At 37.6% G+C, this 72,089-nt stretch overlaps 1 protein-coding gene across 10 annotated transcripts; it reads right to left on the minus strand.

The window, feature by feature from the left end:
* Positions 1-8,485: 8,485 nt before the first annotated feature.
* Positions 8,486-57,058, minus strand: SPAG6 (sperm associated antigen 6). 10 transcript variants are annotated; one of them, XM_081932181.1, is made up of 12 exons: positions 56,953-57,058; positions 55,249-55,358; positions 50,728-50,823; positions 40,559-40,725; positions 35,984-36,167; positions 31,830-32,035; positions 30,536-30,709; positions 27,335-27,487; positions 24,110-24,301; positions 16,991-17,107; positions 12,063-12,208; positions 8,486-9,493 (listed from the first exon to the last, which is right to left on the minus strand). In XM_081932181.1, the coding sequence occupies exons 2-12, from the start codon at positions 55,277-55,279 to the stop codon at positions 9,427-9,429; spliced, it is 1,533 nt and encodes a 510-aa protein (XP_081788307.1). In that variant the 5' UTR covers positions 55,280-55,358; positions 56,953-57,058; the 3' UTR covers positions 8,486-9,426. The 10 variants fall into 10 exon arrangements, with proteins under 10 accessions (XP_081788307.1, XP_081788308.1, XP_081788306.1 ...); XM_081932182.1 differs by having other exon boundaries at positions 56,708-57,052; XM_081932180.1 differs by having other exon boundaries at positions 56,481-57,052.
* Between the last annotated feature and the right edge of the window lie 15,031 nt (positions 57,059-72,089).

A 72,089-nucleotide genomic window follows, 5' to 3' on the forward strand; every position in this document is an offset into this window, starting at 1 on the left:
GACAATGCAGCAGAATAGTTTGGGTGTAGCCGGTCTAAGTGGGACCTTAGCTGGCGACCCATGAGAAGCTCGGAGGGGCTTCTCCTGGTAGTGGCACTTGGCATGATGTGTTGGATTAACAAATAGTGATCAACCCATGCTTGCCAATCCCCCGGGCCCATCCTAGCGAGGGCCTCTTTTGCAGATCACACCATTCTCTCCGCCTGACCATTGGAAGCCGGATGGAGTGGAGCGACCAGGGCATGCCTGATTCCCTGACTTGCTAAGTAGGTCTCGAATTGAATGGCCATGAATTGGGGCCCGTTGTCGGAGACCAAGACATCAGGCAGGCCATGTGTGGAGAAAAGTCTCCGTAGCACCTTGATGACCGCTTCTAACGTGGTGAAGGTCATCAGGACTACCTCTAATCACTTCGAGTAAGCGTCCACAACTACAAGGAAAGTTTGGCCATGAACTGGGCCAGCAAAGTCAATGTTCACCCTAGACCAGGGTGCTTGAGGATGCTCCCACTCCTTAGCGGGCACCTCTGGGGGAGCTGGTCTGGGCTCCTGGCATGGTGTGCAGGTAGCCACCCATTCTTCTATCTCCCTGTCCATGTTAGGCCACCAAACGTAACTCCTGGCCAAAGACTTCATCCTCACAATGCCAGGATGCCCCACATGTAAAGCCTCAAATACAGCCCTGCGCAGTGTGTTTGGAATAACCACTCGGTCCCCCCACAGTAGACAGCCATTAATTACTGACAACTCATCTCGTTTTGCAACATACAATTTACAATCAGCCCCAACAGGCCCCTTGGGCCACCCCCTCCACACCCAGTTCAAAATTTTCTTGATGGTGGAGTCCTTGGCCGAATGATGGGCAATGTCATTGGACGAGACAGGTCCAGTGTCCAAGCAGTCAATGAGCAGGACCGGTATCTTGGGAGTGGGGTCAGCCAAATGTTCTGGTAGGGGACAGCGGCTCAATGCATCCGTGTGTCCCAAAGTGGAACCAGGGCGATGGATTAGTTTGTAGGAGTAGGCAGCCAGGAAAACAGTTCACCTGGTCATGCGAGGAGATAACAATACTGGGGTAGGTTGGTCCCCGGCCAGTAGTCCCAAGAACGGTTTGTGGTCGGTTATGAGTTTGAAATCCTGGCCGTAAGAGTACTCGTGGAATCTTTTAACTCCCGCCACTGCAGCCAAAGCTTCGTGGTCCATCTGGCTGTAGTTCCTTTCCGCCGAAGACAAGGTTCACGAGTAAAAAGCAATAGGCGCTTCTACACCATTGGGCATGCGGTGGCTGAGGACAGCACCCGCGCCGAATGGCGATGTGTCGCAGGTTAACACCAGTGGCAGGGTCTGGATGTACTGGACTAGAAGGAAATCAGCTGTCAGTAGTCACTTGACCGCGGCAAATGCGGCAGCCTTGGCTCGGCCCCAGCACCACTTGCCGTTCTTGGTCACGAGACGGTGGAGTGGTTCAGCAACGGTGGCTTTCTGTTTGAGAAAGACGCTGTAGAAATTAAGGAGCCTGAGGAACGCCTGCAGCTTAGTTTGATTGCAGGGTGTGGGGGCTTCCTGGATTGCTTTTATTTTTTGTGATGTCAGATGAATCTGAGAGCCATCGATCATGTACCCCAGGAACTCAACCCTTGGTACATTAATTTTGCATATATATTTTTTTAAGCAGGAGGCCCTTTTCTCTAATTCTGGTCAAAACCATTCGAACTCGTTTTAAAAGTTGCACCTCGTTGCAGCCGATACCAAGATGTCATCGAAATAGGGGATGACTCCTGGGATCCCCTGCAAAAGCTGTTCCATGACACTTTGGAACAGTCCAGGGGCAATACTAACTCCAAATTGCAGGCAGTGACATTTGAATGCACCCATGTGTCACAATGGTTTGAGCCTCCGCTGTAGCGCCATCTACAGGCAACTGTTGGTATGCCTGTGCCATTTCCAATTTAGCAAAGATTTTTCCTGGGCCTAGTGAATGTAGTAAGTGCTGTACAATGGGTACAGGGTATGCGCTTTGTTGTAGTGCATTGTTAATTGTACATTTATAGTCTGCACAGATGCGGACTGACCCGTCAGGCTTGACTGGGGTCACAATAGGGGTCTCCCAGTGAGCATGGTCGACTGGTTCTAGGATTCCCTGGCTCACAAGCTTGTCAATTTCCCTATCAATTTTAGGGTGGAGAGCGAAAGGCACTCTCCTGCGCTTCAGCCTAATTGGTGCTATGTTGGGGTCCAAGCTAAAGGAGATTGGCGTCCCCACATACTTACCGAGACCAGTACTGAAGACATCCTCAAACTCCTTAAAGATGGCCTCTGCACCGTCTTCCTTCACGGAGTTGATTCCGGTCACCTCTAACCCCAGGGCTTGGAACCAGTCGAGCCCCAGGAGGCTCTGCAGGTTGTTTCTGGCCACGGTCACGGGAAGTTTAGCATGGAAGTCTTTGAACCTTAGGCGGAAGGTGCCCTGGCCGACGATGGGGACTTGGTTCCCCTGATAGTCTCGCAGGCTGATGTCAGGGGTGTGAAGGTGCTGTTTTTTCAAGCTTGGAATGGCTTGCTTCAGGGTCGACCAATACATGATAGTTAATGATGATCCAGGTCTATTTCAAGCTCTATGAGGACAGTGATCTTCAGGTTTTTTGGCCGCCTAGTGTGGACTTGTCCTATCATGGTATGATAGGTAACCTTTGTTTCTCTCTCTGGGCGCCCTTGTGATTTATGCCAGGCCCCTGGGGTGGGCCTCTGCTGGCGGTTAGGAGTACCTTTAGGCTGCCATGTGGTGGCAGGGAATTCGCTCCGGCACACTTTAGCAATGTGCCCCTTTCGTTCGCAACGCTGACAGCTTGCGTCTCGGAATCGACAAGTAGACTGGGCATGGTCCCCTCCACAGCTTGCACAGGGTGGCATCTGCGAGTTGAATTTTCGCGCCGGCTTTGTGCAGCTACTGCGCATGCGGTAGCTGTCATCTTCTTCACTGTCAGATCGCTCAGGCTCTGCAGCCTCGTGGTGAACGCACGTTTGTTTCTGCACGGCTTGTGGCACATTTTGTTGGCGCTGCAGGGTCTCTGTTGACTTGTCTGCTGACTCAGATGCTCTTGCTTTGTCGAGTGCGATCTGCAGGGACAGATTTGATCTGACAAGCAATCTCCTCTGCAGATTAATGTCTCGCACTCCACAGATAATGAGGTCCAATATTAAATCATCCAAGTCACGGAACTCGCAATATGCGGCTGCCTTACAAAGCGCCGCCATGTATTCATTGATCGGTTTGCCCTCTCTCTGGTTCCTAATATTGAATTCGTGGCGGCGAACGTGCCTCAATGGCTTGGGCGCATAGTGGGTTTTCAAAGTCTGTTGTAATGCCGCCCAAGGAACTGCTTGTAGTGGGGTTGGCTCCAACAGGTTCTTTGCGGTTTTGACAACCTCTCAGCTGCAGTACCCCAGAAACAGGTTTTTCTTTCGAGTTTCAGGGATGCCCATCAGGTTGTTCGCCTCGACGAAGCATTTGAATCGTAACATATACAATTCCCAGTGTTCAGCCACCGGGTCATACGGAGTTGGTGGGGCGTGCATGGCCATTTTCGTACAGAGCGCAATTTGAGCTTGCCGCTCAAATGGCCACTTGATGCCGCTCTGAGAGCTCCGGGCTGGATCTACTTGCTGGATCTGCTGTTCTCCTTCTTTGCCTATTTGCCTTCCAATCCCACCTTCATCGCCAGTGTTAGATTGGGTATTGAGAAGGCTGAGACAGGCTTGTGGCAATAACAGCTCTTTATTAACAGTAGAACAGTCTGTACAATCCAGCAACTGCTTGGTCTGACAGCAGCCCTTTTATAGGGAGCTGTCAGACCTCTTAACCAATAGGATTCAATCTCTGTTCCCGCCTGAACAAAGGACCTTGGTGGAAACCATAGCAGATAGAGTGAATATCTAACACCAGCCATTTCACTGTATCTTATTGGCTCAGTGGTGAAATTCATTTTTTTTTACTCTCTGTTCTGTGGGCGTGGAGTGGCTTGGTGGGTGTGGCTTGGTGGACATGGCAGATCTCCATTCCCACTCCACTCTGGGGCCAGCCAGAGGTGGCATTTGCCGGTTCTCCGAACTACTCAAAATTTCTGCTTCTGGTTCTCCAGAACCTGCTGGATTTCACCCCTGTATTGGCTCCTTCTGGGCAATGGTATGGTTTGGACTCATAGGCAGAGGGAGGATAAAGGAGTAGTAATGGTGACAGCGGCAGAGAGGGAAATTTGCAGGCATGGAGAGCAGGCAGGAATAAAATGGTTCTTGTTCAAAAATGCACTGCAGCTTCTGGCTGAATGGGATTCCCAAAAGACCAAACAGCCACGTTGCCTTTTCTTTTAAAATGATGTCCTATTTCAACTTGAGAAACTTGTATTTTTTAGAATTAGTGTGCCCAAATGATATAGAGCAGCCAAAGTGTTTTCCACAGCCTTTCCTGAAAATCCAGTCAACTAATATATAAATTGCTGCTGTCAAGAAAGCAGTGCTTTACTGAATAAACACTGATTTTTTTTTCAGCACTCAAGCTGTTTAACCATTGCAGAACTGAATTCTTTTCTCAACAGTTGTGTGCTTGCAGTTACTTTGGAAGAAAGTCTTCTCCACTGAACAATATAAGTTATAGTTAAATAAATTTTGTTGACTAAGCGATGATTTGCAAAATAGGAGTATATTTTTATATCATCTGTGTGCATTTGTGCAATCAGAAATAAATTTTGTAAAGAATGAATGCTGTTATTATTTTGAAGGAAAACATTTAAAAATTCTTAATTCTTAATAAGCCACCTATTCTGTTTACTTAATAATATTTTTTCCTACAAATAATCTGTGAATTGGATGTGCATAATGGGATGGGGGGAGGCAGTGAACAGACAACATTGATGAGTATAATGTAGAAAATGAATGGAAATCTCAGCACCTAAAAATGAAAAGCTTTGACGATCAGCTACTTTTTGGAGGGGTTTCTGCCTGCTAAAGAAGCTACCCCTTTCATTCCTCTTATCTTCCTTTGTTCTGATGTACTTGGCAATAATGTAAGGAGTTCATATTTGTTGTGTTCTTAGAGAAAAAGCTACTGAAGTTCACTTTGCCATCAGGGTTGGTGACTGATTGCTTTCCAAGTGTCACTCAATTTCATTTCCCAGCAACCCTGCCAGGGTATCCAATAGTGAAAGATTCGAGGCATCGTAATAGCTGGAGGATTGGAATTGGTACCCATTGTCAACATGCAACTTAAACTGCTTATGATCCAGAAACAACAGTGGGTATTTAAAAAACAAACCTAAAACAGGTTATGAGAATCCTCACATTTATTGTTAAATAGTTTTACAAGAAATTCATTTTTGATCCTTCCTTTTATTCAACCGAATATTATTTATATACACAGGTGTGTGGTGTTTGGTCTGTATGTGTGTTTCAAAGCCAAACTCACTGGCTAGGCAATATAACACAGTGCTTTGTATGTGTGCATGTGTAAATATAGGGATAGAGATAGAAATATGTGTTTTTAAATCAATCTTGGCAACTGCCTGGACAAATCCCTGCCATTTTCTTGGCAAGATTTCAGAAGTGTTTGCTTTCCTAGGTTTGAGATATGTAATTGATCCAAGATCACCCAGTTGCCTTTATGCCTAGGGATTAACTAGAATTCATCTCCCAGTTTCTAGGCATACCTACCTACCTACCTACCTACCTACCTACCTACCTACATACACACACACACACACACACACACACACATATACATACACACACACAAAGTGTTATGCAATCTGGCCAATAAATTTGATTTTGAAAAACCTGTGAGCTAATTGGATGCATGCAATGTTGCTTTTATTGTAAGTCAAAGCCCCCTCAATATTATTCACATGGTAGTTATTTCTCTCCAGACTTTGACTTCATCCACTTGAAGTCATCCAACTTATATATCTAATCTCCCATATTCTTCATTATTTCATAACTAGTCTGAAATCATTTCTGTACTTTAGTATGGTAGGCTGTTCTCTTACATATTTCTGAATCCTTTTTTAAAAACTATAATCAGATATGTGTGTGTTTGTGTGCACAGGGTCATTTGACAAAATAAGCAATAATCTCAAATGTGCTGGGCACTTGTAAGGTATCACCATAGAAAGCTCTATACCAAAAAACTTGAAGTATCTCCTTTAGCAGCCTATAGGTGAAATGGGATGTGTCATTGTGTAAAAATTTAATAGATTATGTGGTGGTTTTCATATAAGAGAACAGGCTGGTATCTTATTCATTTCTGAAAACAGCGTGCTTCTGTTTTGTGTGTGCATGTGGGCCAAGTAAGAGCAATCAAAATTGGCAATAAGCATCTCTGACTCAATTACATTTGCTATGCTCATTTATATTTTAAAAATGAATGCCGTAAAATGCCTTCTGTTTGTTGCATATCGTAGTTTTGAGAAGTCTTTTTGGCAATTATTCAAGTTCTTAACAAGTAGGGGTGTTCTGAAGTTGATTGCCTAATTTGAAGACAGTGACAGTGATGAAAAAAGAGAGGTGCATTTCTGTATAAAGAGATCTTTACTTCAGTGAACCAAATCATTGAAAATCGCCATGTGCACAACAATGCAAAATCAGTGCATGATTACTCAATAGGTTTTAAGAATGAATAGAGCCAGCATGTGCTTTAAATATATTAACTGTAATACAGTTGGCCCATACTGTATTAAGAATTGTAGCATATTTGTCTGTAAGGGACCAATGAGTTATAGCACAATTTAGGAAGAACACTAAATTACAAGTTTCAACAAACTGAGGATGTTACCTCCATTAGTGACTTCTTCACAAACAGTATTTGAGCCTCTTCCCATAAAGCTACTACTGTAGATAATCAACTTATGAGAGGAACAAACTTAATTTCTTCCTACAGGCTTCTGGTGAGCCATTCTGTTACACAGAATCTTAAGCTACTATAGAAAGGTCTATGATTTGATGCAGCTGAAATCTTTGATGCAGAAGAAAAATATCAATCTCTTCTTCAAGCAGACTGTTTTATGACTAACATTGTGTTACTAAATGCTGTTCTAGGAGATAAGAAAAGGTAAAAATGTTTAAACAAGATCTTCACTATATAATCATTTTACTATATTCTGCATTTCATTATTTAACCTCATTTTGTAAACCAATAGTTGAAGAGCAGAAATATGTTTATGCTATATACATTTTTAGACTAGTATATTGACCAAAGTAACTCAGCTAGCAAAAGATGCCAGATCACTAGTTAAGGGGAATAATCACAGAAAATTGGGCACATCCATTTCTCTCAAGGATATGTTTTACTCCTTTCATGAATCCCCTAATTTGTTTCTTTCCTAAGCATACACAAATGTTGCACAATACTAATAGCCTAATTGGCATTCACAGTAACCCAAATTATAGGGCTGAATGAAGCACATAGCATGTGTTTCATTTTGCCAGGACCAATATTATTTCTGTATTATTTAAAAGAAATATATGAAACCATTATCATATACAATACAGTGAATTTTGGCAATATGGCTAAGATTCATAGTTAAGCTTCCTTGCTTTATAAAAATAAAACAAAGAATGCAAGCTTACTAAAAAATTGCATAAGAAATTAACATTTAATCCAGTAAAATAAAAAAATAAATCCTACATAAATCCTGTAGTAATATGGTGATGATGCTGGATTGCACCAGGCTAACATTTTGGGTTCATGTTTTTTTTCAGGATCTGATGACTTTTAAGTTTTGATGGCTTTAAGGGTAAGGTGATGTAAAACAGGTACACTTACTTTGTCAAAAACAATAACAAAAATATACTGAGAGAAAGGAAGTGAAATTTATCTGGAGGATAAGGCTATACCTACCTCATGGCCTGCAGTTACCTGCAGAGTCCATAGCACAATTCTTAGAGATTTTGATGACATTTCTGTAAAGGAGAGGTGCACACAGTCTATGCACTGATTATGTTTTCTTTTTCAGTATGTTGAAGAACTACTGGTAAAATGTCAAATAGCCACACACCTCAAAAGCAATTAAGCCATAGAACAATGTAATCAAATCTTGGAGCAGTTTCATGATGCTCATTAGTAGTCACTACAACTCATTCATCAAGGTAGCTCTTTGCAAGCCAAAGTATAAGGTGGTGTCCTGTGGAGGGAGATAAGGAGTCAATTGATAGTAAGGCCAGAAAATTTATTTTTAGATTTTTCTGATGGGGTTTTTGTTTTTTGGTTCCTAGGATAATACGAAATATTTCCTTCCTCTTCCTCCTTTTCCCTTGTAATCTTTCCAACTATCAGGCATTTATTAACATACTAAGTTTTTATAAGATGGAATGTAATTGTCAGAAGGAAACAGAAGAGCTGAGATTATGATTGAGAGTGAAAAATTAAATTATATGTATATATATATATGTGTGTGTGTGTGTGTGTGTGTGTGTGTATATATATATATATAGGGCTGAATATTATTTATATGCAGCCCCTGAAGAGCTAAGTTCTGTTTCTTAAATACTGAACCTTTTAACCTTCTCAAATACCTGAGAAAAGACAAAAGGAAAACAATGTTGGCTTCACAAAACAAATGTTATTTGCATTTGACAATGAAAATTAAGTTCTATTTTTCTGTTATATGATGCTATTTTGTTTAATGGAGAGGTTGTTGAAGTGTGTTAAAAGGGGGGAACTATCCTGCCTTATAAATGCTGAGAAAAGGTGTGCATTCATACATTTTAAAGCAGTATTCGGTACCGTGCTTATCTTTTTTCCACTTCTACTTCACAACAGTTTTCCAACCTACAAATAGTTTGTTTCCCAAATACCAGTTCTCTTAAAAGCCACTCCTAGAAGTGATAAATGAAACAGTACAACAAAAGCTTGGTTCTTAAAAGGTCAAACATTCATTAGTTTACTGCAAGTACCAGGAGACAGACAATAGTGGTGAGATAATCAAGAAAGTGGAAGTACAAGAATAATAGGTAATTTCTGCTTAGACTGAACCACAAGCCTTAGCAAAAGAACAACAATCTGGTACAACTCTGGTGCTTACTGGATAATGTTGTAATTCTCCCTCAAAGAAGAATTTGATGGTACAAGCTGTTTAGCAAATTTCAGTTGCATCCAGAAAGAGACCTGGCCTCCCTGTACTTGGACTTAAAAAGGTAGTGAGAAACACAGTTCTCTTAAAATAGGCATAAGATAGTCTTTGTTCTTAGTGTGAATTCCAGAAGTCAACTGTAGATCAAAGGTGGAAAGGGTATGTCTTCCTGTTGTCATAATTGATTGGTAACATAACAGAAGGTTAAATATTTCCCACACCAGTCTTGGCCAAACTATATTTGCTTGCCACTCAAAACAAAGATAAGAAAAAGAGGGTTGCTTCCTCTCTTTCTTATAGAGATGAAAAAATTATAGAACTGGGTGATAATTTTCTACCCTTTCCAGAAGTGCTTCAGAATATCCAGGGGAGTAGTATCTGAAAGAGAAATAAAGGTTATTTTATTTAAAAATTATCATGTTAAATACTAAAACTGCAATTCAGCGAAAAATTAAGCATACTTAAAATCAGTAGAATTGTGTATAATTCAGATTGCATTTAGGAAATAAAAATTAGGCTAGAAGGCTAGAAAGGTTCCCTAAAAGGTGATTTTCCTCCAAATCCACAGGAGAAAAATGTGCATGCTCCAAGCATATTTGGTATCAGATTAGATTAGAAGTAAAGCAAATATCAAAATATTTGTTCAACCTCTGTCCGTTTTGTGTAGTAGGCTTGGTGGTTGCAATTTAACAATTTAACAGCAGTACTTTGGAAGAGGAATCACAGGAAAGGAGCTTTGTACTCTTAGCATCTATTTTAAACTGGACTGCACCGAAATCCTATATCTATCCAAATTCTGTTTTTCCTGTTGTGATTTAACAAGAAAAAATGATTCAATTTAGGAAACCCAAATGGGAATATCTTATAACCTATGTCTAAAGTCTATGATTCTTAACAACCTCACTCGTTTTTAAGATGTACTTTGTCATTTAATTAGAAATAAACATCCAGAAAGAAATCTTTGACCTTTGCTGTAAAACTCAGTTTCTGTATATTTGGTGGGGAGATTTTCCTTACTTTATTGTAAGATTGCAAAATAAAACACTATTTTATTTTGCAAAGACCATTTCTTTAGCACTGACTGAACTCTTTCAAAATGTTATTGGAATGATTAACTTCTGTCTGTCTATAAGGTCTTAGATAGGCAATCAAAGAATAAAGATCCCATCTTCCCTCGGATCTCAGTACAAAGGCCAAATTTAAAAGCAGCCTCCAGCTTTTAGAACAAAAAGAAAATGTCGGCAGACAGTAAAAAGTAAGGGAGTAACTAGTTCTTTTATCTTTCAAATCAGAGATGGTGCATAAATCAAATAAATAAAATGTGCAAACCAAGCAGTAAATCCTTTTGGTGGGGAAGGGAGTAGTTAAACCCAATACTAATATGTAGATGAATAAAGTCTCTATTACTAAATAAAACTAAAATCAATTGGAAATATTAAAATAATAAAATAATCAGATCTACATCTGCTGATGTGGGATATGTACAGTTTACTATGACAGTGAGTGCTACAATGTTCTTTGGCACTATGAAAATTAGAGGACTTGGATAATTCTATTATATTAGAAACCTGACAATATCTGTTGCTTAAATAATTAGGATTACTTCTGATTAAAATCCATGAATTCAAATTGTAGATTTTTTTGAAAAAAGAAAAGCACCTGATATATGTCAAGATAAATTCAATAAGATGAAGCATACTGATACTCAGTCTAATATAGTCTTTCCCATCTTAGTCCTTCCAAATACATTAAAATTACCACACATGGTTATGTTGATTGGAAATTTCTGGGGTTGTAATATTAATGACTCTAGTTGGTATCAGGTCTGAAAAAGCTGTCCTTACACTTCTTGCTCTCAAGTTTAGGTAACAACATTTCTAACTATGGTATGTGTTTTCAAGGGGTAGCAACTAAGGAGCTTTTATGAGACATGCATTTTAAAAAATTACAATTGAAATTAGAATGAATGATAGCATCACTTTATGGAAAATTCAGCTGACCAGTAGAGGGAGTACATATGTATGGCATAGAATTAGCAGTGCCTAACACACAAGTATATTTTTTAACTCAGTTACTATACAGTGCCCATTTACAACCAATTCATTTCACTATATCTGAAAGCAGAGCTCAGAGGGCAGGGAGAAAGGATAGGGCTTAGATTTTGACAAACTAAGGTAAGCTTTACAACAATGTGGAGTTACAAATACAAGGATTTATCCTCTTAATGGGTTTATCCAAAATCATTTTGATAGTTAGAGGCCACCTTGCGATCACTAGCTGGCCAGCTACCGTCTAGAACAGGGATGTCAAACTCACGTCGTCACAGCATCATCATGTGACATATCAGGACTTTCCCCCCCCTTTGCTAAACCAGGAGGGGGTGGGGCCAACATATGACATATCCAGCCTGCAGGCCACGAGTTTGACACCCCTGGTCTAGAAGTTCTAAACCATTTCCTATATTATTTGTACGTTTCAAATAGAGATATCAACAAATTTAGTATATTTATTGGGGCCAACCTCATGCTGTCTTCTAGTATGGAATTCTTGAACTTTTCTATTTTAGTGGACACCAAACTAAAAATAGCATTTCAGCATTTCTTGTTAAGGATTGCTTTAGATTATATAATCATATGCTTATAGATACCATGTGACATACATATGGTACACAAAGTGCATTACCTAGATTGAACTTAATAGGTGGATGGTAATAAAGAAATGTTATATTGAATAGATCAGTAATAAATTTGTTTAGTCCCCAAAGTTGCTGTTATGCAAATATCATTTTATATATATTAATAACAGGTCTCATCTCCTCCCCTCATGTTTCAGCATATTTATTGTACTTTGTATTAATAAAATGCCATTATTAGAAAGTTAGCTAAAGAAACTAAATTATAATTGTTTAAATATAGAATACGTGAAATTAATTATTTTCCAATCTCACCTGACTATTTCTTCTGGATAACAATTATTAATTGTGTTGATATACTCTTGAAGTAGTGAGCCAGCTTCTGCTTTTATCTCCTGAACTTTTTTAAGACCACCACTTGTTACAAAAAGACGCCTGGCTTTGGAATCATGTGGCAGAACCTATTTAAAGAAAACAAATTCAAGAATTCAATTTTCTTACTCAAAAGTTCTTATTTCCTTTGAAGCTTAATATTAATGTGAAGCTAAGATGCAAAAGAGTGAGCATAATTTAGCAAATATTCATTCAAGTCTCAATTAACAAATGAGGATATGAGCATTGTTGCCAAAAAAGAATATACAAAGGAGAAAAATAAGTTGTTGATCTGCAATTGTGAGTTTTTTTGACTAATCATCACTTCCTGAAAATGACATATATCAAGAGGCAGTGCTCTATCTTTCAATTTCTTGAGTTCACACAACTGTCACTCACAAACACCAATAATACTCATCAGATCTTGACTTGTTTAAGTCAGGTAATAAAAGTGCATAGATGACGATTCACAGAACTAGAGTTACAGGAAAGCAACTTGTCCATCTTTTCTGTGCTCCACACAAAACGAGCAACCTAAGAACATCAAAAGTGGGTCAGATAACCATGGAAAGCAACAGGTAAGATCATAATAGCTAAGGGACACATCCATTTAGGTATGAATATCTAATTCATAAACAAAGTTAAAAGCTGAGATTATATTGCCAACTGACCCACCTCTACAAAATAAATATCTCAAGAAGAGTCAAGGATGCAACCACAATTCATGATGAGTGGAAGTACTGTGTCAGTCCCATCTGGCAATAAGAGCATGTTGCATTTTGCTGTAGGTCCCATCCATGAAGAAATATCACTTAATAGCACCTATTTTCTGCTGATGCATCTATCCTTTGGAACTTCATTCCCCCAGAGGTCAGACTGGCTCCTATCTAGCTGGCCTTTCAGAAGAGTTTGAAAACATCTTTGCTATCTGGCCTGAAGATCCTCTAATGTGGGTATTGCTAGGGAAGTTGAGTGTGCTCCTACTGACATTTTTAATAGATTTTATTTATTTATTTATTTATTTTTGTTATGTGTTCATTATCTTGTATTATAGCGTAGTGGTTAAACAGCAATATTGCCAACAAAACTCTGCCCTTAGCCTGGAGTTCAATCTTGATAGTGCTTTAGTGTGTCCTTTTGAAATTGGTAAAATGGGGACCCAGAGTGTTGGAGTTAACATGCAAATAATGCTTCTTCATTGTAAACCATCCAAAGAGTGCTGTAAAGCACCTGGGGATGTATATAAGCCTCAATGCTATTGTTATTGCTATTCTATGTTTTAAATTTTGTTTGTTACTCAGTCATTATGTAAAATGGGCAGCTATATAAATTTACCAGAAATGCCAGACAGAACAGATAGAGTTACTGGGTGATACATATCTGAATGCACTGAACTGAAACAGATTGTCCTTCATATAATAATTCATAACAGTGTAGGGGCTGTTCTGCAGAGCAACACTACAGTGTTTTCTCTAAACAGAAGTCAGTTTAAGATATGCTGACTTACAAGAATATTGACTATTCACCTTGGCAATTAAAGAGAACAGAGATTCACTTCACATAAGAGGCAGGATAGGAAGCAACCTTGAGCAACTGTGTTTGGGCTCCTAGGATGGAGAGGTTAGCCACTTTCACATTGTCCAAGCAGATCACAAGATTGGAGGTGCTCCCCTCTGATAACATGTCACTTTGCTATTTCTGAACATGTCTGCTTACCTCTTGAAAGTTTATATAAGAGAAATAACAGTAACTCTGCCTAAATTTTCTGTAAGACCATTATGAAACAGACATGTTTGGGGTGGAGCTCCTACGAACTAAGTTACATTTGTACAGCATTTTATCAGTGTTGGAGAAGACTGATAGTATAGTAAAGAGGATTGCCATTTTTATGTTTCTTGGATTATGAGGGAAACTAGCATAACTCTTCCCACCAACTTCCACAAAACTCACCTGTTCCGATTAGCTGGCCTGGCATAATTATAACTGTTACAACTGTTACCTCCTGGAAATATACTTTTAACTGGTATTTTAAGGGTATTGTTTTAAATTTAATTGATTTTAGGGGTTTTAAAGCCATATTTATATTCTTGCTGTACAGTTCTTTTAATTCTTTAACCTCCTCCATATTTATATTTATTCACTTATTCATCTGTTTAGCTATTTAATGAATTTTACTGTGGATGATTTACTTGCTGTGTGGACTGTACACCGCCCCGAGTCCCTTTTGGGAGAGGGGGCGGTCTAGAAGTGCGAAGAAATAATAATAATAAAAATGTTACAAGGAAATATTACCAGCAAGCAGTTGTAGAACCTGAAAGTATCCACATACTATGCTAAGTGGTATTAGAGTAGGCAAAATAGTCAATCTCACTGCAGCTTGTGAAAAAAAAATTTCTACGCCACAACAAGCATCTGAAAGCAACTATTACACTCTTGTTCACAACAGTAGCAATTACTTAATTATTCAGTGTCTCTCTCACACAGAAAATCCATGTGGAGCTTCAATCACAACATTTCAGCTGTACCTAACTTTTTTTAACATGCTCTTTGAACATCCCTGAGTATAATAGTGCCGTCCTATCTAGAAACTGGTCTACAAAGGTACCCAAACATGGGTATTTGCAGAAAATTAAGGAGCCAATATTAAGCCTGAGATGTCCCTGACGAAGGAAAGTGCAATCTTGCTTTAAAGTAGTGACTACAGCTTTTCAGAGATAACATGGGACAGGTAACGGATAGTTCTACAATCTGAGAAACAGGAACAAAGAATATAAGTGAGAAAAACTGAACTTGCTCAAAATACTTGACCTTATTATGAAATGCTTCACCATCTATAAGTATTTATACTTCAAATGCAGGGACAAGTTACAATTATCAGAGAACTGGGGAAGCCAAAAGCATTGATACAATATAGAGGGAACCATTTTGGAGATAGTAGCTATGTCCAACTTCTAATCTTCAGTATAGACTTTGTGTCCAAATAGGAACCTTAGTTGAAAATAAATGGGATGTAAGAGGAAGAGGGTAGCTTGGTCTGGAGGTCTTTAAAATCTGCTCTGACAATAAATGTCTACAAATGGCAATCATGCCATTTGCTGTGCTTGCTTAGAACAGGTGTGGAAACAAGTTCAATGTGCTGTTATCTGGTGTAAAGATTGCCCAAAGACTATCTACTTGGTTTATCACTGCAGATGATGCAATAAGGAAAAGGCAGCCTTGGTAACATAAAAATGAAGATAAAACATAATAATGATAGATGGAAATGTAGGAAACATCCTTCCTAGGGAGATTTAAGGATACTACTTTCTATAATCCTCAAAAGGAACTGAGATGACGAACAGCACCTTCCTGCATATATGGCCTATTTGATAGATGTTCTGCACTGGTGCAGTACCCACTTGTTAAAGCACAACAGCCACAAATATCTATTTTGTATCCAGAAAGTATAAAGAAGAAGAAAATACATTACTGTACTCAAAAACCACTGTGGAAGAACTTACGGCACTTTAATTCAGTTTGCAACATGAATATAAAACTTAAAGTGAATACTATAATAATGAGATGACTAATAAGTCTTATCTGATAAATATTATGCTATGTTCACATTTCTAGCATTAAAGAAAGAGGGCTATTTCATTTTATACATTAAAATATATTTGACCCGATTCAAAAGATTTTATTTTTGAACTTGGCATCTAACAGCTTTGAAATACCAGGGATTAGTATTCCCTTCTCATAATTATTTGTGTTTGCTTAATTATACATTAGTTTATTCACTTGATCTAATCATACCATAATGTTCTTGATAAAATCTTTAAAAGACATGGATATTTTTTAAAATATGGTTTGCTCTCTATGATTATTTCTAACATTTCACATTCATTAAGCAGTGAACTTATAATGTTTAGCAGACAGGACCAATTCAGCTGAGAACCTTCCATCAAACTGTAACACAGACTGGTGAGTAGAATGAATTTTCTGCTGAATTAGAAGCACACAAACTCAAATAAACCAATTAAATCCACCCATTTTAAGATATTCTGTGGTCAGAGTCAACCACAGCTTGGAGATGCAATAGGATGACCTCTCCTTATAAAAACAGATATGCATTATTCACAGACCAAAGTCAGGTTACTTTTTATATATTTTATTCTAAGCCTTTGAGATACTATAGTGGAATAGGGCTAATAAGTAAATAAAAGGAAATACTTCTCTTTAAAAGCATTGGTAATTCTTTATGATAAAAAGCAAAAAGATAGCTTAGTTTCATGCTTTCTATTTTTTAAAAATTCTCTATTAAACACACTGAGACCATCAGAGTGGGATGGATTACAAGGCAAACAATCAGGGAGTAATTAGAGTGGTCCTGCGTGATGAGATTTGCAATCTATCAGAAAGAGTGAGCCTACTGGCATTCTATTCCTTCTTAGGTATAAAGGCATAGAGTCTAATTAACAAACTTGTTGATAAAACAAAGAGCTTTTTAGCAGGGATTCTGGCCTGCTATCCATTACAACCTGAATCCAAAACCTGGTCCTTGATAGTTATGTCCATTCAAGACAAATAGTTCTTTTGTGGCCCTTGAACTGTTGTTTTTGAGATTGTTAGGCCAATATAAATAGTATAGCTACTCTTGCTTAATCTACAAATCAGGATGCTTTAACTCTGCACTCTCTGATCTAGGGCAGACAGAGCCACTGAACTTAGGAAAAGCTAGTTAAACAGTTACTGAAACCTTCCCCCTCCCCCAAAACATCCCAACTAAAAAAGGGAAATGGAAAAAATGGAACCTTACAAATAGTCAAGGAAGTTTTCTTCTGACTGCTGCCACCATTCTTAAGAAAGAATATTGATCCTGGACTGATTCTTACCTTGCTGAACTGGCCAACTATATGTTTCAGGATATTGGGGGGAGCATCATGTAGCAAGGGCTCAAGAGCTGACAGATGAGTACACTTCTGTAAAATATTCTTCAAGGCTTTCTTAGCCTATCAAAATACAAAATGTCCTCAGTAAGACATCAATAGAAAATAGCTACTTACAGTATAAAATTAAATTTGCATTATTTCTACAAGGCAAAAAGCTGATAACTATTTTCCAAGCACAATACCTGAAACATACTTTTTGCAAATGTTTAAAAATTACGTTGGAAGGTAGCATTATAATAAACCTATAAATGTACATTAATGGGATTTTTTAAAAATGCCAATAATAATAACCCTATTTTTATTTTGGATTATGTGGGTTTCATTTTGTAGGTCCAGTGAATTTAGAAGTTCAAATACTCATTCTATCGGTAAGCTAGGAACCATTTTTTTGGTTCCTAGCATACTAATACCAAAGAAAGACAAAGGGAGACCTACTCATGTTCTAACTCTAACTCTAATCTTTTTATGTAGTTTAAAGATATTTACCACTTGATTAAACTTGAAGGTTATATTTACTGAATTATTAAATCACATGGACATAAAGGAAATAGACTGGCCAACATTTGAAATGATTTGACAAGTGTTATAATTTTTGAGTACAGCATTCACTTAAACAAAAAAAAAGTTCCCAGTTGAGTCCTAAGTACGTAACTGCCAGAGTACATGTGTGTACACAGCAAACCTATCTTAAAGATCTGATTGAACATTAGAGTTTTATAGATTCCTTTAGCAGTTGGTGCAAAACAACCTCTGGGCCATAATATAAACAGCAGTCTGTGTGGTATTATGCAAATGGGACAGGTTGATATCATTCTATTCTGCCACGAACATTTAGAATGCCATGTACCCCTCCCTCCCTCCCTCTCGCTCTCCCCCCCCTCTTTTTTTGGTGGAACATTGAAAGATGGAATGTCTTAGGACCATCACTACATTTTCCCCTATAAAAATAGTTGTTCCTTGGAGATCAGAAATACTTTGTCACATTTCATTTAATGGCTAAACTTACATATTTGTTTAACTACATTCATCAAATAAACCATATTAGACTAGTTTAAATAAGCCACAAATATGAATTGTAAAACATAATAGCTGGGTACATATACCAAACTAAACCAAACTCCCCAAACTATATGATGTTTATTGGTCCCAAAGAATTAAGGCAATATATGATAAACCATTTCCATCTTCTGCAAATATCTTGAATTACTGACATATTGCAGGACATTTACAGTTACTTCTCTATCAAATACTTTTCTCATATATAGTGAAGCTACAAAAAAAAACACCACCCAAATACAGATTCCAAGGAAGCAGCTTCATAAAGATACCAGCAATGAGCAACATATGATAATAGGATTTGAATGGAGTATGACAAACACATTTCTATTTTCAGCTATGATGTTTTGGCGGATATATATTCTCCCAGTGATGAGCCATTTGTTCTAAGGGTTGACACCAGTTTACCAAAGCAAAGAGGGTTTAACCCATCATTGAAAAGTTTCTCTTTCCATTGTCTACCTCATGTGCTGCATTGAAGAGAAGCAGGGCAATGGTTTGTAAAGCAAATTATGCCAGTGATACTAAGAGATCATTGGGAGAGGGTCTCAGCATTTCTATGAGATTTCCATATGTTTCTGCAAAGCAAGTATTTAATCCTGAACTGATCTGGTCCCAAAGGCTCTAGCCCTCTCTGCCTTGAAATATACATTCTGAAGAGGGTTCTGAAGAGCATCTGGAGAAAAGTAGAATCTGGAGAAAGTAGAATATCTGAACTATACAACTTTAGCAGGTCGTATAACATTATGCTACCTGTACCATGAGGACTGGGAAAACTTTCTCTATACTTCAGCTAACAAAGTTTGCTCACAGTCTACACCAAATGTCATCAGCTTGAGCCTGCTCTGTACAGATACATCTCAAGGCACACCTCTCAGCATGTCACAGATCATGAGAATAAAACATTGCAATAAATATTTTATGATTGGTTTCATTGATAACTTTAGCTGGATAACTGTGAGAAAAAGTATGTTCTGTAGCCTAGAAAATTAATAAATTCAACTCAGACAGAAACACATTCATACATAGAGGGAGAGGAAAGCAAACATATGGATTCTTAAAGTTTATGTAGCTTTGAATGTTTCTAAGGTAAGGAATGTAATTTACATTTTTTATTATTTTTCATGTGTCAGTCTCTGACTTGCACACTTCTATATACATTGATTTGCATATTATATACTAGCTACTCTCGACAAAAGGAAGCAAAAGTCTGGAGAGGCCTCAAAACTTTCCATGACTCACTCAGTATGATGTCATATCCCTTGCAACAGAAATGGTAAATACCAACACTGATCTTAACTGTGTTTTTCTTGGAAAGAAGGCCCAATTGACAGGTCACTGAGCACTGGGGGGAGCTATTTCCATGCAGCTTCTTCCCTGACTGTTTGATTATGACTGATCCACACAAAAATCAGAATGAGATGATAGGATCCCTCATTTCAAATAAGATGAGGTGAGTATATTTGTTGAAGTTTTTAACAAATTTAAAAAGAAATACCTGCAAGCAGAAAATTATTACAACTCAACTTACTGTTCACTCTAGTTTTCACTGAAAAGAATTTATTCTTTCACACAAAATCACTTGATTTCAACTAGAAAACTAGTAGTCATCTCTACTAACTCGAGGTTCATCTCATTCTAAATTACATATCAACTTGACCAAAGTTTAGAATAAACCTCATAAATTGTAGGAAGATAGTTCATGTCTAAAAACCACATGTGGTTTTAAACCCATATTTTGTGCTCTACAAATATATGTCCTCAGTCTAAATCTGGAAATAACTTGTAGTAACATAGAAATTGGCCCTGAACCACAGATTTTTCAGGAGGAGATACTGTTGCTTAGTATTCCGTAAATTATACAAAATTATAAAAGGTCGTAAATTATACAAGATCCTGAGAAAAAGCTGCCAGTCAGAAAAGCTAATGCTTGGTTAGATAACATATTTAAAAAATTCCAAGTCCAAAAGGTCTTGCTTCCCTGTAACTCTAAAATTGAATATTATCATACTCCAAAAAAATTAAAATTAAGGACTGTGTGAAATGTATTTATAAAGTGCAGTTTGGTATCTATTTTATTTGCAAAAATGGCAAATAGCTTGTACTAATTATTGCATTCTTTGATAATGTGACAAAATTAGTGGGCAAGAGGAATGCCATTGATATAGTTTACTTGGACTTCAGTAAGGCTTTTGATAAGGTAGACCATAACCTACTACTAGATAAAGTAGAAGAATGTGGGTTCGACAGCATCACCACCAGATGGATTCGTAACTGGCTGACCAACCGCACTCAACGTGTAGTTCTCAATGGAACTACATCTACATGGAGGGAAGTATGCAGTGGAGTACCCCAAGGCTCTGTTTTAGGCCCAGTACTCTTCAACATCTTCATCAATGATTTGGATGAGGGAATAAATGGGGAACTCATCAAATTTGCAGATGATACCAAGCTGGCAGGAATAGCCAACACTCCAGAAGATAGGCTTAAGATACAGAAGGATCTTGACAAACTTGAACATTGGGCACTATCTAATAAAATGAAATTCAATGGTGAAAAGAGTAAGGTTCTACATTTAGGCAACAAAAATGGAATGCACAGGTACAGTATAGGTGGTACCTTGCTCAACATTAGTAACTGTGAAAGGGATCTTGGAGTCCTAGTGGACAACCATTTAAATATGAGCCAGCAGTGTGCAGCAGCTGCCAAAAAAGCCAACACAGTCCTAGGCTGCATCAACAGAGGGATAGAATCAATATCACGTGAAGTGTTAATACCACTTTATAATGCCTTGGTAAGGCCACACTTGGAATACTGCATTCAGTTCTGGTCGCCACGATGTAAAAAAGATGTGGAGACTCTAGAAAGAGTGCAGAGAAGAGCAACAAAGATGATTAGGGGACTGGAGACTAAAACATATGAAGAATGGTTGCAGGAACTGGGTATGTTTAGCTTAAGAGAAAGAAGGACTAGGGGAGACACGATAGCATTGTTCCAATATCTCAGGGGTTGCCACAAAGAAGAGGGAGTCAAACTATTCTCCAAAGCACCTGAGGGTAGAACAAGAAGCAATGGGTGGAAACTAATCAAGGAGAGAAGCAACTTAGAACTGAGGAGAAATTTCCTGACAGTTAGAACAATTAATCAGTGGAACAGCTTGCCTCCAGAAGTTGTGAATGCCCCAACACTGGAAGTCTTTAAGAAGATGTTGGATAGCTATTTGTCTGAAACGGTATAGGGTTTCCTGCCTAGGCAGGGAGTTGGACTAGAAGACCTCCAAGGTCCCTTCCAATTCTACTATTGTATTGTATTGTATTGTATTTAAGCTATGCAACTTAACAGTAACATTCATTGTAGTTTTTAACTGACATCTCTTCTCCCATACCATGGTACTACAGGTAATTATCTTAATACCAATATTAAAATATAGAAGGGACATTTCCAACGAGTCAGGGATTACAACTCATTCTCCTAATCTTCAGGAAGGTCATGGGACAGCAATGCAATGAGATCACCAGAACAATCATGATTAAAATATTATACCCCCTAGTTGGTATTTTTAAAAAATCTCTGAAAACAGGAACAGGAGAGCTCTGGCAGTGAGCCATTTCTATTCCATTATTAACTCTTCCTACATAATCATAAAGAAATACTCCCAGATTGTGACATTCAGCCATTTAACTGTCAATTTTTAGTGACATTTCCAAAGGCTGGTACTACAAAAGATTTGCATGGGGAGCTTGAAAACAACTGTGGGGTATTCACTTATATTATTATTCAACCTATCTTTCCTCAAAGCTTAAAGAGAACCAACAGCATTTCAAGTTTATAAAACTGTGTGATTTTTTTAAAAGTGTAACATGTTATGACATACTTAACCAGACAAGCAAGATGCCTTAATAATTAAAAATATTAAACTTTCATAAAACTTACCATATATAAAATGTAACAAAATAGCAGTGTTAAAACTTACTAAAATCGAATATTACATTTAAAATCTGAAATAAACAATAGCAACAATGTAATTCATACATAGGTCCTGCACAGAAATCCCCACAAAGCTCTGAGGCCTTTCAGAGGCACTTCTTCTCTTCCCAGGATCTAAAAGCCAAATCAGGAGGCATGAAAAAGAACTTGGTAAGGACTATGATTTAGCATTAGAGCACAAAGTTTTGGATACATTAGGTCCTAGAGGCCTGAAAAACTGTTGGCTTGAAATCCTGGAGACCAGTTGTCAGTAGCATCAGCAAAACCACATTAAACAATCCAGTGAGTTCACTCAGTTTAAAGCAGAACCTATGGAATTAGATAGCAACTTATTGGGGTTTCTGAGCCTCCCATTGTTTAATGTGAATACAGGTATTGTGGCATAACTAGAACATAGGTTCTCCTCTAATACTCTCTCCAATTCTATATGAAGTACGCATGCATAATTTATCATTAATTCCATAATCACTAATATCCTCATTCATACACACATATTTATACCTAGCTAAATAAAGCCAACTCAGGGTCAGGGTTCCAAGTAACACCCCTAATGAAAGAAGACTCTGAGGCTTGAAGTTCCTCAAAGTTCCATTTTATTAGAGATGTCTTATTGACACATCTGAGAAAACCCGAATCTGAGAGTTCCAGATTTTCCCTATCCAAAAGAAACTCAAAGATCCATCCCCTACACCTGTGATGGCGAACCTATGGCACGCGTGCCACAAGTGGCACACGGAGCCATTTGTCAGGGCACTCGAGGCGCTGCCCTGTCAGCTGGCCAGCTGAGTTCACCTTTTTAAAAGCTATTTTTCGCCTTCCCCAGCTCCAGAGGCTTTATAGGAGCCTGGGGAGGGCGAAAAGAGCCTCCCCCGCCCCCCTGGAAGCTTCAGGGACCGTCCCTGAAACCTTCGGAGTGCTTAAAACCACCCTCCGAGCAAACCGGAAGTGACTTCCGGGTTGCTCGGAGGGTGGTTTTAAGCACTCCGAAAGCTTCAGGGAAGCCTCCGGACAGTCCCTGAAGCCTTATTCGCCCTCCCCAGGCTCCTATAAAGCCCCTGGAGCCTGGGGAGGGCAAAAAAATGTAAAAATGGGGGGTCATGTGTTGTGCGCGCATGCGCACTGGGGGGGGTTGCGCGTTGTATTATGGGTGCGGCACGCCCGCACTCGACCCCCCTGCACTCCCCCCACTTGTGGCACGCGAGCCAAAAAAGGTTCGCCATCACTGCCCTACACCCACAAGCCGAATGCCCTTGACTCTCAGAGAAAGGAATGCTGTAATGGCTAATTCTCCACAAATCCTTGTTATTCCCTCTCCCGTTTTCCCAGGCACTAAATGTGGCAGCTCTGAAGCTCTAAGGAAAAAGATGGCTTCTAGGGCTGACACTTAGTTCATCACTTAGGTTTTCATATATATGTGGCTCTAGTTTAAAGTTTCAAACAAGTATAGTGATAAAGCCAGATATTTTTTTAAAAGATATAAAGCTAGATTTTCAAGTTGCATTCTTCCTGCTAATCAAGAAGCATTATTCTCCAAATAATAAACCGGGTTTCTTGAAAGTGATTCCTCTAATACTCCCTAAAAAACATATTCAAACACTTCCATATTCCAAAAGTTGTTCCACATTTCACTACACAGTAACCTCTAGGAAAATCTAGTTAGCCCACTCCTTCCAGTATAAGTATCATCATACTCAAAAATACTTCTGTATCACAACCTGGCATTAATATATATTCAAAATATTTTACACTGATTTTATATTGTTTATTTTAAATAATAATTGGTTTTAATCCTTGTAAGGATTGTTTTTCTTTATTTTATCTAATTATTAGCTGTATTATATCTGAAGGAACTGAAAGGCAAGTTATAATGTACAGAAATCAACGCATCTAAAAATTATTCTACATTTCTAAATGAATCAATATATACATGCACCTTGGCAGCTACACCTTAATTGAATGGGTCAGAGCCTCACTGCTTGATTAAATTTAACAACAGTAAAAATGATGGAGCTCATTTACTTTGACCTGAAGATCTTCTGAACTTTCAGATGCCATATACAGGGAAAGCAATACTGGTAAGACGCTGGCTACAGCAACAGCACGGGCATGTTCTGGAGTATGTCTTCCAATCTGTCCCAATGACCAAGCAGCTGCAGCCTTAATATGATCTTCTGGCTCTTCTGACAAGCAGATAGCTAGCTGTGGGACTCCCTGTGATGTTAAACAAAAGCATAAAGCACTGTGAAACTAAACCAGATATGGAGGACTATTGTGTACAAATTGCAGGGTGCTGGGATGAGGCAATGCTAATACAAAATACCCCATCTTGTTTGTTCATAACCATTCCTTCTATATACACATTACTCAGCCCAAAATATTAGAATAGTCTGCAATGCATATACTCTGCAGATACAAGTTTAATAAATTATGGTTCATCACATAGTCACCCAGATCTTTAGATTGAATTTGGCATTTTTATCCACCAACTGAGTCCCAAAAACATAGGAGAAGCAGATGTTGTTTAAAGTGTTAAAGGTATCATCATCATCACAAGATGTAAACTATTCCTAGTGGAACTGCCTTTTGCAATTATATCATTTAAAATCATTGTGACATCACAGTTGTCACTTCTTTAACTTCTCTTGGTCTTCATACACATCAAATTCATCCCAAGAAACTAGCATATCATAATGTATTGCTGTAGTATGTGTGTGTATCCAAGCAGCATGGCCTTTTGCAATTGACATATGAAAATTGTGTCAATGCACAGATTTTGTAAGTGTTAAGGTTTTTTGATATAGCATCCCATATGCTAATACCATAGGAACCACCACAACCTATTTATTTGTTTGTTTGTTTGTTTTATATTGCTGCCTATTCACCCTGGTGACTCAAGGCAGCTTACAGAATATAAAACCACATTTACCACATTTATGCGATAATATTTCAATTTCAGCTTTCAGATCTTTATACATTTCCAATTCTTTGTCTTATCTTTTACTATCCCCTGGTATTGCCACATTACTGTAATTATCCACTCTTTCTTCTTTGCAACCACAGTTGTATCTGGAGTGTTGCGAACTGAGACTATCAGTCTGTCTTTGGAAATCCCATAATATTTTAACCTTTTGATTGTTTCAACTCTGTGTTCCATCAATTTTTCATTACTTACTAGTATGATAATTTTTACAGATGCTCCAATAAATCATTTTTTGACTGTGTTAGGTCATTGTTTAGGATCAATTAGTGCAATCTTATCATTACTGAACACTACAAATGTAAGCTTCGCTACAATACTAAATCTGCTAGCTTAATGAGACATGAATATTAAGAGCTGACACTTTTATTGTTTTCAAAAATGTTTCAGGGAGCAGATGCCACAAATGACACTCAAAGGAAAAATAATGCCAGCCTTTTTATCAGGGCTGAAAATCCAAAGTTTCAGGTTTCCTTCCCAGGTTTTCTGAAAGGCAACTAAGCTTCATCTTCTATTCATTTCAGTATGGTACTGTCTTGAGTCTCACTGAAAGGCATGTAAGGGTGTACACTTAATATATGAGATAGCTGCAAATTTCCTCTCATTTGCTTTTTCCTCCCCCATGTAGGAATATATATTTGATTCTTTATTTTCCCTTTTGTTCACTGCACACAATACATTTAAATATCACTTAATAAGTCATTATTCACGTGCACACTGACCCTTATGGAATAGATTGGAACTTTCATCAAGTCAGATTGCCTTATAGTCGTGCCAGTTTTATAATTATGATACTTTGTGCCTACACACATACTCATAAATTAACACATTTTATGTCCACTAATAATCATTTTATGAATTGAGAGAGAGAAACAGTATTATCTATATCTGTAATGCACACAAAGTATTTAAATTTTGTATTAGAACCTCTTGGAAGCTGAAAAAGCTCACATAAGCCTAGAAAAATCAAATGATATTTAAATTTTTTAGAGCCTATTTTATGGCTTATACATTCAAGAAGGTTTCAGAAGAGTATGTTCTTTTTTTCAGATGGACTAGGTTTGGGTTTCTTTTCTACTGAATATAATTTTATACCTAAAAAATATCATAATAGAAACAAAACACACTCTCTGATGCAACAGAAGATAACTAATTTATATATTCTCATTTTAAAGGTAATTAATGCTAGAAATCAAATATTTATTTTAATAAAATATTGGTAGTCTTCTTTTTGCTATTTAAAAAATGCAAGTCAATTAGCATCTCATGAAAATGCAGAAACTCTTGATAGCTAGCAAACTAATCCATAATTTTTAAAATGAACCAGGCCCAAAATTCTGCTATTTCCCTACATTTCAAGAACAAGAAATAAGGCATCTAACTGAGATGATTGTACCATTTTATAAAATAATTGGTATTTTTGTTTTGGTAATATAAAAAGCTACCTTGAATAAGACACATACAAGCAATTTACATAGTTTCCTTATTTCCAATAATCACTAAACATCTCTAGGTTTATACCATATGTGGAATGTTTTAAAGAAAAATAACAGACTATTGATAAATAAGCTAAACATGATGTATTGTTGCTTTAATATCCCTTTGATTTCAGAGTCAGTATGAGAAATACATGTATGATTCATAGTGCTGTTAATCAATGGGATATAGATACATATGTTTAAATATATCTGGGTTGTACTATTATGTCAATATTGTGGTGACTCAAATAATGGGATCAAAACTCTCTCTGTGTGTGTGTGTGTGTGTGTGTGTGTGTGTGTGTTTTATATACAGATAACTTTTTTCATACCAAAATATTTTAAACACTTTTAAACAGCTTACAAGCAAACAATACATGAAAAATCCAACATTTCAAAGTTCACTAAACTAAACAGCACACACTTTTGTCAGTATTTGTACAGCAAGTTATATATATTGCCATACTTATTAAGTTATAAAAGCAAGTGGGTACACAAAAATATATATTTAATGTTTACACTATTTATGGCCTACCTTCCCTTAAAAGGAAAATAACTTTCTTTGCTTTTTCTATTTATTCTCAAGGCAACCCTTTAAGACAGGATAGAGATAGACTGAGTAATTCGCCCAAGGATGGCTGTTACATCACAAAAATCCTTCTTATAAACATATTTATTCTTTGCCTTTGGCTAATATTTTGTCCTGATCTGTAAAAATAATCATATGTACTCAAGCCAACTTCTATAAACAGCATTCTGATTGTAACATTGGAAGGCCCAGAAACTAACCTTAGAGATAATCACTGCCATGGCCAGGTTTTCCGAGTGAGCAGCTACGTAGCCCAACATCATAATACCCGGGAGTCTAACATTTCCTTTGCAGCTACCAATGCAGTCAATGATGGCAGCTACTCCTCCAGCATTTACAATAAGTTGTGAAAGCTGAAAACAAATACAGTCAGGAGATTCTATCATTTCACATGACTACCAAACTATATCATTACATGTTTTTGTTTATAAATTATTACATGTTGAATAAATGTTTAATGAGACACACAAATTAGAAAAAAAGAATGTAATGCATACAGATATCTACTTCATATGCCTTCAAGAGTTTAATATTTAATTTATTTTAATTATGTCCTTTTAATTTTTTTATCATTTGGAGTGTTGCTAACCATCTTGTTTGTTCTGGTGAGATGGAATAAGAGGTATAATTAAAATAAATTAAAATAAATAAGCACTACTAAGAAGTGGTACATATCAATTCTGTGCAAATAAATGACTGGTTTCAACTAAGAATTAACTGTCTTCTGCCATTTTCAAGTCTAAGAAAATTATTATGGCCTGCACTTTCTAAGTTGTCTTATGCTGAAGTTACAATGGATAATACCAAAAACCAATTAAATCCAGCATTTTGATCCACAGAGACTAAGCAAACTAGTGCAGTTGAATGGAGAAATTTTCTAATTTTCTGAAACTATTTGGGCCAAGAATTGATAGGACTTAGTTGAACTATATCTGAAAAAAAACTGGAAACAATCAAAGGTTTTAGATAACTAACATGCTTCCAGCAATCATTCCCTAAAGCCAAGAAATAAAACTCATTACAACATAGCTGTCACACTGCAATTTTTATAAAATACTTAATATGATATTGTACATGTTCTATTGTGAGTATATATTATAGCATGGAGCAAAGTATATCTGCTCTGTTTTTGGAAATATATGTAGCATTCAAAATTGCATGTTAATGCTCTGTGAATATATTTATACAGGCATCATTTTCTAGTGCTAATACTAGCATGCATCTCTAAGCATGCCAATCTGTAAACTAAAGACCTCATCAGAGGCCTGCCTCTGGATTGCAAGATGTCATAGAAAAAGGCCTTCTTAAGGATAAAGTTGTAATTTAGAGTTTTCTCTCTAGGGAAGCCCTTTCTCTTGTCCCCTCGTCCTGGGGTAAGTTTATTAGTATATAATATGCAGAATCACCACAAAAAAAGAAGCAGAAGTGGGCTGTGATGCATAGCCCAACACTCTTAAGTGGAATTCCAGTCAAGGAGTGAGATTCAAAGCATTTGGTGAAAATAAAAAAGGCAGCTGTGTCCAAATATCAAGCAATTATCTTCAGAGTGTGGCAGTTTGTTTAAACAATATGGAACATTATCAGCAATGAGGAATGTTCTAGAATATATTTGGCTATGCCAGATGCTGGTCTCAAGACCCATTGCCTGTGGTCTGTCAAGGTGGTTTTGGCATCAAACTTTGTTTTTAAAAAATCCTCAAGCCTTGTACTAAAAGCCTTTTAGTACAATTTGATCAGTGTCACTTTGGCTGTTCTTATTTTTTTATAGCTATTCTAGTGAATATATATTACTGGAATGATTTATTGGGCATTTAAAAATAATGGCTATTTTCTAGGCTAAATATCAACCAGACAAACAAATATTTTGGCTACATTTTGAGGGCTATATTATGGTCTGGCTATTTCATAATTCCTACCAATTAGCTGTCTTTGTAGAAACGTCTCTCCTCTTTCCAATAACATCTGGCAAGTCAGTCACTGCAGAGCTGGGCAATTTATGCTGCACGTGACAGAAGTTTCGGCAGTTAACTGGCTTTAGGATGCCTGCCAAGTGCGTGCTGCGATCCTTTGACAAGCAAGTTATCAACAGGATTCCCTCAAGATCAAAATAGCACCTCCCAGCAGAGGGCCAATGAGAGTGAAAAAGTCTGGCATCGAAGCCCATGGCCAGAACCAGCGAGACTGACATTCGGCCGGCCCCTTCCCCCACCACTAGAGTTTCAAATGCCAGGGCTTTTAGACCCACAGCGAGGACTCCTGCGGAGACCGGGCTCTGCGGCACAAAGGAAGTTTAGAGTCCCCAAATCTTTCTACCTCCTTCGCCTTTCATTCCCATTCGACTCGCAATATCTCCTCCAGAGATCGGGGGCGGCAAGGGGTAGGGAACCTTTCACTCAAGCCCTGAAGCACCTGAGATAATGAGGATATTGAATTTCGGTGAGAGATTTTGTGGCTTAAATTAATAAAAAGCTCTTTATAAAGAGATCCTGGTGAGCTGTTAAGTGTCCCTGAACCATGCGAAGGGGGAGGGGAGAATACACTTCATCCTTTTAACCCAATATAAGCTCTTGGGCTGAGTTGGTTATTTCTGTGGTGCCTAACTCCTAGGAAGCTCTGCAGAGCTATTAAAGGTTTGTAGAGTATCTTCTCCTGATTTACGAGGAAACCAGTTATTTCAGAGTTGGCAAGAAATAGTTATGGGATGTGTAATTTATGAAAATACATTTTGTGAAAATGGATGAGCCTCCTCTAATGATTTTTTTTCTTTGTCAATCTTCTTTCTATTATTTCCTACTCTGCCAATCCTCGCAGGTCCATAGGTTATGCCCCATTTGGATCTGCTCAGCAGCTGTATGGACATTATTTAAATATTTCTAGTTCAGAACCCAGGAGGCATTTTCTAGACCACCCAACAATCATCATCTCACTGAGGCAATTCCTTTAAAAAACTGCACAACACCTAGTAGAACCACCCAACCACCCATCCTGTTAAATATACAGGATTTTTTTCATTTTGTTCACTGTACTCTGAATTGCAGACTAGGGATGTTTTATACTTCATTATTACTTTTTACAGATTATCCCATATGACTGAATTATTAAATATATCTGACATGTTAATATCCACCAATAAAAAAGCTGAACTTGCCAATTTTGATTTTTTTTACATATTTGTTTTCTATGCATGCCCCAAAACAGCAATAAACATTTCTTTTTTATTTATATCAAAAACAATAGAGAATTTGCATACTTATAGAACAATAATGAAGATCTTGTGCATATCTATATCTGTCATTTGTAGATGCATGCTTGTATATTCATGGGCATGCACGCATACATATTTAAACATATTCACTTACATACAAACATAATGACCTTGTGTTTATATTCACATGGTTTACCTCAGGAGTATGTCTTGCTATCTCTCTAATTAGAGTTGCAGCGTTTTTCTTGACATATTCATCAGAATCCTTCAGGCACGTGAGAACAACAGGAAAAATTTCTGCTTCAACCACCATTTCTGCCAGATCCACAGAGTGCTTTGCTATCTGACTAAGAGCTGACAGCACCTGACGCTGGTAAACAGGAATGAGTATTTTATAAATGGTTATTGGGTGTACAGACAAAGCAATCAAAAGGAGGCAGAAAACTCTCTTTCAAACTGTGAAGGCATGACCCCCTCAAAATATATAATTTCAAAACAAAAAAAATGATAAACATAAAGACATAATTTCCAATAGTGAATATATATATATTCACCTGGAAGAAACCTTTTCTTAATTAAGTGAACCTATTTTTAACTAGTTTTATCGGGGGGGGGGGTTGTTTTATAGAATATAAATGGACAGCTACGTAATTCTTTTAAAGAAATAAACTACCATAACTATAATTAGGAAATGGAATTTCTAGCAATTCAAAACAGAAGCCAACACATGCTATTTGTTGCTTTCTTTTAAAATCCATACACATGAAAACATTGTTTTTTAATTAGGATAGACCATACAGCTCTTTATCAATTATTGCCAGTTAGCTTACAATATTTGAAATAAATATTTTATAAACCTGTTGCGTTTGGTGGGGGGGAAAAATCACTGAATGTTAACAGTCCTCCCCAAAAAGAAAACTACCAGTATACACAGGACAAAGAGAATTTATGTAATTTTAGATACTAACCATTGTTATTATGCATAATTTTCTATTAAGCCAAAGGTCCCCCCAGAGCATATTAATAAAAATCTAGAGGCTTGTACCTACTGTATGACATTTACCTGACTTATTCAAAGATGCATGTCACTGAAATAAATTGAGTTTCCAAAACAAAATATTGTAGAGTATAGCATTATCATTTTAAAAGCACAAAAAATGGTAAACATAATGTTTAATACTTTATAAATTACACATACTGAATTCATTAGAACAAGCAAGTTTTGTAGAATTCAGAAAAGCTCTTGAAGATAACTGCTACAAATCTGTCTCTTGTTGTTAAGAATCCAAATAATCACTATATTAAATGCCCTGTTTCTTATCCACCATAAATACTATAACAATCACATCAAGCAATCACATCCCCCCTTGGTTACCACGCCAATTTAGCATTGCATATTTTTTAAAAAAGTTCATTAGGAATTAATACAGTTTCTTCAATATAGAATCACATTCTCAGTTGGAAAAGAGCAAAATTAGTTTGGGAAGTACCTTTAATTTGGCATCAGGATTGAGGATCATCTGCGCCAAGTGAGCAATGGCCCCAGCATCAACGACCGTCTGCGCTAACTCTGGAGAATGCTTTGAAACATCACTCAATGCTGAAGCAGCAATCCTTCTCAAAGCAATCTCTGGTTCTTGGATACATAGGACTAAGAGTGGAATAGCTCCAGCATCCACCACAGCCTGTGACAGTTCTGTTGGTCCAATGAAAGTAATTAAGCGAATATGGGTGACTGACCCTTGTACAAGCCATTTTTCACCTTGACAGATACAGCAGGAGAGAGAGAGAGAAGGGAGGGTGGACTCTAGTCTCTGGACATCTGCATTTCAAATCAGCCCTTCAAGTTTCATAAACCATGTGGACCAGTCCTCAGCTGAAAAGAATACAAGTCAATAGATGGACCTCCATTTACATGTACACATTTGAGGTACATTAGACTGAAATGGCTTGCTATCCTGTGCATGTGCACACAAGTGCATTTGTAAAAAGTAAGCAGATGTCAGCTGTTTAATTTCCGACTGTTGTGCACTGATCAATAAGCAAGCAGTTTTTGCACTGCTAACAATAAAGAAAAGCCAAAATACCTAAATGTGTCCCCTTCTCTCACAAATCTGATTTAGACAGGAGATTCTTTGCCCTATTCATACAAGAAATAGAAAGTAACAGACCTCTATTACATTTGATTTTTAATTTCATTAAAAGTGATATTATCACCATTCATTCAAAGATCTAACTTGCTAATTCTGAACACCAACATACATTTTAATGGTACCTTTTTATCAGTAAACTAGATCTTTTTCTACATTAAATCACTGCAACAGACATTAAGCCACCATGGCCAATTAATTGTATCTTAACATAAAAATCCACAATAATTGATACAGACTCTATTATACCAAATATTCATTACCCTTCTTCCAACATATTTATCATTAAACTTCAGTAGTGAGGTTAAAAAATTACTGGATAGCAAACACAAGGATTAGAGCATGGGACATTTTTGCAGATGATGAAAAATGAGGACAAATCCCATTAATTTCAAATGGGCTATTATAAGTTCTTAAATAAGGTTTTGTTAGGTCTTCCCCTTGTTATGCACATAGTCTCTTATCTTTAACATTTAACCTGCCTTGCATTGCCATGGCAACAAATAGCTCTCGTAATTCAAGGGTCCAACTTTGATTTTGCATTTACAGTTCATCAATCAAAGCTTTCTGCATAATTTTCTTAAGGGGGGGGTAATGCCCACAAACTGATTATCCACTTACCTACTTACTCATGTACTATATTGTATACATTTATTAATTTTCATACAGTGCGCTAAGGTAAAAAAAACTTTTTACTTAAGATAAAATTTGCTCAACTTATATAATTAAAATACAAATGTTGCTTTATTATATTTATAAATATTGTTATGTTGTAATACATTTTTATCATGATTTAAACCTCTGCTGCATTTACAACTTCACCCTACTTTATTCCCAATATGAAACTCTGTTACATATCTAAATAATATGCTATTTGTCATAAAAGCTGTTTGCGTACTGCAGGTATGTGTTTATAAAGTATTTCCCCTTGGTAAATGTGTCTTACAGTAGCAATAGGCACATAATTTATTTAAAGTAGAAGCCTCATGAAAAGGAAATAGATCTAAAATTCCTTCTATAATCTGTCTTAAAAATTAATACTGAAATACTATCCAAATGGGCTGAAAGAAATTTCAGCAAAATAGTAAAACCATTTTAATAAAAGCTCCCCCCGACAAGCTCTTAGCAACTAATCTCAAATTTTAAACAGCAGAAGATAAAATTATAACTGTGAAGTAACTATAACTTTATAGTAGTATAAAGTGGTTGAATAATCTGTTTTAAAAATCTAAAATAGGAGTGTCAAACTCAAGGCCTGGGGGCCGGATCCGGCCTATGGGATGCTTAGATCTGCCCCATGGGGCCGGCTTGGAAACTGCAAAGGATCAGCCTGCGGTGCCCCTGCCAGTGAAAACAGAGCTTATGAGGGGCATGGGAGGCCCTTCTGAGCTCTGTTTTCACTGGCAGAGGGTTGCAGGAGGCTGTCACAGGAGGCTGCCATTTTCACTGGCAGAGTGCTCAGGCCTCCACAGATACTCCTGACACAAGTGGCATTAAATGCTTAAATCAGGGAATGGCATCCTCCTCCGCCCCAAAGTTAAGTCTTCTGGTATTAGAACACATGACTGGACAAGACTGCATAGTAAAGTCTATCTCTGGTTTCTTAAACTGACTTTGTTTTTTCAGTCCCCAGATTCTGCAGTAGCAAATCACCAAAACCAAAACCAAAACACAATTAATTTCTAAAATAATAGCAAATAAAAAAGCACAAATATTAGAATAAATCTAACACACCTTAACATATTTTATAACTCCTATTTTTCAAAAATCTTAGTTTCACCCATTCATTATCATTTTAATATATCATAGGTCATTAGACATTACAATTTATGTAAAAGAACATTAAAAGCTTCAAAGTGGTAGGAATAAGAAATTTGTATTTTCTTTCTTCCTCAACATTAATTTGGCCATGTTCAATCTCTGAATCACCTATTGTGACTTTTGTTCCAGGATGATTTATAGCCTTGATTAGAGACTGGAATACACTGTTACATTTTGTTAATGTATCCTGCCTTGTTTTATTATATAGCCATCTTGAATTCAGTTTCCATACTGCCTGCTAAATCAAGATCAGATAGGTCAAGGAGTTAGGAATTACTCAGTTCGCCTAGAATCCAGATGTATATGGAAACTATTTAACCCCCATGGTGGCTGTCTTCCTTTGAACTTCAAGATGTGCCTTATTCCCTAAGAAGTTACAGTGCTGGTAGCTGTGCTAATTAGCTTTCAGTTATCTTTTTTATTAGTTACCTGTGTCATCTGCACACTAACTATCCATTGTTAATTGGGACACTTCAAGGAAATGTTTAGTGATTTGCTATGCCTCTTTTGATATAATTCAAAATCAAGGACTATTGTGATAGGGAGAGGAACTATTCCCCTGATCGGCTGTGTGGTCAATTTTGTGCACTTTGTATTACTGTTTCCATGGTCACAGGTTCTCTGCGTGTCTGAATCTACAATTGCTTCATGATGGGAGAAGAAACATTGCTCTCTAGAAGCATGTTCTGGTAATTTACAAATTCATTGTAACAAGTATTTTACTCTGTCTTCCAGTCTTTGCCATTTATAAACTAGAATGATGTACAAGATAGAAATCTATTCCATATGTCTTTGGAGGGTTTTGTAAACCAATATTTTCTTTGTCCTAAAAAAATCCCACCCTTTTTTTACAAAAAGAAATTCATTGTTTTGTTGCTAGTTTGTTTAAATATTTTTTTTACAAATAAAAGCTTGTCATTAATAATATAGACGAGCTTAAAAGTATTATTTAAAATGTACCCCTTTTTTTCCCAAATTACATTATCGTTCCTGGTTTCTAAGTGTGTAAGTACACTTAACAAGAAAACAGTAGTATTAAATAGTCCAATCTAAGTCTCCTCGCAATGCTTTTCTTAAGAATATTTGATAACTGTTAGGAGTTGTGCTGTAGAGAATCTGTAATTTGAAATGCAGAATAAAAATACATAATTACTCCTCCCTTAAAAATTAACCAGTTATTTCAATATCTACATTACAGCAGTACTGGTCAAGAAATTATAATCCTAATTAGCATTTATATTGACGCTAGAATTACAAAGAAGAGGGGCAGTCCAAATTCTCATTCCTATGTCTTTGTTTACAGAAAATAAAATGTATGAACATTACAAACAAGAGGATTAGAAGAAAGGGTGGAATTTCAACTGCATATTTTTTAATTTTGCCAGTTATCCAACATTATTTCATGCCACTTTTTCAATATATATATTTTTCTAGCAGTTTTTACAACAATACTGTTAAGCTTGCAGCATTATTCTCCTTTTTAGAAATAGGCTAAATTTGAACCAAGCACATCTTTCTACACAGTCATTATGGTCTATTTGCTTTTCTTAAATCTGGTATATGCTATCCATATTTACATGTTCATATAGACGGCAAGACCCATTATCTATTTTCTGTGTTGTTTTCATAATGTAAATACTTGATGCATCCTAAAATATTAAGAAATCTCTTACCTGAATTATGTCTTGCTATATAACCAAGGGCCCAGGACGCAGCTTCCTTCACCCCAGGATCAAAATCTTCTAAGCAAATTACCAGTGTATCTAGAGCTCCACAATCCACTATTGCCTGGGCAAGCTGAGGAGAATGCTTTCCAACTGCACGTAATACGAATGCGGCCGCTTTCTTATAAAAACGCTACAAAAGTACAGAAAGGATTAGAATAAATTGCAATTATTTAACCAGGGAGTCTTATCACTGAAAAGAAATGAATCAACTAAATCTATGTAAAAAGGGCAGTATCCAAATTTGAAAAATAAATAAATAAATTTATTTAACCTACTTATATGCCACCTGTTATGCAATGCTTCCCCATGCTGTATAAAATTAAAAATACATTTGATATGAAAACAATGTAAGCTCAAAATATAAAAATCCAATTCAAATATTTAAAAAATCACCCTTTGATTTTTCACTATCAAACTAAGCAAAAATGTTTTGTATAATGTGCCTAAATAGCAGCAAAATCAGCAGAGGGTTTTTTGTTGAAGGGGAGGGTGTCCCAGTGAATGAATCACAACAATAACAAAAGGCTTTCTATATAAAAAGAGTCTATAGAACAGATGTAATCAGGAAGGCCTCTGATATTTGTAATGATCAAGCAGATGTCCATGAAGTAATGTCGCGCTGTCAGGAATCCTGATCCAAAGTTATTTTTTTATAGAATAATAACACAGCCTTAAACCTTTGGCAGCAAATTGCCAGTGCAATTATTTCAAAACTGGTATTATACATTTGTAATACATAATAATTTTGCCACTACACTTTGCATAAACTGTAGCTTCTGTAGAAAAGGACAGATCCTCATTGAATGATATAACCCAGCAATACAATATTCAACACATGAAGTTACTAATACATGAATCAGTGTCTATGTTATCTAGTATACACACACTAAAATAGTAAATACAAGTATTTTGTCTCATTTAAATTAGGTATTAAGGTTATAGGATCTTTTTTCCTCAATATGTGTTCTTAAAAGAGCAGGTATGCTTTGTGATAATATAGAAGGAAATTATCAAGACTAGGAATGAAATCTTACTCCTGCAGCATTTATAAGTTCAGAGTTCAGAGAATGGAACAACCACAATCAAGGTAAAGGAGGCTGTCTTCCAAAGAAAAATTGTGGGAATTGGTCTTGTAGGAAAATAAATCTGGAGGGGTAACAGCCAAAAGACCAATTCCTGTTTTCTAACATCCAATAATGCATGATTTTGAATAATGCACTTCAATCAGAGGAAACAAAGTATCCTGTTAAATGTTAGGAAAAACTTCCTAATACTAAGAAGAGTTGAAAAGTAGAATCAATCACCCAGAGAGGGCTCTCATTCACTGCATCAATAAAAAGTAATTTGTTGTGCTTGTTTTAATTTGGAATTCTGCATAGAGCAGGGGCTGGTTCAATGGTCTTAATGAATCTTTTCAACTTTTGTGTTCAAAAGTGATGGATGGACATCATCTAGCTTCCCATAACAGCCAAGTAAAACTTTTCCCATCCTTCACTCTTTGCTTTTATGTGCTGATAGTTTAAACACTGCAATTAATTTATCCAAGGAGAATCTTCTTTGATCATATCATATTTTTCTTAGTAGTTTCTGATGGATTTATAGAATGTGAAGTAAAGCGTAGATTATCAGAGGTCTGCCTTTCATGTGATGATTTCTAGCTAGAAAAATGCTGCAAGGAAACATAACAAAGCAAGAATAGAAAAATTCTCAAATGATTTTAAGGAAAAAATTAGCAACTTTCGTTTTGCGAACATAGTAGTTGCAGTGGAGTAAGTGAAAGAGTATTCAGATTTCTACATCTGCCATAGTATATGCACTTTTTCTTATACTGGAGCTCATATAGTTAATATGCATTCAAAATTTCAGAAAGATGATGTGTTTAACTTTGTACCAACTTCTGTTCATTTAAAGTTCCACTAAAATATATAATTTGAATAGGGCTGCTTAACTTTTGCAAGCAACTGTATATGTGCAGGGAGGGGGGGATCAGCTTCACCATGCAAAAGGGTAGGCCAGTGGACAAATAAGTGAATAAAAAAAATAGCTATCTCTGCATTATATTGTAAATATACGTAATAGATTAAAAATGTTGTGTCACCAAGATGCTGTATACCAAAAAGGTAAAAATAACAAAGGATTTACTTCACTAATCTCTCCAGATCTAGTTGCTCTCAAATGTAATAATCCTCAAATCATCTAACTTTCAGTCAGCAAATCCCAAAATTATTCTGACTGAGAATTATGCAGGTGAAATTCAATACTGTACAATTGAGAGGTATCAGTCTTACAAAAATTATAATCCAGTTATAACAGTTAAGATGAAACTAGGAAATGGCATTTGTTCATGACATAAATTTGATCTAAACAAGCATCTAAATTTTAAACAATAATAGAAAAATCTTCAAAGAATGGTTTAAGAACTGGGGCTTAAATGCAGAAAAATACAATAGTTGTATTTTTATTGTATTTGATTTCTGCTGAAAGAACAAATTACACAGCAATAATAACATGTGCTTTTATATGTGCAAAAAGCATGTAAATTTTTACTTCCAGATAATTATGTTTTAAGCAGGAGGTCATTTTTTTAAAAAAATATCGATGGGTGAAATCTGAAATGTTAGCCTATGTGGTCTTCATTCATTTCACTGGACATGAGAAGCTAAATTCCTAATAGATCATATTTATTATTCAAAATATTTAAAGTCTAAAATAAAATACACAAATAGTGACTTATATTTAAGTTGCTTCAAAACCAATGGCATGAATACAAACCAGTCCTGATTCTTTCATAATTTCCACTATTTTGCTAGACTTTGCACTACTTTTCATACAAATACTGTTTCATACAAATACAGAAGCAGTTGGCTTAACATGAATTCTTAAATTTATGTTTTTGGTCTTAAGTTATTATCATTCTACAGAATCTAAATAGCAAACTGAAGGCAGCAATTCAGAATTTTATAATAACCCAGGATAAGGATGAAAATTCTTACACAAAGGAAAATGCAGAGATGGAAAACCCAAAATCAAACACCTAGATTATTATTTTAAAAAAACAGTACTAAAAATAGTAGTAGGAACAGGATTCATAGTATTCAAAAAAGGCATAATTCTTTGTATTCTTAATTCCAAAAAGAAGTTATTTTTCCATTTTGAGCAATGCTGCTCTACGCAAAGCATTTGCAATCAAGATTTGGAGCTGCTCCCATGGTCTCACCATGGATCTTTTTAGCAGTTCTGATATATGGAACTAGATTTTGCAGAATTAACTCTGAAGCTGGAAGGCAGGCAGTTTCCCATTGTTAGGTACTCTTACTTCATTCATTTGCTTAATTCTTTCTGCTGAAATCACGTACCACCACTTTATTATTTTAAATGATCCTTTTTTTCCTGAACATAAAAATAAAATCAACAAAATAATAACAAATCCAAAAGATGGGTGTTTTCTGGATGCCAATGTTTGCATTTCTCCATTTGTCAGTTGGAAGTAATATTGGCTGGCTGGCTGAGGGGGAATACTGAGTGTTGCAAGTGTGGTACAAAAAGGTTTCTGAGGAATGAACTGATGGCTAGGTGGAAGTTTTATCTTAGAAAAAAAACAATACCATAACTTTTGTCCCCCGGCATAATAGGCTGCATGTCCCCTAAGAAAGAAAGAAAGAAAGAAAGAAAGAAAGAAAGAAAGAAAGAAAGAAAGAAAGAAGAAAGAAAGAAAGAAAGAAAGAAAGAAAGAAAGAAAGAAAGAAAGAAAGAAAGAAAGAAAGAAAGAGAAAGCTAGCTTTCCACCTTTGTTGTATGTCAAGAAAGGCAGGATAGTTGATATGGGAAGAGAGTAGATGAATTGATCATGAACCACATAGTAGAAAAATCCATGGCTCTTTCATATCCTTCTTTGAGGTAAAGCCCCTGGAAAAACAATTGTTCACCAGAGGCCCTTAATGCCTTCCTTCTGCCAACTTACCCTTTATAAAGAAGTGGCCAGAAGACTTCCCAAATATGGCAATAGTAGGCAAAACTAGCCCTAGGAAGATGAGTACCATGCAGGATTTTATGGTATAAAGGAGCAGAGATTATTATATATTAGATTACTTCACATAATAAGAATGTATTACATATATATAACACATAGACACATTATATTCACTTTTTCAATGGGTTGTAGACTCATAATTTATACATAACTTATGTATGTTACAATGCAAGCTTTATACATGGTTTATAAGTTATTGTAACCAATTAATTACACAATATTTTTAATTTCATTAACACAGCAAAAAATTTCATATCATTATATATAATACGTAATAGTCCAATAAATAAAATTTCCAATAACATGCGCTTAGTAATTAAGTAGACTTCTAAAATGATTTAACTCAATCATAATAACTACTTTCTATCAAGAAACTACCTGTGGTGTGCAATAAGAACACATACATCTAAAGAATGATTAAAAAGCTAATCAGGACAGAAGATTTAACTCTGATAGAGAAAAAAATACTTAAGACTGTGTTTATGCCTTACATTTTGTTCAGCCAGTGAATACACAAGCTGGGGAAGAATATCGCCTTTAACTACAGCTTCTGCTAGATCATCGTTGTAATTGGCAAGTCTCCCAAGAGCCAAAGCAGCTGTCTGTTGAATATTTGGAACCACATCCAATAGGAGTGGTCTCAACAGAGCCATTACACCTGAAAAATAAGAAAAAAACCCATAATAATTAGCGGAAGAAGAAAAAACGTTATTTTTGGAAATACAAAACATGTCTTAAAATTAAGAGAATCTGAAAGTTGTATATTACCCATAACATAATTTATAGTTAATTGATTTATTTTTATCTCCAGGATAGTATTGGGACACTAGTGCCAAAAATCAAATAAAAAGAACAAAGTGGTACAATGGGACAAAGCAGATTTGAATTCAAAGCTTTAGAAAAACAGAAGTCTTTTTTAAAAACTGCCCTGTTCCAAATTCTAGAACATACTCCTTGGAACAGGGACACTCAGTGATGGACAAGCATGGGTTTCTAGCCCTCATGATTCTAAAAGACATTTGAGACATCAGTCCTATTTCTTAGAAGTCAAAGAGAGACGTGGCCCAACTTCCTTAGATGCTGGGTTTATTGCATTGTAAAATCATTTTACTCTCTTCAGGGTCATTAAAGATGTGGGAAAGAAAACAGTAATAACAAGACAGACACAATTTTTATACTTTAAAAAATATTAAACAGACTTGCATTAACTTTATGTTAATCTTGTTGTCTGATCTTACAGTTAAACTGCATCTTCCTATTATCCTATAAATAAAACTTCACATTTTATGTTTATTTGCAGAAAGAACATAGGACTGAAAGGAATTGCTGCTTCTATAGAATTTTACTCCAAAAGAAACAGTCAATCCTATTCCAATATAGTTTTTCGTAAAGCTTTTCAATCTAAATATTTTGCCACTGAATTGTAAACATCATTTTCTTTGGCGACAGCAGTTTATTAGTCCCAGAAAGATTATACTTAATTATAATTTATATCTGTAAACTATACCAATGTATACCATTATTGCTGTTTCTTTTCATTAAAACACTCTTAAGAAATATGGGGAAAACATACAAAAACATATATGCAACTGTATAAATATTATAATTTTCTACATTTTCTTGCACAAATCTAAAGTACTTTGATTTTTTTTTTTAGCACTGAATACACACAGCCCAGAACAAACAATTAAAAATAAACATAGCCTATGTCAAGTTCTTCCAAGTTGATTAAACATTTACCCATTTTTAAACTAATAAAATACTTTTTCAATGAAAACATACTGCTTGTAATCTTTTAGTGGTCAGTGATTCATTTCTAAAGAGAAATGAGTTAAATCTAATCACTTCCTATGAATCACATTCTGGGCAACAATAACTAACTAGTCATTCTCCAGTAACTTGTAACATGGTTGGAATTACTTGTGAAAAAGGAGAATGATTAGACTTGCTAATACATACAATCTGTTACATGCAGAATCTCACTTTAATTGGATTTGTGGCTAAAGCATCCAGCACAGCACAGTCAGAAGCAGAATGTTTATTTCGCTCACACCCAGCTTCTTCCAAGTTGTCTTTTGAGATTGCCCACTTTTAAGTACAGTTTTTGATTTTCAGCTTTTACATGTCATAAAATTAAAAAGCCAAGGAGCAACAAATAAAAACATATAGATCAAAATTTCCAATGCAATACAAAAGTAATAAAATTAAAAATCATAGCAAAAAATTTAGTAAAATCAAGAAATGGTTAAACCTTAGAATTAGTTCATTTTTGTATTTTGAAAACAAAAATAACTGAAATCTGCAAAAAGAGTAAAGGTTTTTTTTAAAAGTGATTAAAAACATCACATTTTTTATTATTCCCCCAAATATTTTTATGATAGAAATCAATCTAGTTAGTTAATGAGAAATATATGCAAAAATAGTAACAAGGAATTTCAAAAGAAATTTCAATTGGATTTAAAATCTTACATATATGATATCTCTGAGGTATCAGGAAATAGCTTTTGCAATCTATTAAATTTTGGGTAGCAACTATAGGAAATTTTTTGTTTATATTTATGAAGTGAAGTGATAGCTCTCTAAGGATAGTATTTTTTACTCTGTTTATGCTGAGTCAAAACTAGACAATGATAGACACTCTGCTTAAGAGTCAGAAATGTTTAGTTAACATGATCAGGAGCTAAGCGAAACTATTTAAACTACTCAGTGCAGCTTTCAGCTACTTTTGCTTACGTTTATTAAAAAATCCTGTCAAACTGAGAAAATGATTTATATGTAGAGAAAGAACAAGGCTGAATGCTAGATGTATAATGAAGCATTGTAACATTTATGAATAATACAAAATTGGCTGTAAAGATTATTTTTCCATAGCAAAGCCAGGGCATTGTACAGGATGGATTTTCCTTCCATTCATTCAAGAAGAGGAGCTAGTTCCCACTTCTAGCCTTGCCTTATTCCAGACAGCAAAACCCCTGGTGCTGCTAACTGCCTTCAAAAGCAACACTCCCTTAAATGTTACATTTATTTTATTTTTATTTTTATTTACTTTATATTCTTCCTCCTTTCCCCTTGCTTTTACTTGGCTTTTAGTCATTTTTTTACTTCTGCCATAATATGAAAACTTGGGGAGGCACAATATAATGCTTAAATTTTTTAAAGATATTTTTATCTCACCTTTATTATTTTTATAAATAACTTAATGCAGCAAACATAGCAAATATTCCTTCCTCCTCCTATTTTCTCCACAACAACCCTATGAGTTGAGTTAGGCTGACAGTGACTGGCCTTAAGTTACCCACCCAGCTTTCATGCCTAAGGTAGTACTAGAACTCACACACTCCTGATTTCTAGCTTGCTCCTTTAGCCATCAGCTCAAACTGGCCCTTTAATGTTATTACTTATTATATGTTATCAGAGTAATATTACTCTACCACCTGTCATATACACACACTTTAGCAATATATAATAATACAATAAAAATAAACTTGATAGATTCATCCATGCAACCTACTCAATCACCATAATTAAAATGCATCATAAATCACTATCAAGGAAAAAAATCCTTTCCAATATGCAGCTGTATTGTAAAAGTCACACATATGTTTTATTTGGAAATGTCTTTCAGAAAGAAAATGCCTTCTTTGGGGTTAATGTCAGAAGAAAACACCTATGTTCATTTGCAGGAGATTCAGGAAAAAGAATATACTTTCACAACGTATGTGAAAATCACTATTTTGCTATTTCTTAAAGTATCAAACACTTGGAGGTGAGATCTATCAAACTCAATAGCCATAAAAGCTAAATAAGGCTGTTTTATTTACCAAAGCAGATTCTTTTCTTTAATACTAGAAGCTGAAAACCATGACTCCTTTATCCAAAGTTTGTAAATACCTGGTGTCTTACTACCGGTATCAGAAACAAAACAGTGATATGCTTCACTTTTCAATCCTACGCACCAAGTAACATGGGATTTTTATATTGCAACTACAGCCCTAGATCACTGAAATGAAATCCCAATTGTCTAATTAACACTACTTATTTTGTGGTCATGAATGCATTTTAAAACGATGGTTATAATCCTCTGATTAGCCATTTCACATCCCTCCCGCTGATGACTTCTGAAAACCTTCTTGTAATATCCCAGTAATAATGCCCACTACTGTGTCTCAGATGTATTATGAAAGTTGTCACATTTCCACAGGAAGGTTATATCTGTCATTGAGGCTTGCCAACTCCACATCCTTTGAAATGATTGCACATATGTTAGATTTGACTATTGTATTATAAATTGTAGCCACAAATTTGACTCATGTCGTTTCGTGACCTACACATAGAGGGCCACATGATGTTCAAGCATTGGAGATGGAATATGCATACACAATTCTAATATTTTTAAAGTTCCTTTTATTAAGAATAGGTGCCAGTTTGATGCAATGGTTAAAGTTCTGCCTTAGAAACTAGAAGACTGTGAGTTCAAGTCCCACCTTAGGTATAAAAGTCAGCTGGGTGATTTTAGATCAGTCACTCTCTCATAGCCCAACCCATCTCACAGGGTTGTTGTGGGAAAAATAGGGGGAAGGAGTATTATGTTTGTTTGTCAATCTGAGTTATCTATGAAATAATAAAGATGAACTAAACATCTGATAAATAAATATGTAGCCTTCCTCAATTATTTCATGTTAGCAGAGTTTAGTTCTGAAAATAATCCTAGGACACATCCCAGTTCATTTTTGGTACTTACAATTTAATCAAAAATAAAATATTTTTAAAATGATAGCTAAAAAGGCTATGCTTATATGATACACCCACCCCTAACCTAAAGTCTGTTTTATTCAATTAACTATTACTTTTCTTTTTTAATATTTGTTTTAATTGTTTTTATGATTGTTTGCCACTGAGAATCACTGGTTTGAGATGGGCAGCTATACAAATTGATTGATTGATTGAATGAATAATGAATCAATCAATCAATCAATCCTATTTTCTGTCATTCCATGATACTCTGAATTATACTAATACAGTACAAGTCACAAACAAAATGAGCATTGCTAAAAGGTAAACACATTATGCAAACACATTCTTAACTTCTACTTGTAGATATTCTATACATTAAAAATTAAAACGTCAAATCATAAAACTTCAATATAACAGAGTTATTTAGTAACAGAAGTAGTATATAAACTGATCGTTTCATATTTATATTCATTATTTTTAAGAAGTAGTGCAAAGTATAAAAGTCTACACACAAAGGAAATATTGGGGTTCTTATGTATTTATGGTCACTGAAATCATCACATAATATATAACACTCAAAAACCTGAAACGTATGAAAATGTGTTTCAAATTTTTTATTGATCTTATCTGCATATCCTTGATAACTTGAAAAACCTTCTTTAAGTATATGTTTTAAAGCAAGGGGCCTCAAACTATGGCCCGCGGGCTGAATGCAGCCCGCTGAAGCCATTAATCTGGCCCGCGCAGGATCATGAGGCTGCCCTGCCCACCATTCAGCTGAGTGTAGAACTTACCTTTGCGAGCCCCGTGGGCTGGAACTGAAAGGTAAGGCCAACAATTTTGGCCTGCAGAGACATTCTTGAGGCAGGGGAGGCGAAAAACAGAGAGCACAGATGCCCTAGGAGGCCCAAAAATGGGTGAAAATGGCCCATTTTTGCCAAAAAATGAGCCATTTTTGCCTGTTCTTGGCCTTCAGAATGCTTCTGGAGGTGGGGAGGTGAAAAACGGGGAGCACAGATGCCCTATGAGTTTCTAAAAAACCAGCCTTAATCACAGATCAGTATAACTTACATAACCATAGTATAAGAATATGCTACAACTGCCTGGGCTCACATTCAGGATATGCCATGAGAGTCACACAACAACTATCAAAAATAAATAAAATTACTAATAGCTTAATGTGAAAACCCAATATATATCTTTTGGGGGAGGGTTGTCACAGCTCTGCTCCAAGTTTTGGGGGGAAAACTAACATTGGGCCTACAGATCACAATTAGTTTGAGTTGAAATGAAGAAGCAGAAAAGAGCAAAAATAATAAATATCTGGAGTGAGCTGAATTAAAAAGAGAGTAAGCCTCTCCATCCCAGCTATAGCCATCAAGTTCAATCTCCAGTGATCTTATACCATCACGGTTTAATGTACAGTAGCCCTCTGATATTGGGGTTTCTACAGTTGGAGACTATCTTTCAGTACTGAAAGGCTATAAAAAAGCCTGTGTTAATTGTATTGGGTCCTAAGACAAATTAATTATTGTTTTAATTAACAATTAATTAACAAATGCAAGCAAGAATATACCAACTGAATCATACTAGCAAAACAATGTTGAGCAGTTCACAAGGAATTCTTAACCTGTTCCCAAAAGCATTTTATCCAAAGTCTGGCCACCAGCTGTCCATAATCATACATACTGAGAGCAAACCACCAGGGTTGAACTATCACACAAAATACAGACATTCTTATGAGTCAAAGGTTAAAAAACAATAAGTGCAACAACAGACTTAGTACATAAATCATAGCCAGGCAGAAATAAAAATGTGATGGACAAATTCCCTGCTAAAATCTCAGAAATGCTTTCATCTATGAAAAAGCTTCCCCTGCGCCAACCTTTCCCCCACCCTTATATGGAGCTTAGATATGAATTCAGAGCCCTGCAGCTTTATTATTAAGATGGAAGGAAAGAATATTAACATGGGATGGGGGTGATATTGTTTTTTATTGTTTGTATATTGGTTTTTTTAAATTTTTGTAAGCTGCCCAGAGTCACTGACAGCGACAGAGGGGCCATATAAATTTTACTAAATAAATATGGCTGTGAAGAACAGCTTACTGCCTACCTTTGAGATGGCAGGTAAGCATACTTATTGAAAAAGAAAACCCGAAAGCCTAAATCCACCTTAGCAAGGAGACTGGCGGCATGGCTCCCACATAGAATGCAACCTGTGGTAACGTCAAGGTGGGAATTGGTGGCATAACGTATCCTCTTTCCTAAATGGAAAATCAAACACTAGTTTCTGTCATGAGCATGTGAGTGGGGCTGGGTAATTCCATGCATTTTCTACCTCTGCATCCACAAGACCACATATTCTCCAGCTAGTCAGCTGGAACATTTCTGTGTTTGTTTTATGACAGTTCAGGAGCAATATTTATTTACTGCCACGAAGATATCAATCAATCAGCCTCCTGGAAGACTGATAAGTTAATATTCCCTTTACATAAAATAGCCTCTATTTGAAAAAGCTGCTATACTGAAAGCCCACACAAAGATGGCTTCGGTTCTTTCTTTTCTTTGCTTTGGTGCTGAATTATTTTAACAGCTTTATGGTTAACTTGGCCTGGCTCATCCCTATGCAAATAGTTCTCATTTAGCGGTTGCCTTATTTAATGACCATTTGGTAGTGAAAAGTTTACAACCAATCTGTATATTTATGACCTTCACAGGCCTGTAAAGCAAAGGAAAACTGAAGTGAGATCATAAGCATAGCCACAATTTCACTAAGTGACCATTTCCTTCAATGACCAAGTTGCTAGTCCCAATTGTGGTAATTAAACAAGAACTACAGTACCTATTCTTTAGCCATCCACCCTGCTGTCTCTGAATTCCTGCACCATAAGCCTGATGGTCTCTCAGAGAAGACCCTCCATAACCTGATGCCAATCCACCCCAGCCTTTTGCACTATCTAGTCTGACCTTAATGGCACCCCAACAGAGAGCCACTCATGATCATTTTTTATTTCTATTACCTCAAATTTATGGTCTGTTCTGTTCTAGTCAGTCTTGGTACTTTGCTCTGAGCCAGTCTAGAACCCTTTATAACAAGTTATTTTGTGTGGTGCTGGGCACTGTTAGGCAGAAAGAGACAAGACCATACATTAAGTTTCAATTAAGAAGATTTATTGCACAAGCCTAAACTAGGAATCTAGTTAATTAACAATCACCACTAAATTGGCACTAGATAAGAGTCAACAGAATTCAAAGAGGGTTGGATTTGGAGCATTTTCAGACACCTAATGATTCTGATCAGAAGCCTCCACAGACTCCTACTCCAGGATCTTTTTCTCCTATAGGTAGTCAACTATCCAAAACTGCAATTCTTCAATATTGAATCAGGGGCTGAAAATCATTATTACAATGATTTGTAGACTTTGATTATTACTTTCCAGTCATAAGGATGAGAAGTTAAAAAAAATGCAATTTCTGACCCCAGAAGAAAATAATTGCCACAATGGAAGTTATCACTTACACATAATGAAGGAGGTCCATCATCTCTCGAGATCAACAATGATAAAGTTTGCAATTTATTGAAATTTGTTTCATGACAAAAAAAATTCCTATATATAGCATTGAAAGGATTTATTGAATTCTTCACATACTTTCAACATACAGAACCTTTGTGGCTTCATCCAATACAATGAAGAATGTGTGTGTGTGTGTGTGCGCGTGCGTGCGTGCGTGTGTGTGTGTGTGTGTACATATACATATACATATGCATACATGCATACATACATACATACATACATACATACATACATATATATATATATATATATATATATACGGATCATTGGAATTCTTTATTCCAGTTCAGTATAAATTTCTAAAAAAAAATCATATAAAATTACTGATCAGTTACTATGGTTTATGGAGCAGTGGGAGCAGTCTAGATAATAGATTCGTAGTGATTCAACTCAGAATTATATAAGGCAACGAAAATTGATACTTTTTAATAGAAGCAGTAAAAGGATTAATATTCCTAATTCAATGTCTAAACCGATACCACTGTATCATAAGATCATAAGAATACACAGTACTAAATGTTATAAATAAGGTTTATAGTGCTCTGGGTTGTATCCAGAATCCTTCGCCACTTACCTAAGAGTTTACCACATTGAAATCAGAAGGTTTTGCATCTGAGTAGACATGAACAGGCTTAGAACTAGATCAAACAGAAGTCAACATGAAAGTTTATCTATAAAGATCCAATTGCTTCTAATGCAACTCATATGCAATTTAGTCTGGTTTTAAACTTGCAATTTTATGGCAAATTCTGTTAATATGAACAAATCCCCCCCCCCCCCGCCGCTCATGAGCACTTTCTGATAGGAGAGAAAGGTTGCTGCTTTAGGTATTTTACATCCTTCTTATATTGTTTAAAAAATTAAATTATCCATGTCTTGTTTCTGTAACTGTAAGATTTTCGCTGTTACATCTTGCTGCTAAGGCTTATATTTTTCTGGCTAAAAAATTAAATGCACAGGAGCTGCTTCAGGATAAGCTTGAAATGAAATTCCATATTAAAAGAACCTTTGTAATTAGTGATTACAAAGTGATTTCTTTCTAGGAATAAATGATTGCTTTCTAGGAATAAATTAAAAAGTAACAATATACAACACTACTAAAAATACTGAAGAACTGATCATTAGGCCAAGCTTGTATGCAATATTAAAATTAACTCAGATTTTTTTCAAAGAACACCCTGCTATATTATTTTCATACTCCACAGCATTTCCATATTCAGACTCTCGTTAAGTTTATTCTCTTAAGGAATAGGGCTTGATAAAATGAACTATTATTCAATAGTTTTTTTTAACAGAGCTGATATATGGCACAACACAACTTCACTTGCTAAGACTGATCAACAAGAAGGGATACAAAAATAATAAGAAGAAAAAGAAATCAAAGTCCAAGGTCATTTTCCCACTATCAAAAATGTACTTTTGAAAATACAATATATGTATTTATTTGTTAATTATTATAAAATGTATTGTTCCCGAATTCAATGAAAATTATTTTTTCATGTGTAAATATTACCACCTAATTCTGCATATCCTCACCAAACTTATTCTTTAATATCTTCATGATTGAAATTGAGAATAGCAATATTAAAATAAATTATCAATAAATTTTTCATACATTTTAAAAACAAAGGATAGGACTTACATCTAACACATATAATTAAAAATAATAACTTAATCATTTTTTTTAAATTTTTACAACTTTGAAGTTCAATTTTTAATAATTATATTGTGTACTTGAGAGAATCCCTAAACAAATATGGTGTTAGGTGTTTGAAGTTGATGCATAATTTCTGGGGCTAATAATTTGCCACAGTTTGAATTTTTTAAAGACATTTAAATATATCATTGATAAAATATACCTAGAAATTATGTAAGGTACAACCAAAAATATAACAATGCTAATCTAATAAAAAAATATACAAAATAGCAATTGGGTAATTGACATTTTAAAAAACTACCAGTAGAGATATATCAAAATGCTAATATAGAATTAGCTCAACCTTTAACATATTATTAAATCCAATCAGATTATATTTCTGCGCTTTCCAATGTCACTTACTTCTGTCAGAAAGTCTGAGCATTAGACAGGGAATTGCTTCTCACTTCTATTCTCTTTCATTATCTAAAATTGCTCCATATTATCTTTTAACAATTTATTTGAGGAGTTTTAGAAAGCAAATATACAAGAGAATTTTAATGTATAAATATATTTCTTATCTTTAGCCTTTTTGCATAGATAGATAGATAGATAGATAGATAGATAGATAGATAGATGATTCAAAGTAGTAAGCTGCTTCTAATGAAGATTTTAAAAAACCCATTTTGATAGTCTTGTTTCTATTTGTTTACCTGCATTCTGGAGAGTCTCTATATTTTGAGGCCTAGTAGCTAGTTCTGCAACTGTCTGGACAAATTGTGTTCGGGCTCTTTGATATTGCTCAAAGACTGCAAACAAAAAAGAAAGTAGAGTAAGTACATTTCAGCAACACTGTTCCATACAAACAACTTTGGAACCACACCCACAAAAAAGACATGTTATGTATCTTCCTTTGTTATGATCTTTGCATGAAAAACAATGACAAATTTCAGAAATGTTACATGAAAAGGAAAGTGACACCTTTAAACTGAAAAATAAAAGATAGCATGGAGATGGGCAAGAAGAAACAAGATGCAGTATTTGCTTTATATAATTATTTGTTCTCTAAAATAATAATATCCAGTAATGGAAGTCAAGGAGCACAGTAAAAACTGAGATTAAATATAATGAAGATCAAATCAGAGGCAACAAGGACAACAGCCACTTAGAACTGACAATGAATTACTGAATAGCTTCTATCTTTTAGGATTTGTCAACAGTAAAGAAATCATCAAACAAGAAATAACACTGTAGACTTGGTAAGATTGCATTGGAGCTTTTAGAAAAGATATTCAGATGTCAGAATATATCCAAACCTACAAAGAGCAAAATCATGCAGGCAATAGTTTTCCCTGTGTCAATCAACTAAAGAAATATTGCACTTCAAAGAATCTGGGCAGAATATTAATCTTTTGAACTTTTTTTTGAGAAACAAATCATCACATGACAACCAAAAGACCAAACAAATCATGACAACAAAAAGAACAAACAAATCAATCAATGAAAATTATGTCTCAATTTGTTCTATAAGTTTTCATTTAGATCCATATGACTATGTTCCAATCATATCCTGGACCCATTATGCAGTATTTATTTCTCCTAAGAAGCCCATAATACTAAGAAAGATGGAAGGAAAGAGAATAACCAGCAGCAAAATGGACAGACCCAATTACAGCAGCAATGTGTTTGCACTGTTGGAAGATCTATAGTACCAGATTTGAATACAGAATAATAGAATTGGAAGGGACCTAATCCTTTACCATTTCAGACAAGAGACTGTTAGTCTCTTCTTAAAAGCCTCCAGTGATGAAGAGCCTACAACTTCTAAAGGCAAGCTGTTCCATTGGTTAATCGTTCTCACTGATAGGAAGTTTCTCCTTGGTTTTAGGTTGTTCTCTCCTTGGTTAATTTCCATCCATTGTTTCTTGCCTTGCCTTCTGGTGCTTTGGAAAATAGGTTTTCTTTTGTGGCAGACCCTCAAATATTGGAACACTGCTATCAATGGACACAGATAATCCTGGAGCAGGCCTAACTATACAGTGGCTAGGAGTCAATGATGGCACATAGTAAATATATGTAAACATGTATTCACACATATATACATGAATATTATGAGATCATATATCATATCATATAACATATTCTATTAAAAACCTTCGGGTGAGGACCATAAAATCTAGAAAAATGCCTCTTAGAGGCCTCTATAATTTGCGCCCAAATTATAATTTTTAATGTGCTAAGAGTGGAAGAGTGGCCCCCAAAAATCAATTCCTCACAAGTGAAAGATGATTGGAGAGTTATAATACTGTGTATAATTTAATAAATTCAAATTTAGCTTTTGTCTTCCTGATCTCTTTGAGAACCACCATCCAGGACACAACCTGGCCTGGAAACAAATGGCATACCTCTGAAGTATCTTACGCTCACACGCACCACACTCAACACACCTACACACACACTTTCAGGGTATTGTAACTCACTCGCTTAAAAAAATACCCAAAACCTAGTGAAATCAGGGAGTCCAGTCCACAAACGCTCCGTATTTAAATACCTTGCAGGACCTGCCTCTGACTCATCCTTCTGGCTGAGCGTTCCCTCGAGTATGGTTTGGGGTGCCGGCTTTCAGGATCTTTCGCCGCGCTCTTTCCCTACGCCTCTTCCCTCTTGAGATGTGGGCAGCGCCCCCCGGACCAAACTTCTACAAGGCTCCTGCAGTTTGCAGCTCTCTTCTTGTCCTCGGAGCCTTTTCAGTTTGGGCTGCGGTGTGTATCCTTCTCCTTGGTAACCAAACGGAAGCAGGCGCCATCAAAGGGGCGGGAGAGAGAGAGGCTGCGGCCTGCGCCTCATTGTGACATCGCGACACCGCGCACCGGTTCTGTCCGTCGGGTGCGCCTGGCGCCGGGCCTCGTTCGAGAGGTGCACGCGGGACTATGGAGATTGGATGCAACGGCAGCGGCTGCCCCGAATCTTCCGAGGCTGGTTGGAGGCGCCGCGTGCACACCTTGCTTGCCGCGCTCCCTTCTTAAGATGAGGCTCAAGATAGGGGTGTGGGCAGCAGTAATTTTGCTCCTTGAACGTTCACCCATCTTCCTTGGGGGCAAGTCCCGGAGAATGCAAGCTTTATGCTACTGAAACAATCAGCCCAAAAGGCTCCATTCCACTCAAAAGCGCGTCCAGCATTCCTCTGGTTGTGGTCTCGACTATTAAATAGCTCTGTCTTCCAACTGACTCCACTTCTCGCAAAGCAGACGTTTTAAAGGATAATATCTTGGGAAGTGTTTGGGCAAATAATTCTTCTACGTGACAATTTGATGAAAAAATAGCGGTTTGCATCATCTGGTCGATGTTCTGTCTTCGCTTATAGTAAAATGTTCCCTAAGACGGACACGGTTCCCAAGACCAAGAGTGCTCGACTTCTAATAGACCAGGCTTGCACTCTATAATCGCTTTCAGCTCCGCTGAGATTTAACTACTCTTAAATTTTTAATTGTCAAGTTACATACAATACAAACGTGCTTTTTGTTCGTTAGATTTATACCTTCCCTTTCTTCCAGTAGCTGAAAGAGCTGAAGTTACTCTTTTTCTCAGTGAAGTTCTCACAACAGTCCAAAAGGTCACTGAGAATGACTGGACCCAAATCACCCACTCCTATTCAACACTTCTGCCACTGTTCCATGCTACCTTAGCATGACCCACCCAGCTTTAAGCTATTATTCCACAAAATAGCAGGATTTTTAAAAAGTGATTCTCTATGCCCTTCCTTCCTGCTCGTAATCCTTAATTCTCACCATCCTGTCTCGTGCTTAGTGAATAATATTGTAATCAAGTTGAATAGCATCCTTTGGTCAGATTTTGGTTACCACAAGCACATCTCTTTTGCTACACTCTTCCTAGTGAAGGAAAGTCAAATATCTTTCCCTATTTGTAGCTATATGGAGATAATTACCAATATATTTTGAATAGAGATAAATAGGCACTTGGATTCTTTTTCCAATGTTACCGGTAGACTGTAGAAGGGGAGATTTCTCAAACTCTCACTTTCTCACCACATTGCCTTTGAAGCCATAAACCCTAATAATAAATGAAGAAATTTTCCTTTTGCTTTAGTTAATAGCTGAAATCCCATAGCTTAGGGTTTTTTTCTGGTTTAGACTAAACAAAAACAAGTTTCCTTTTACATTGTGCACTAACAACAGTGTGTATATCTTGCAAATTCCCTTGGTTCCTTACCATACCCAAATCAGGAATCAGCCTGAAACCTCACCACAGGTTTCAGAATTGCTGGTGTTTAGATAAAATGCTCAATGACCATAACTGTCCCACTGTAATGTGAACTTATTTCCCAGGTTAAAATTTCTGCCTATCAAGCAAGTTGTTCTCTAACAGGACAGGATCTGTTGGGTTCTTAACTCAAGGCTCACAGGGCTGGGGAAATTGGTTGAGCAGGATTAGGATAGGACTCCTCAAGAAAGAATAGAAGAGGGTAATCCAAATTCCCCTCATCCTAAATTCCTCACCCTGAAGCTACTAAATGTCTTCAGGGTTCATCTGCAGGTCTGAGGGTTTTAATCCCCATTCCTAGCAAATGCCAGATATACTGGTATAGGAAAGCAAGGGACTAGATCAGAACACACAGATAAATTAACATTTTAAAAACGTGTTCAAAAACTGCTTCATTATTTCCCCCATTCTTCTATTATTTCCCACTTACTAATAGTATTAGTAAGGGTATTTTCCTTAAGGAAAGATCTAAAATTGTGGCTGAATTTAATTGGCCAACAACAACCCACAGAAAAAAAAGAGCCCCATTGAGGGTGATTTTTCATGCTTTGGACTTAATTCCTGTAACATAAGGTTACCATATCCCATGCATTTTTTATCACAAGCAGGTCACATTATGTGCATGATGCCACTTCCAAAAGGACCTTCACAGGTTCTTTGTGGCAACAACTGGATTTGGCCAAGCAGCTGAAAGAAAAGATCTCAAAGGCAGGTTAAATAGGCATGGCAGAAAGCAATTCATGCCTGGAACAAGCCTGTCTAAACTAAGAATCAATCATGAAACATTTATTGATGCTTGTTATCTGCTTCCAGTCAAACTAATAGATGCCTCTCAGAATGGTCAAATGATGCTGACATACTCCAGTTGAAGATAGACTAAGTATGGAGATATGCAACTCCTCCACTTTGTCATTTGCTTATTCAAATTGTTCATTATTGTGTGTTATACTTGCATCTTGGATGTAATGCACATAAGGATTCCATCCCTTTTTAAATCCTTTATACCAGTCTCTGAACGCGTTGGTGAGAACCATTGGTAGAAAGCGGACTTGATCCTCAGTCTCTGGAAAAAGTCAAACATTTTAACCACTTCATTATGCCAGTTCTTCCTTCTAATTATAAAAACAGTATAAGGATGAATTGAATAAGGCTCTTGTTATCTAGTTCATCTGGATTGTGAATTTATAATCCAATATATATATGAAAGTGTTGAAGGTATTCTAATCTGACATCAGATACTACGTAGGACTTCAGAGCTGGGAACTTTTATCAGTCCCAACTAAAAGAAACAATTAAATTGAGAGCTATCTCTTGGCAAGTAAATCACCAGCATATTTCACTCTTACTTAGTCCATGGGTTAGTAGGTTTTCACTAAGTTAAAATCCAACAGTGTGAGATCCTATGGTTGGAAGTAAGATCCATTTTGCCCATCAGAAAAGGAAAAAAAAAACTGGTCTTCTCTTTTTCCTTATGACAGACACATAAATGTCTAGTTATCATTTCACATGTACATTAAGCCTTCTTAAATATATTTAAATTAAAATGATGGGTCAACCTTTATTTCCATCCCCCCTGAATGTACAAAAATGAAAGGGATACTGATTGGGCTTACATGGCCTAGACCTAAAGCATCTTGGTTTCCTTAATGTTACATAAACCACACTGGCTGAATGCATAAGCCAAGTCAAATCAACTACCTTATGGCTCACTGCAATGTGCAAACCCAGCCCAGAGGAACTAGTGGCAGATCATATGTATTTTCCATCCTTCTTTATGGAATACCAAGGAGTCTCTTTCCTTCTAGATCTCTTGGTACCGATACTGATATATTTTGCTCCTTAAAAAGAAGCATTGCGTCTTTGGAATTGTCATATATCAGGGCCAAACTAAGGGGGAAATATTCCAAGGAAAAGGAGAAAAAAGTGGAAAGTTCTTTTCTCATTAATGATGCTGCTTTAAAGAACCCATCTTATACAGAGTTAACCAGATATAAGGCCTGCAACCCACCGGCACTCAGAGGGTGAGGCAAGGCTTTGCATGTGAGTAAAACTAAAGTTTGCGCAGTAGCGCAACTTGCAGCTCTAACCAACGCCCTTGACTTTTCCCGGTGTGAGGAACTGCCTATTCCAACTGAACGATACGCTCTCGGCCACCAGACTTTCCAAGCCACAGTCTCCGAACCACCTGTAATTTTCTGCCAACCGGGCCGACAGAACTCAAAACCGTCCATTTAATATCGGGGCGGCCTACAGCACGGCGAGCGAAGTTTTCAGGAGGCTGGGACTTTCTGGGAAAACGGCGTAAAGAGGCGGTGGGCGGCGTGGTTGGCTTCCCGGCGATCGCTGAGGCTCAGGGCCTGGGAAAGAAGGAAAGAAACCCCCCCCCCCCCCAAAAAAAGATCAAAGCATCACCCGGTCACTGTGCAGTTCGTATGCACATCTAAATTCCAGTTCGGGGTTCCCTGGGGAAGTCTGCCTAGGATTTCGGAAGTAGCAATAAAAGTGCGCAATTTTTGTGCACGGTGCAGAGTTCCAGCCATGAGCCGCGGACTCTCTCTACTTCCTTAGAGGCCAGAGAAAAGCGCCGTTCCCCGCCGCCCTCGACTCGAAATAGCCACAGAAAGGAGAACTTGAAGCAAGAAGCAGAACCAAATAACCTTTGCAACTGTCTCCTTCAAAGCCTTTTCCGTTCTGGGCTAATGACGCAGCGTAGTAACAATTTAAAGGCCCGCAGCCGCAAGGCTAGTGTATAACGTCACGCCACAGTATCTGTGACGGAGAGTGCGCATGCGCAGTTTTGTGGTTAACTTCGCTTCCTTCGGAATACTGCGCTGCACGGCTAAGTCCCGAGCGTCCGCCAGTTTACAGTGTTTTTAGTTATTTGTTGTTGTTGTTAGTTGCGAAGTCGTGTCAGACCCATCGCGACCCCATGGACAACGTTCCTCCAGGCCTTCCTCTACCATCCTCTGGAGTCCATTTAAGCTCACGCTTCAGTGACTTCATCCAGCCACCTCATTCTCTGTCGCCCCTTCTTCTTTTGCCCTCAGTCTTTCCCAGCATGAGGCTTTTCTCCAGCGAGTCCCTCCTTCTCATTAGGTGACCAAAGTATTTGAGTTTCATCTTCAGGATCTAGCCTTCTAACGAGCAGTCAGAGTTTATCTCCTCTAGGACTGACTGGTTTGATCGCCTTGCAGTCCAAGGGACTCACGGGAGTCCTCTACCAGCACCATAGTTCAAAGGCCTCAATTCTTTGGTGCTCAGCCTTCCTTATGATCCAACTTTCACAACCATCCATTGCAATCTGGAAAACCATAGCCTTGACTATACGCCCTTTTGTTGGCAGGGTGATGTCTCTGCTTTTTAGTATGCTGTCTAGGTTTGCCACAGCTTTCCTCCCCAGGAGCAAGCATCTTTTAATTTCTTGGCTGCAATCCCCATCTGCAGTGATCTTGGAGCCCAGAAAAATAAAATCTGTCACTGCCTTCTTTCCCATCTATTTGCCAGAAATTGAGAGGGCCAGATGCCATGATTTTAGTTTTCTTAATGTTGAATTTCAGACCAGCTTGTATTTATTTTTACACTATGCCAAAGGACAAAGCCTCTCTGATTTCTTTTTTATGCATATTGCTTCCCCCTCCCCTTTGCAGTTGAAAAGGCGTGTCCATTTGCACCCACACTCTCACAGACTGGGTTAATATATTAAACTGTGTTGTATGTAGTTTGCTTAATAAAGTACCAGTGACTGATTTCACTTTTCGCAAGCATGCACCCACATCTTCATCAGGCTACTTTGCACGTTAGTGTGTTTTCTTTCAGGGAGAGTAGCGTTATGCAGAACATTAAAACAAAAAATCATAAGATGAAGAAATTAAAGGCATGGAAAGAAAATTAAATACCTCACTATTGCAATACATTGTAAAATACAATTTGTAAAAGAAATATTCATACAACAGACTTAACCAAAACAGAATAAGCAGTTTAGGGGAATGTTTTAACTCAATAGAAGTTAAATACTATAGAAGAACTTTTCTTCTGCACAGAAAGGCATTTCACAACATAACAGGCACAATAGTATTAGTAGCAAACTGCTTTTCAGTTAATCTGGTTGGAAATATTCTTACTTCTGTGTAATATCTTTGATTCTAAGTAATAACTCCAGCTGAGAACAGTCTACCCCCAACTGAGCATCAGTTACAAATACAAAGATCCCATAAAGATATACCTACAGCATACTCCCCAAGGATAAATTATTTCAATAAGGTCACATGCCATTATTTGAGAAATACTGTACAATTAAAATGGAGGCTTCTTGTCTGCCTGGCTCCAATGGAGCTAGCCAAGTTAGTCTCCAAATTAATGTGTTCTGAGCTGTGAGAAGTTCATTCGTTTTAAATCCAAGAACAACTGCTCTAGCCGGTGCAATTTAATTTGTTGGCCATGCCCTATTTCTCCTGGAGGACCAGTTAAAACTGCACTTCATTCTAAGATTGCTCATTGGGGACAATTAACAGTATGTGAAGAACCCAAGGTCTTAGTAATTACCAAGAGGCCTCTTCCTAACATTCACTTTGCATCACCACACAGACTCCCTCAAAACTCTGATGTTCCCCTGCAATCATAGAATTGGTCCTGAAGCCAGAATTTTAATAATCTAATGCAGATCCTCTTCTGGTTTGGCAAACAGCTCATTTTTTCCTGTTGTTTTCACTTGTTTCTAAGTGTATCACTAAATGCATGGGGTGGGTGGATGCATGGCAAGGCCTTGGGCCCCTAGACATTGTTGCCCTCGTGTGAGAGGAACGAAAATATTTCCAGGCCTTGGCATTCTTAAAAAGAAGTTGCTTGGGTAGCTGTGTTAGATGAAAATAATTCTTATCTTCATTATTTCCATAAATTGAAGGTAAGCTGCTTTACATATATAGAAAAAGATTGCTACTGCATGAACCACTGGCAACAAAGGGCTGTTAATTCTGATGTATTTGGAAATAAATACTATTTATTGATAGAATGAAACATTTTCCTAGCATAGATCTGCCTGAAAGTAAGGTATCTATACAACTGTCTTGAGAGACTTTGAAAATATTATCCTTAAAATAAGTTGCAGGTTTTCAGATCACGGCCACACTAAATTCACAACTGCAAACACAAATATAAGCATCCTTATGCACATTACAATTATTCGTATCACAAATGGAAGTAAAATAATTGTAATCAATTGGAGAGACCTTGAAGCAATGAAAATTTGACTGAATTTAATAATTCACTTCTCAGTTTTATCTGAAAGAGTTACAGCTTTGTCCTTGTTTGTTATGGAACAAATCTACCAGTAGAATTCCGGTGGATTCTATTATTATTTTGAAAATCAGCAAAATAACTCTTCCCCTACTTCCCCAAATAAATGCTGAAAATAGGGTATTATTGGATCAGAAGACTCTTTATGGATATCTGAACACTTGTCTATTCTGATTCTCGGGATACATCTTGTGACTCCAGAATTCTTCCTTGTACAGTGCATGTTTTTTGTCTGTCTGGCTCCTGGTGAGAAATTTTAGGGTTTTAATGAAATACATAATAGATCTTCCCCAGGCTCAAAAGTAAACCATTAATTTCAATGCAGTGAAATGAAAGGATTTATTAAATTGCAACACTAAACTCAAGTTTGCCTGTTTGAAGATAATGGCACTCGTCTATTAAATTAAAATGTTTGGTGTTTAGTAAAATGTTTGGTTGTTTTCCTATTGTACATTGAACCATTGATTAATCAGCCACATTTTAGTCTAACATAATTTTTGGCACAAATGTCTACAGTTATATTTACATTTGTTGTTGTCAATGATACTTAATGCTTGGTAGACCTGATTATCCTCTGAGCATTACAGAAACAAGCTAAAAAGCATTTACATTCACACACATCTCCTAACAGCCAAACTATAAGCTCTGATTTTTATAAATAAAAAGTTCATACAAGCTTGAGTATAAATTATGGAAGAAATCTGTTTATTATTACTTTTTAAACATTTCTAACAGCAGTATAAAAGAGATATCATCCAGGCCATGATCTGTTAGTTGCAAATAAAATGTTGTGTTTTCAATTATACTTGTAAAGAGTATAGGAAGAGAGTTGTGCATTAGGATGCTTGATCACTCTGATAAGATTCTTGGGCAGTCAAAGAGGGCAGTGATCTCTGCTTCTCTTTCAAGCAGAGAGGCACTCCTCTCTTTGCAAGATAAAAGTAAAACTGAAGGATATTTTTCCAACTGAAGGACATCAATTCCAGATATTCTCTTTGTGGAAAACATCAGGATTAAAAAGTGTGGCCAGCACAACCATGACTAATAGTCCAATCTGGAATCTATAGTTTAAAATATCAGAAGGAAATCAGGTACTTAAGCGAGATAACTTTTCAAATGTAAAAAAAAAAAAATCTAACAGGAATCATCTAGTGGGGGGGGGGGGATTCCAGAATCCATATTAAGACAAAATGTATTGGGCCTACAAAAGTTTATAAAGTTAGTGCAAGTTTCCAATTCTTAGAATTCTTCATGAGGCAAGAATGTAAAATCTGGGAGTCAGAAGCCGAGACAAGAAGAAAACTATGGTTCTTATTGAACATATATTTATGTCGTATTTTAACCTACTGGCAAGTGATTAAAGCCAATACTTCTAGATTAGCACTCCCACAATAAAGGCATAAAGAGATGTGAAGCTGGATCAGGGACGTCTTTCTTAGGGTTTGAGCTTATTCAATCCTCCTGAACTCCGGACGGACTGGTTTACATCCAAATCCGTCCTCTTAACTGGATTTTCGGTTTGCTGTTTAAGACATACACCGACTGGCAATTCGTTTCCGGACCTGGCGGCGAGCCATCACTTTGGAAAGACTATTGAGCAGTCTCAGAGGTTCCCCCTAAGAGCTCCGTTTAGGTCAGGCGCTGAATCTGGTTTTAATTTGGGATACCGCTTCGGTTGGGCAGCTCTTGAGATGCAGGGGAAGGACCAAGTACCACAAGCTTGGCCCGCCAGCAGCCTTTTCCGCCCAGCTTTACTTTCGGTTTCTGCCGTGATCAACCGCTTCTCCTCGGTTTTGACGAAAGCAGCGCGATCACTGCCAGATACACGAATTCAATCGCTACCGCTAATTGAAGATCAAAATACTGAATCAAAACCACATTTAAATATGAAATTCTGTTTCCTGGCGCAGATGATGAGCGGGGAGAAGCCGTCTGAGAGTGAACGATTTGGTGATTTTCTTTCTCTCCCACTGCGTTTACAGAGTCTGCGCAGCAGTTTTGTAGCTTACCTTGTGTGAACCCAGTTGTTTCGGTTTGTAATCAGCGGTTCGTAATTTATTATCTTGAGCGGACTGAGTTCATGACGGCTAATTAATAAAGAAAGATTAGGTAAGGATACCTTAATGTGTTACATGCCCCGAGCCGCTTACTTGCACTAAACTTATCTGTGGGTGTCAGGCTTCCTGTATTTAGCCATACATGTTAAACCTATAGATCCAGAGAGACTCATGCTCCGTTTTGGTATGGTATCTGAATTCTAGCTAAGACTCCGCACAAGCCTTTTGGGAAACGCAGGAATTCTTTGGGTGGTGAACCAAAGTATCTCAGAGTCTTCCAAGGGTTAGTTAGACAGTTGTCTTTGTCACGCGCTAGTGAGATACGGCTCAGCTATGATGTCCCTACATCGTACCGAAAGGCAATAGGTAAAATCGGGTCCCGGGAGTTCAACTTCTGCTAGGTGGGCCAGTCTTAAGACTGTTTTTCTCCGAAAAAGTCCCACTGACTTCGGGGCGTTTTGCTTGGCAGCACAGGGAGAAGATCCCCCAGCCAATTGTCAAGGGTTGGCCCGAGACCTCTCCGACAAATTTAGAAACAGGAAGGGCTTTTTTTTACTCAAAGCTACTCGCTGTAGCTTTGAGACAGCCAAGGAACCTTTATGTTTGGAAGTTCGCATAACTTTCCCCCCAAGCAAATTCAGTCAGAAGCAGCTGTCCGGTAAGGCGAGGCAGATAATACGTTTTTTCCTCCCCGCCCCTTTTCCTTTTCATTAGAACTTGTATCTCTGCTGCCAATCCTTCCTTCCTTACATAAACCGCTGAAGGGCTGCACCCCCAGAGCTGTCCCATGTTCTAAAATGAAGTGGGAGGGAAAGTGAATTAGCTAGAGTCCAGAGTAAACCATTTGAAGCAGATCTGTCTCGCCTGAAATGTTTGAAAAACGCAGATCTCTCTGATGGAACCGACATCTTTACCTTTCAGTACATTGGCATCCAAATCTCATTTCCCACACCGGGAAAATGCTGCTGTCTGTCTATCTCATATCAAGTCCGATTCAAAGCAAACACCAGCTTGCCAAATAAAATTTAAATGTTAGTCAGGGATGGGATGTTTAGGGTCATAGTCATAACCCCAGATCCTGGCAATAGAAGGAGATGAAAATCACTTAGTTGGAGGAAATGAACATTGGCTTCAAGCCTATTTTAATTTAATTTTAACACTTAAAATAATGGGCTCCCATTTTATGTTCAGCCTTATGCTTTTCAACAAGAGGCTTAGAAGCCTTGGAAGGAAGGAAGTGGGGTAAGGGTGAACATATATGAGCATTGAGCATTACCTCCAAGCCAACTAGGTTTGAAGAGCATCTGGCTGTTGCTCCACTATGGAGACCTGACCTTACCAGAATGCTAAAACTTTTGGAAGTGAGTAACAATCTTGCAAGACTGATTGGGCTGTTCCTCCCTTTTTATAGCTTTTTAAATTATATAAAGTAATACAGAGAAATACACAAAATTATTAAAGGTGAAAAAGAGAAGAAAAGAACCAAGTAATACAACACACAGACATACACATATGTAAACTGAGATGTAAACAAGACATCTGCTTGAGATGCTTCCCAATGTCATGTGTTCCTCTTGCTTAAAAAAAAGTTCTATTTCTTTTGTCTAGGGAAAGTCCTCACATATTTCCATCAAGCTCATCTTTCCTTACTCTGACCAGTGGCTGAAGTATTTCCATTTATTTGTGTTTAAAATCTAAAAAAGTTTTGGCATGACCTGGAAATGGTAGAGCTGATCTTGCTGGACATTTCTGCATCATCATGTCTTTAATATACCACTCGTTTTAAATACCCTTGAAGTTTATTTTGACTGCAGAATTTATTCATCCAGTTTATATTTCTTTAAATGCATAAAACAACTAATGTCATTAATGTTTTCTCCCTAAGAGCATGAGGCAGCCTATTCAACTCCCCACCCTATTTTTCCTATTACCACCACAATTCTGTGGACTAGATAGGGCTGAGAAGGGAGAACAATTGTCTCAAAACCACCAAGGCCGCTTCTATAGCTAAGAGTGAACTGCATTTGCATGTCCCTGACATAATACAATACCTTAATTACTAAAACACAGCGATTTCAATATAATTTAAGAATGACTTCCCAGCAGTGTTTTTCCCATTTGCACCTTATTGTGTGAACCCAGCTAATTGGGTTTGTGATTGCACAAGCATATCCTGGCAACCTTTAGTTTAATGTCACTATCCCCATGATGTTCCTTTCCTCTCTCCTCCAACCTATGAGGGAGACAGCCTTAAGATTCCATTCTAGTACAAAAGCAGTTTTTTTCTCCTTATTCCAACACTATCCAAAGATAGAATATTAAATCTGTTAAGTTTAGCTACTATTGAAGATAAGGCTGTGAAATGCAATGGCTAGGAAGAGGAATAGGGAAAGGGTTCTCAGAAGAGAGCACCAGTTTCCTGCTAGTGTATCCTGGAAATGACTCAGAACAACTTTGCTTGTTGTGTGGCAAACAGTTTACTTGGGAGAAAAGGGCCATCAACTTTTTTACAAACAAGATCACTGATGTTCTCAGAGTATGGGTTGGTGAAAACAGCACTGTATGGATAAACTATGGCTTGAATCTTCCTGCAACCTCTTAAAACCATGCATTACAGGTTGTCAGGCAAAGCAAGGTTTAACACATATTCTCAACCCTGTTATATTCATCCAGTCCCAGAGTTAGGTGACTAAACTAATAGCCCAAGATGGGACTATTGAAAACAATTAAGTATTTGTTTCATATGGACTTCAACTTCATAATTGCCAGGCTCCTGGATGCAAATCTAGTTGAATTAGTTAAGATGCAGTGTGGATTCTTAAGGGATATGACCACATTGGATTTAAAGCCTGTTCAAGGCAAAACAAGGCTGTCCATTTCCCCTGGACTGAAATTTCCTCCCAGGCATATAATTTATCTGATCAGAGGAGGACAGTTTGAGAAGAATTGCTGGATGCTAAAATCTTGTATTAGAATCCAGCCCAGATTAACACACACACCCCAATCAACTCTGCCAAATAAATCAAAGGGAATCAAAGCTGCAAAAGTGGATGGGGCCAGGCTATGAATTCTGCTGCTTGATGCCTCTTGAATTCACCACACACACACACACCTGCTTGTCCACCTGCTATCAACTTGCTTGGGTAGCCAGATGTTGGCACACCCAGACTTTCAACCCACCTTTCAGCGAAGTAGGCAACACTTTCCTGGGACCTTCCAAAGTTTGATCATTCAAGAAGCAGAGAATCTAGGACTCTAGCAATAAAATTCCACATAAATCAATTATTGCACATCGGGTAAAACGTTTTGGTCAAAGGATCCCTCGGGTCTATGCTGAGAGTGGTAAGAGAGATACTGCAGCAGCAATTACAGACTGCCCTCAATTCTTGGTCTGTATGGGCATAAAAGGGCTAATGGAACCTCATCAGTGCTCCAACTGGCCTCCTTTTCACCTTTTTTTCTGGAAATGGGGGGGGGACTATGGTAGGTGTAACTGGGCTGAATTAGTTCTCAGTTATGGATTGTGCTGATTATTCTGATTATTTTTTTAACTCTGAGTAATATGAATGCTCTCCTTCTCCAACAGGGTATAAATTTCCTAGTTGCTCCTCTTATTCACATGTTCCCTAAAGCAGACTGGGAGTCTCTTCTGCATTCAGTGGAGTCTAGTACTAGAGATGTGAACATCGACCTGAATATACTTTAAATGAAATCTCAGCATCTTTATTCAAAACTAAATACCAGCATTATCTCTGTGCGTTACTTCTTAGAGCTGACTCTTAGAACTTCAGTCTAACGTTTCAAGGCAGGGAATGGTGCAATAGACTTCAGGTTATCAATCGCAACAGAAACGTTAATATTAAATAATGTGGAGATATTTTTTTAAACATGGAGAGGTGTTGGGGTGGAGAGGTGCCTTTATAAATGTTATATAGATACCATCTTTAATTTCCTTTTCAATGAGTCCATTGATTGATTGATTATGTGTGCTTTCAAGTCGGTGTGGACTCTTCCGGCCATATAGATAATAGCCCTTCTTGAATTTATTCCTGAGCCGAAATAGATGTCACAAAGCTGCGAGTTTTGAATACTGTAAACACCCGAAAAGGCAAGTCCCCTCGGTCGCCCCTCGAAGCCCGCTTTCTTGCGGGGCTCTTGTTCGCCAGCCTCGACTCTGTGCTCCCCCTAAAGAAAGGGGTCTCCTGACCTGCGGATTTTGTTCCGGGTTTAAGACTTTCCTCATCAATCTGACTTAACTTTGCATTTTGCAACGCAGTTGGGAGACATCCCCCCAAACGGGATTTTCTGCAAATCCTAAGCTTCCATGTGGCAGGGAAGCAGGAAAACATTCCTCTCCCCGACACACACAAGTGTTCCCCTCCCCCTCAGACGCCCTGCTCTCCTTGAAGTAAGTGGCGGATTAAAGCTCACTGGTGCCCTAAGCACTGACATATCTTGGTGCCCCTCTTTTGTACATACTGTACAAATCTTCATTGGGTTTTTTCTTCCTTTCTCAACTTTCTGGTGCCACCCTTGGGCCTGGTGCCATAAGCACGTGTTTAGTCTGCTTAATGGTTAATACCATTCACTGCTTGAAGTGAATGTGAACTTTTTCATTTCCTTTTTTAAAAAAATCTAGCAAGAGATTTAAATTTGGCATCCAGAAGTGGACTTAACCCTCTGGAGATCTACTTCTTCCACGGGCGCTGAAGGAGAAGCTGCCAATAGAAGCTGTTGGCTGGCCTCTTAGCATGGCAGGGGAGGAGAAATACCAGGGCGGGGAGGTCGTCCGAGCGGGGAGAAATGGCAAATTGTCCCCCGAGTAGGTAGACGATCCTTACCGTGGAGAGCAACGGCTGCAGGTATCCTGCTCCTGATACTTGGAGAGTGAATCTCGATCCACAAATCCTGCCAGAAGGGAGTCCGCACGTGGTCAAGCATCCCATCGTCCACCCCTCCCCTCATTTTATGGTTTGTCGATTAACCAATGTCAAGTTCTGTCGCCCTGCGTTAACTGGCGGGAGAAGGGGAGAGAAGGAGGAGGTGGTGTATGTCCATTGCGTTACCTCACACATACCTAGGGCGGCACCTGCTCCCTCACTCCTCCAAGAATTCGCTCTCTGGCTTGCGGTAGATAGGTGAGGGGTAAGGGAGGGAGGGAGGCCTTGGTACTGGAGGTAAGGAGTCCGGGAGCCGCATATCGCCGCTCAGCTGCTGTTGCTCCTGGCAACCGAATAGCAGCACCCACGCCGGCGACAGCCCGAAGAGGCGGAGTTCTCGGCATGGTCTGGTATCCCCCTTGGGCCTGGCAGGACGCCGAGCGGTGGCTCTCCTGCATCAGCGGCGCTCGGCGGAGAGACAATGACAGCCAAGATGGCAGAAAGTCAAGGGAGGAAGCGCCGGGCCCTGTTGCTTCTGTACCCTTTGCAGCCTGTCTCTGGGAGCAAACTGGCCGCCGCTAAAGAGTTGTAACTGGCTGGGGGCAATGGGGAATTCGGATTCGTATCTGAATCGGGTGGGGTGGGGTGGCTAGGATCGCTTCGTGGAACTGGACTCCCTTCTGTTTTCTGTTTACCAACAGAAGCTGCGAGAAGGCAGTCTTTAAGTCGTTTCGTCCTTTGGCCACTTACCTAGACATACAATAATACAATAACAGAGTTGGAAGGGACCTTGGAGGTCTTCTAGTCCAACCCCCCTGCCTAGGCAGGAAACCCTATACTGTTTCAGACAAATGGCTATCCAACATCATCTTAAAGACTTCCAGTGTTGGGGCATTCACAACTTCTGGAGGTAAGCTGTTCCACTGATTAATTGTTCTAACTGTCAGGAAATTTCTCCTCAGTTCTAAGTTGCTTCTCTCCTTGATTAGTTTCCATCCATTGCTTCTTGTTCTACCCTCAGGTGCCTTGGAAAATAGTTTGACTCCCTCTTCTTTGTTGCAGCCCCTGAGATATTGGAACACTGCTATCATGTCTAACATAGGCAGCAGTTTGTTGTTACTAATGGTGTTTAAATCTTATTTACAATATCTTTTTTTTTACATCCATCTTCTTTCTCTCTAGCATCAGTAGATGGTGAAGAGAGGCGTGGAATCCGACTGTATTAACGTTTGTGATAATTTTGTCGGTGCTTATGATAATTTATGGATTACAAGCAATTGGCCATTTAAGAATTACGTTTTTAACTTGAGATTTTTGCATTTATTTCCCCGCTCCCTGCCCATCCCGAACTCCATTTACCTGGTGTGTCAAAACTTGTGGAATGTAAAGTGAAGGGTTTATTGCTCTGTAAGGGCCACGCTGAATCCAAATGAGCTTTAAGTAGATATAAGAATCAGCAGAACAACACTTCAGAATCCGGAAAGACAACCTGAAACGTTCAGTTTCATTTACATTTTATTTGACATGCTTGAAGTCAGCCTCCTATACATAGCCTGTATCCACCTTCCCACAATAGGAATATATTAATCATAAGTGGCCTACAACTGTGCTAAGTGACTTACTTCAAATCTTGTACACCACTTTTCTTCAGGTGTACTTAAGGTGATATGTGGGTTTATGCCACCAAACGTGGTTTCATTTTTACAAAGTTTCTTGAAAGAGTTATTCTAGTGCTAGAGAATAACTGATAAAATATAACAAAGGGATCTATAAAGAAGATGGGTTTATTCTAGATGTTAAGAATAACCAAAGCATGAAGATAACTTGATAAAAATTGTAGAAAAGGAGAAAGATGCTGATTTTGACCATTTCTAAACTCAGAAGTAAGACCTGTTGGGTCCAATGGAATTACTCTTCAAAAAATCAAATTATTGAATGTCCCAATCCTCCTTTCAGTTTAACCAAGGAATTTATCCTGGGAAATTCTCTAGTACCTGGGCCTGGCTACAGCTTCAAAACCATCCCAGCAGAATTAAAAGGGTCTGACAGGAAAGAAAAGAAAAAAGTTGGTTGCAGTCCTTTATATCCCAACCTGAATTTTCCCCAGGATATGTGCATGCTTTTCTCTCCCACCCCCCACATTTTATCCTCAAAGCAGTTCTATGGGGTAATGGAAGAAAGACTATGCTAAGGCATTGGTTGAATCCCAACTTATTAATAAACCATAATTTGGTTCCTGCAATGGGTAAATTATCAATAATTATGAACAAATCATGGTACCTCAATTCACAATGCACAGAATAATAAAACTGGTTTATAGATGGCAATATCTTGAGTTCACCAGACTGGGGAAGCCAAATTCAACAAGCCCAGATTATATTTTAATCATGTTTGAACCAACATCCTGTGAATATACTTTCTCATCATAATCTATCTGTGAATAACCTGAACTGCAATTGTTTATTCATCATTCTTATCAGGATCATCCTCACAACTGTTTATGAGGTAGTTTAAGCCTCCGGGTCTGCGTGGCTCCACAACACTCCTTTAAATTCCTCCTGAGCAGGATTTGAGTTGATATATCTGTCTTCTATTCACTAGCCAGTCCAGAATACCCGAAAGATGCATTTAGCTGTGCATTCGTGGGATTTGGGAACACTGTTTCCTCAACTCTTTTTTTTTAATCCCTTGCAAGGTAATGCAAGGCTTGCTCTGTAATTCTTCTTGCTCTGTGCCCTCAAGTACGGCAGAAATGCAGAAGAAATGCAACATGGTTTCCCATCCGCCTGAAGAATTATCCACATAAATCTCTATCTGTCATTTTATCCAAGCTTCTTCAGTCCCAAAATCGGCAGCCAACACCATCACTTTGAAGGCACCCTCACTTTGAAGGCTTGGTGTGAAGGAAATAAGGATGGCTTATATAAAAATATGCGGAGAAAAGATTTTTCTAGCATTTGGCTGGATTGTAAACTTCTAAGGAGTCTGTCCATAAAGCCACAGAAATGTTCACTCATGCTTCCCTCTTTCCCTTCCAAGGAGGGAGCAATATTACGAGGTTCCTCTCCCAGACTTCTAAACACCAGTAGTTGGAAAAAGAAACCATGCTTCACATACTAATCGGGATTCCAGAAATCCATCTTGAAAATAAGTCTCTAAGGGATTTAGAATATGGTTAGTTGCTGGAGAAAAGAATATTTGTAGCCTGTTGAAATGAGAGGTCAAAGACAACCAAGGATCCCCCATTTCTCTCTCCTTTGAGAATATATAAATGTCATATTTAGTTTCCCAGCTGCAGAATTGCATCGTTACGTTTTATTCTCTAGATAAAGAGTGCAAATGATAAGTGCCTCGCTTCTTGAAGAATATGTCCTATGGTGTAGTAGAATTTATTATTTCAATCCCATTGCATTTAAACGTCATTAATGACGTAATTAATGGGTGGGAATTATAATTGAAAGTAGTAATCCATCGAACACACGCAGAACAAAAACCTCCCAATTTCCTTTAAATTTGTTGCAATCGAAATGTAATCGAAGGATTGCACATCCAAATTTTCAGCCAACTCTAAACTTTAGCTATGCAAGAGAAGGTTTCTCATTTTCAAATCTACCAGTCAATGAGGGATAAAAAAAGCATTAAAGTTACATGGCCCTGCAACCATCATCCTTTGGAAAGGTGACGTTGAGCAACAATAATCAAAGCAGTGCAAAGGGGCGCTTCTAATTGCTGGATTAAAGATATAAAGGACAAAAGTCAATTTCCAGGGTAAGAAAAATCACAATTCTCTTAGTTTCAAATGGCGCCTCCTTTGGTCCCCAAAATAAATGGCCTTCTCCAACCTGAGGAGCTTCAGCGAAGGAGGGAGAGACCCAGCGTCCAAAAGGTTCAGCTCCCAGGATCACAAGGGCCCGCAGCTTTGTGAATGAAGTGCGGAGAGATGTGACCCGTTGCACAGCAAATTAGCTGGACTTATGGCCGGGAGGGCAAGCACCACCGCCCGCCAAAATAGTCTCCAAGGGAGATTTGGGACATTCTGCCATATTTAGATGCAATCCATTCAGGTCGAGAAGGGGCTAATTTCGTCGACGGTCAACTTTTATCTTTTGCGGTTCCTCCCTAGGAATTGCCAACCTATAACTAATGGAAGTTTCATTTCTCTTTGTGGGTTTTGGTATATTTTGCGATGCTTTTTGTCAGAGCTGTAGAATCCGGGTTCAGTTATGGTTTAAAATTCCTCCATCTGGATTAAAGAGGGGAAAAAAGAGGCACAATTTCGGGAAGGCAAAAAAAAAAATCGGTCAGACAGCAACCAAGAAACTAGAAATAACACGACAGCTACTGCTATCTGGTCGCCTCTCCCCTCTCCTCCCCTCACCCAGCATCGCCCACTTTTCTGTTTTACCGACTCCAGCACTTCCCACAAGGACTCCCAATACTTCCTACCACTTTCTAATTTGACTGCTGGAGGGTAGGAGTCGAGCAGGCAGGCGGCGGAGGCGCATTGCGCAGGCGCAAGATGGCTCCTCGGACTTTCTGTGGCGGACTAGGCGAAGCGAGTCGAGGGGGCGGCTGCTGGGAGTTCCGCCGACGAGGAAGAGCTGCCTTTTCTGCCGAAAGGAGAAAAGGGCGACCGGGGCGCGGCCGATCAGCACCAGCTTGAAGCTCCTCCGCAGCTCCAGGAGTTCCTTGTCCAATCCTTGCCTCTCCGGCATGGACTGAATCGAGACCTAACACAGCAGGGCGGCTTTCCAGGATAAGGAAAGTTTGGCGGGTGATCTGAGTCCGACCAGTTCCTATCCCAGCTAATTGAAGCACGATTGCTGCTTTTACATAAGGATTCACAAATCAACCGCGCGATGGTTGAGGGAGGTGGCTTGTCCAACGATCCCTCCAAGCCAATTCCCAGAACATGTCAAAAGGATGAGGTCCCACAGCTCAGCTAATTGTACAAATTCGAATAAAGATCTATATGTTTACTGTATGGGCTGAGTCTTACGCCTAAAGGCTAAGAGACTGTCGTAGGTCGCTGCAAAACTAAAGCATGTGTTCTCTCTGTTCAGGAGGGGGTGTATGCCCCCGAAGGTTTCTGGCTGCAAAAAAGAGCGAGGGGAGGAGGACCCCAGACTTCTGGGGCTCACGGGGCAGAGATTGTCTTTTCTGCAGGCCCCCAGGATGCTTGCTGTACGTTCATAGAACAATTCCTATCCAATTCAGAGACTGCCTTTTAGCTGAAACGTTGTTTAGCCAATTAACCTAGTTTCGGTTTGGCGGGGCTCTCAAAATATAAAATAGGCATATTTAGTCTGAGATTTATTATGTGTTTGTGAGGGATGTTCTATGAGTATGGCAGTCACGTTATTTTCTTTTTCCACTCCCATTGTTCTCCCTTGGTTTTTTTTTTTTTAGGTTTTCCTTTGTCTTCTTACTTCATTGTTTCTAGTTCCTTTCCTTCTCTTCTCTTTCCTTTCCTTGTCTTTCCTTTCCCGTCTTATCTATTCTTTTCTCCACTCCTTTTTTTCCTTTCACAACTTTCTCTCTCTCCCCCTCTCGCATTTTTTTCAA

This window comes from Natrix helvetica, assembly GCF_964273705.1.
Source record: "Natrix helvetica genome assembly, chromosome: Z".
In the NCBI taxonomy this organism is placed as follows: Eukaryota; Metazoa; Chordata; class Lepidosauria; order Squamata; family Natricidae; genus Natrix; species Natrix helvetica.

Excerpts from the sequence above, each read along its gene's own strand:
- SPAG6 (XM_081932181.1), bottom strand. The coding sequence starts at position 55,279 with ATGGAATCCTTATGTGCATTACATCCAAGAT. Across the intron at positions 40,726-50,727 it reads AGAGACTCTCCAGAATGCAG|GTGTAATGGCTCTGTTGAGA; the intron begins GTAAACAAATAG and ends CTTATTTTTCAG. Across the intron at positions 32,036-35,983 it reads TATAGCAAGACATAATTCAG|AACTGTCACAGGCTGTGGTG; the intron begins GTAAGAGATTTC and ends TTGGACCAACAG.